Genomic DNA, 72,089 nt, shown 5'->3' on the forward strand with positions numbered 1-72,089 from the left:
CGGGTCTCCACAAACAAAGACCGGCACATCTGCCAGAACATTCCCCACTTCAGGCACAGCTACTATAGTCGACCTCACCAACAACATGATCGATCACCTTCGCCGATAAGCTGCTGAGAAAGATGAGGAACTAGTCGGCCAACCACAACCTCAGAGGGAGCTCGCTCAGACCCACTACAGAAATCCAATGCCGCGCTCGCTCAAACTCCGAGTGTGGTGGAAGACTGGTTTAGGGCTTTATTTTACAAAATTTACATTGTACTTTGATCGTTTTGAGTCAATGTGAACGGCGGCATTAGTTTTGAAAAACTCACGCATCGCATGTATCCTATTCATTTACTGTTTTGCATAATAGCTAACGTTCCACCATGCAAGTGAGTGAAGACCTTCTTCGCAGGTAGACTAATCACGACTTTCACGGCAAGGCAAGCGGTGACCTGAGGGCCGATCCACCTTCCTTGGCAAAGCTACCTTCTCACTAACCCTGCGCAACCAAGCGTCATCGCGTGATCAAGAGCACACGTCTCTTCGCGCAACTGAGCACATCCACCAGCACAACCGAGTGCGTCCTTCTGCGTCGTGCGAGCATGCCTCCACCTTACCCATGCACATACCTCCGGCGCGCTCGCACGACGCCTACCAGGCTAGTTCGATCCCCTGCGCCCTTACATTGAAATTGCGAGCCTAGTTTGCTCCTTCATCGTTCCCCTTTTCTTATTGCAGGAAATAACCGACAGAAAGGCAATCTGAATTCTAAAATCGAGACAGGAAACACTTCTCTGCTACCTCCTCGGACTCCAAACACTGAGGACCGACCTTCCCTCCACGAAAGATCACAAGCGACAGCTCCAACGAACATAGCATGTCCCAGCTTACTCGCCACGGGGCTTCCAGCATGATCACACTGTCGATCGAAGAATGGCCCCAACCCACCCTTCGCTATGGCTATCGACCTGCTACCGGGGCAACACACACTCTCCTTCAAATGCTCTTTTACATTTATTCGCATTTCCAAACAAGCTCTCGGTATAAACGAACCATTCAAGGGGCACTTGAACCGTCCCAAAGACGCCCTATTGATTCTGTCGGATTTGATCGACTCGCTTGTCCTCTTGGGACCTGGCTCCTCGAGCCTTCCTTAGGATGGCTGCGTATGCTAACCCGCAATCGGGGAAAGTACAACTATGCGGTTCCCAGTCACAGTCTAAGCGCTCCAGCGTGGCGATGATCGGACTCCCGGAATTGAATGTCCCCCACGCGTGGCACCCCATGGGTCGCGCGCTGGATGAGGAAACTTCCCATGGGTCCACCTTACATTTCTTACCACATATTTCACCGAATAATCACCTAATACATCATCTTCTTTGTCATCCTTCACAGGGGCACGCCGGCTACAAGCGAAGAGCGATACACGGGTTCACATTTCCACGAGAACTCCTATCGGGTCTCTCTCCCTATACTTCGACAGGAAAGAGGCTTGATGCGGAAGTACCCTCTTTTAACGAAGCCGAAGACAAACACGACTGAGTGAGCTACATGTTGTCAACCCAACCATCTCAGTCGATAGCAAGCAAGGCCCCTGAAGCAAAGCACGTATGCCGACTTCAAGAGCACCTATCCTCATAGGGGCACCCTCCACGGGAGCGATAAGACACGATCAGGAACGGCGCCCGACGCAGACCACGAAGACCGGGGCATCCGCGTTCAACACTCATGTTGGGGCAACCTTGGTCACCTGCACCCCAGGGCAAATCTTATTCTTCTTCTTAGATGATAGGGGAAATCATTTGTAAAATTTGCAAGGACGAGCAACACGAAGTTCGGCTTCCGAATATCCAAGAGCCAAACCTCCATAAAAGGCCGGTCCTTACGAAATAGGGCAAGGCACACCAAAGCGACCTAGCAATGCCAAGTCGAGGAGTTTCCAACAAATACATGGGGGACAAAACAAACCCCAGCTGCAAGAAAAAAACAGAGAGAAAAGAAGCGGGAAAAAACCGCCAATGAAGAGAGAGAAAAAAGACGTGAGAAAAACCCGCCAATGAACAAAACAAAGTACTGCCTAGATATAAAACTCTGGTGCCGCCAATTCGAAGAAGAAATCAACAAACCCCGACAAAAAGGGGAGCAGCAGACGCAACTCCTCGACGGAGACAGAACGCAACGCACTCGGAGGTCGAATCCTTCGAACCCTTCGCCCTTGCAAACTCGAGAGACAAAAGAGTCGAACCCGCTAGGTCGAAAACCCTTTTCGGGGCGGCCTAGGCAAAAGTTAGGGCACAAGAGAGGCACGACCGGAAACCCCTTGTGAGCGGCTGTGGCAAAAGGAGAGTTCATTCCCTTTAGGTTGAGAGGTATGGCCCCGAGGCAGGTGACCGTAGCAAAGGGAGAGTAAAATGAAATATGAGCAAAACAGTCACCCTGGGCCTCCTCACACTGCGCTGACTAGGGATCCCCAAGAGAAATGATCAGGTTATCTACTCCAACACAATCCCTAATCGACTCCATAATGCGGCTCAACCGTCATAGGCGGTTTCTTCCCCAAACACAGTGCACAAGCAAGCACGCCATCCGAGCACTTCGCAATAGCCTACAGGACAAGAAGTCGAAAGAAAAGGGCGGTACATCTCGCGGTAGGTGTGAACTCGTGTATCCTTTTAGCCTGGGGCAGTATGTTCCCTAAGCTTTCGCTTTTCTCTTTGTCAATCGCAAAACTCCAAACGGGTCACAGCCACCCTCCAATCGACTATCACAAAGCCAAAACCCCAAACATTCCTTTCCGGGAGTCTAGTCAAAACCCTTTGGAAATGACTAGACCAAGGTCTGACCAAATTTGAACAGAAATCCCAATGCGGGTTACAAACGCAGCCGCCCTACGATGCCTTGACGAGAAGGGTCCTAGGTTGATGGGCACGTCGAACAACCAATAGAGCCGTTGGGGCATCATTGAGAACGTCTCGATATGCCCATGCATGGCGGGCAGAAGCCCCGGGGAACCTCGTATCGAGGCTTTCGAAAACGGAATCCCATTCGCATCGCCAATACAAAAACTCTTCACGGGTTGCTCGGGCGACCCGAATCTGAAGAGCATGAGTCGCAAAATTCCCTTATGCTTGTGCTTACACATCGCTAGTAACTCACCCGTGACTTACTGATGATAACAGGATCACAGGTACTATAAGCCGCGAGAGCTACGGCGGACTCTGATTTCCGACCCCTTGGGATACGTGAGCACTTCGTCCAGAACTCGAGTCCTTCATCGCAAGACCAGGGCATCCCCAGCAAACTACCATCGTCCATGCGACAGAGCTGGCATCCGGCAGAACAACGAGCAACCGCCCCAGCAGCGAAGCCGGCTTCCGGCAGATCAAATACACTGTTGTCCCAGGGGCAAAGCACCGACGAAGCAATTTCATCACGGCAGCAACGTCAATCGACAGCAGATCAACACATTTGGGACAACATCAGCCCTGGACACTCAGCGCGCACCACTGTCCACATGACTAACGAAGAGTTATGCTCTTCTCTACAGCACCGCCTCTCTACGATAACATTCACAAGCTACTGGGGCATCCTCGGTGAACACAACGATAGGATCATTCTCACCAAGGACAAATTGCAATTTCAGTGGTCTCACGCGACTGACATCCACCGTTAGCTATTGTTCTCTCCTACGTGCAGATGTGCATGGAACCCCAAGGGCATCTCCTCCTTAACGGACTCACGATTGCCTCACGCGGCCGGTCACAATCTCAAATCGAGTGGAGGATCCTCTGGGGTCACCTGATGTCATTCCCCTACGACTTTCCCACCACGTAACAGTCGACATCCCACCTCACCCACACATGACTCTAGTTCAACGTCAAGCGCTATCGTCTAGCATAGACTCCTGCCTCTATATTCGCTATCCCCTTCCTACCAAATTTGCATTTACTTCTTTATTGCTTTTCGGACTCCGCGTCCATCTTTACTGCTTTTTTAGACTCCGTGTCCAGGACTCCGCGTCCATCTTTACTGCTTTTTTAGACTCCGTGTCCAGGACTCCGCGTCTATCTTTACTGCTTTTCGGACTCCGCGTCCATCTTTGCTGCTTTTCGGACTTCGCGTCCATCTTTGCTGCTTTTCGGACTCCGCGTCCATCTTTGCTGCTTTTCGGACTCCGCGTCCATCTTTATTGCTTTTCGGACTCCGCGTCCATCTTTACTGCTTTTCGGATTTCGCGTCCAGGACTCCGCGTCCATCTTTGCTGCTTTTCGGACTCCGCGTCCATCTTTGCTGCTTTTCGGACTCCGCGTCCATCTTTACTGCTTTTCGGACTTCGCGTCCATCTTTACAGCTTTTCGGACTCCGCGTCCATCTTTTACTGCTTTGGGTTTGAACACCCACCTTTTACTGCTTTGGGTTTGGACACCCACCTTTTACTGCTTTGGGTTTTGACACCCACCATTTATTGTTTTGGATTTGGACACCCACCTTTTTTACTTTCTTTGGGCCCGTAAACCCATCTTTACTGCTTTCAGGGCCATAAGCTCACCTTTATTGTTTTTGGATCCATAAACCACCTCTTCATTGCTTTCAGGTACATACGTTTATCCAACTTCCTCCGATGAATCCAAAACCAGAGAGAACAAGTGGCTATGGGGAAAGACGCCGGAACAGTCGCTGAAATCAGACGGGGTGCTTCTCATGGTCTTTGGCTACATCCTCTATCCGAGCACGCGACCAAAGAGGGGGAAGTTGTCAGCACCCCATTTCGGTCCACCGGCTCCAAATGGACAAAATCGTCACTTTGTCACCTTGTATGAGGGAAGTATTTCCAGTAAATTGCTCGAGTATTCATGGCCTTTGAAAAATGGCATTTTTTCTAATTTAACGTCAATTTTATAAAAATGTTTTTTATGGGGTGTCTTTAAATTTCGCGTGCGTCGATGTCAATTTTCAAAATCCGGGAAGAAAACTCAAGGCCAGAAAAATGTTTTATTGCATAACATTGATTCTTAAATTTTTCTGAACACAATGCCAGTCTCGGATCATTTTTTGAACATCCAATTGTAAAGACGAGATTTTAATTTCCACGCGCGTTAAATTTGAATTTTCGAATTTAAAAAAAAAGAAAAAAAAAGAAGTCAGGTCGGTCAGAGCTGGTCTGATCGACATGACATATGGGTCAGGGTCAGTCAGACCTTGTCTGACCGACTGTGACCCCTTTCTTAAAAAAAAAAAAAGTCAAGGTCAAAGGCAACGGTCAACTTTGACCGTTGCCTCTCCATCCTCCCCCCTATTTTGTCCTCTTCTTCCTTCCTTTGGCCCCCGACTCTTCCTTCTTCTTCTTCCTTCTTCCTAAAAAAATCGAAAACCCTAATGAAAAAAAAAACGGAACCCTAGTCGCCACCTTCTTCACCTCTCTTCTTCTTTTCTTTCAATCGGATAAAAGGAAACCCGTAGCTTGTTTTGGAAAGAAAAAAATCGCAGCTCATTATGGAAAAAAAAGGGCAACACATTCGGCAAGAAAAAAATAATAAAACCCTAAGCTCGCCCGGATTGAAGGGCCCGGATGAAACCCTAGCCGCGACTCCCCCACAAAGAACATCCGCTCTCTTGCTCTCTCTCCCTCTGGTTTTTTTTTTCGAAAAAAAGAAAAAGAAAGAAAAGAACCCATAGCTCGACTTGGAGAAGACGGGAACTTCCGAATTCCCTTAGCTCCTCGGTGTGACGACCCCACGACATGTCCCCAACGCTCATAGCTTGCTCTAGGATTCTACTCCCAGCCGACGCCCGAATTCCCTTGAGCTCGCGATCCCGTTAACTTCATCGATTCACCTCTTCTCCTCGGTTCCCTTCAACACTAACCGGGTGGGTTTCCATTTCTTTTGGGTCGTACAGGGAAGCCCGTGACCAGCCAGCCCGTTCGTGCGCCCAACGGCCCAGTTCGCACGCGTCCAGCAGCTCGGCCCGCGCCCAGCGACACGGCCCAATCCGCCTCCATCGGTCCAATCCAGTAGAGGTCCGGATCTCAGCCCGGTTCGGCCCAATCCAGCCCGGATCTCAGCCCATTTCGGTCCAGTAGACAATTCGGCCCAGTCTAGCCCAACTCGGCCCGTTTCGGCCCAATCCCTCAGCAGCCCAATTCGTCCAAAACTTCCTCTATTTACATAACTGCCCCCGTTCTTCTCAAACAAGGTAAATCCTCGACTTAGTGGCATGTTTAGGGCTCCAGTTTTTAATATTAATGTTTTCTTGGATGAATATGATATGAAATGAGCGTTATTGGGTAGCGTGGGTGATCGGATTTTTCCCGAACTCGATTTTACGAACTTTCTGTTTGTCACATTTCAGTCCAGACGACCCATTTTTATTTTCTCAAATATGTCCCGAATTTTAAAATTATTTTCAACCAAGCCCTAGCCATTTTTATTATTTTCCAATCAGTCCTGGAATTTTCCAGAATTTTTCAATCATCCCAAGGAACTTTTCAAATTGTTTCAATTTAGTCCCGGGGCTATTTTCCGCCTTTTTAGATCTGTCCCGAATTTCAAAATTCCTTTCAGTCAAGTCCTAGCCATTTTTTATTATTTTCCAATCAGTCCAGGAATTTTCCAGAATTTTTCAATCATCCAAAGAAACGTTTCAAATTGTTTCAGTTTAGTCCCGGGGATAGTTTCCGACTTTTTAGATCTGTCCCGAATTTTAAAATTCCTTTCAGTCAAGTCCCAGCCATTTTTACCATTTTTCAATCGGTCCCTGAATTCTTCAGAATTTCTAAACCTATTCCGAGAACTTTTCATGTTATTTCAGTTCAGCCCCTGGGATATTTTTTCACTTTTCAAGTTAGGCCGAACTTTCAAATTCATTTCAAAAAAATCCTGGGATATTTTTAGTAAATTTTAAACTGTCCTGAATTTTTCCATAATTTTCAAATCAGTGCCTCGAACTTTATCCGAATTTTCAAATCAGTCCTTGTTCTTTTAAAATTATTCAATTTAGTCCCTGGATATTTTCTAAAGATACCCAATCCTTTCCTACTTGGATTCCCGACGTGCCTGCCCCGCTCAAATAATTTTATTTCAGTAATTATATGTATATAACATGACAATGTGTGTTCTTTATGTTTTCTCGCTCCCATGAGTCGGTGCCGTTTTATCGATTCCATTAAATATTATGTTTGCGTATGTTTATATGTGCTTATCGTAGTTATGGCGGCACTGGTTATGTAAAATATGTATGTTTATCGTGTTTGACGTGATAATGTGCTCTTGATCCGTGTTTAAATGCTTTATTTTCTCGTTTTAATCGAAACCCCACATGAATCGGTTTAATAATGCAAATTCGACCTAAAATCAAAACTTTTAAATTTCAAGATGGTCGGAAATTAGAGTTTATCGGGTAGTCAATTAATGGCTATTTCGACGACTCGAAATCCGTAGACTAAAGCATTCGGTAAATTTTTTAATTAACCTAAAATTCTACATACGGGATAATCGGGACATTAAATTTGGCTAAATTAAATTACTTGATTTCTTTAAATAAATTGTACGAACCGATTAACAATTTGTAATCACGTCGACAGTTCAAGAACTGTTAGCCATGCCCTTTTCAAATTCACAATTTCAAAATCACCAAGATACGTGCCACGTAATCTTGATTTTTTATATACACACATATTTTTCGATTCAAGGGCATGACTATCGGTTCTTGTCCTGTCATCACTCTATTATAGGTTTGTGTTTAGAACGGGTTAAAACATGGGAAAACGGACTAATCACAAACTCGGCATAATCAACATGGGCAAATAGTCAAGTAGAGGGTTAGATTTTGGGTTTTAGGTGAAAACACTCTTAATCTGTAAAAGCCATATTGCCACGATACAGAATAATCTAAAAATAACCCACACATTCGAGACTTGACTACAGACGTCATGTCTATCGGGTCCGCTTTAAATAATGTCGAATGTGACATACCCTATCCATCATCCCTTTTGTTTGTTATAAGGTAGGACTTGTATGCCAATATACCCCGGTTAATAATCAATTAATTCACGTAAATTCGGCGATAATAAGAAACCCCATTTTTTGTTTATTTGAGCTTGCTTGATTACATTTTGCACTTGTTTGTTATGCGGATCGAGCCCGATCCTTTAGGACTCGATTCACACTGGGTCCAACGCCCTAACCTTCGATCACGGGGTCCAATGCCTCCATACACCGAGTGCGCATTTAATTTAATTTCCGGTCTTTTCCAAAATCATACGGTGAGCATGAGTGAAATAACAGCCGAACGCGAACTGACCGGGATTCAGTCATTGTAATTTATCTTTTATTTGAGAGAATAACGTAAGGGTTTTATGATGCATATTTATTCATGTAATAATCCCGGTCGGAGAGTGGGCGGTTCAAGTGTCTATTCGAATTTGCGGTGTCGAAACGGGCGAGTCGAGTGCAACCCTAAATCATGCGGTAAATAAATAAAATGGCAAGCCTAGCAAGTTAGAGTACCGAAAGGGCGTGTGGGATATAGGCCTTCACGTAATAGAACCCCCGAATTCGGAATTTTCGATTCCGTACAAGACCATTGCCTTAGCATACTAGGTGTATCCATACCCCTAGACCTGGGCGACTCACCGGCCCTCGACCTTCGGGTTGTAAACAGGTAGTGGCGACTCCTTCTCACGTGCGTCCGTCGCGCGTCCCCGGGAAGGTGGATACTCCCAAGCCACGTTGCATTTAGGCGCGCGCACGCGTGCCCCGACGAGACGAAATTCGGGTGCGCACACTCGAAACCCTCCATCGTTATTGTTTTGAGCGAGGTTGTTGAGGATTGGAATACTGTTGGTCTCCGCTAGAAATATTGAGTGTCCAGACCAAAGTTTCAACCGTAAATTTGTCCATATCGAAGGGGATGCGTCAGGGGGCATGCGCCCGGTTTTCACCGAGTATTTCAGACCATTTTTATTCGAAAGTATAGCAGAGGGTCTCTTCCTTAGACCGGTAGACAAGGCTCCTATTTCCACCAATTCAAGTGTCCTTTGTGAATTAATTTTGAAGCTTCTATATAGGTTGGGGATGACTATAATAAACTTGGCGATCCTATATATATTTTCTAAATGAAAGTATATAGAATTTTAAATATTGATACATTAATTCTGATGCAAATTGTAGCACAACTTTAAAGGATCTAGTTCAAGTTCCAATTGGACCGGTTACGGAGCATGATCAAAGAAGTTTAAAAATGTACTCAAAGGCCCGATTCAAGAAATTTGGACTCAAGCAAATTCGTGGAGGCCCATTGGACGTGAACCACGTGATCAACAAAGATGCATCAACATTATTCAAGTTCTTGAAGATTCCAGCCAAATCTATGATGCAGATGATTAATCTCATGATAATGTCATTTTTTAGAAGTTTCTAGAATATTTATTGAAGATCAAGAGAAGATATCATCAGATTTGTTGAAAGTTTAAATCTCATGGAGATATCCTAGAAATTTTATAGATTAAATCATATCTTTATAAATACTTTAGATTTTATTTTCCTTACTTTACGAGGAGATATGGTCAGATTATGATTAATTTTGGTCTATATATTCTCATCTTAGTCAATTTTAAATTGATGCGATCCCTGCCAAGAATGACGAGACCTGACAACAAAAGGATCCCGAGATCGTTTTATAATCAGAATTGATTGACAAACCTTCGACCCATTGTTTACAACATAAACAAGAACCTTTATATAACTGACCTCAATCAGTTATTTATTGCAAAACAAGAAACTCAGTATAGGAAGACGCCACAAACGGTGGTGGAAATCTGTTTGATAAGTCGATGATAAACGCCACGAAAATTTTCGATAAGTTTGAATTAGTTTTTCAAGAATCAAAGAAAATACTATCACGATTTTCTGAATATTCATCTTTTAAAAATTGACTAAGATGAGTATATATAGATCAAAACTAATCCTAATTTGGCCATATCTCATCGTAAAGTAAGGAAAATAAAATTTAAAGTATCTATAGAGATATGATTTAATCTATAAAGATATGAAATATAAATATTCTTAGGATATTTCCATGAGAATTAAACTTTAAACAAATATGATGATATCTTCTCTTAATCTTCAACAAATATTCTAGAAACTTCTAGAAATTGGTATTATCATGGGATTAATCCTCTGCATTATAGACTTGACTGGAATCTTCAAGAACTTGAATAATATTGATGCATCTTTGTTGATCACGTGGTTCATGTCTAATGGGCCTCAACGAATTTGCTTGAGCCCAAACCTTTTGAATCATGCTGTTAAGTACATCTTTAAACTTCTTTGTTCGTGCTAACATAACCGGTCTAATTGGAACTTGAACAGATACTTTAAAGTTGTGCTACAATTTGCATCAAATTATTTGAATTTTTTAATAAATGTGGGCAACAACGAATAAGTTCCTTTAAACTAAATTGAGCGAAAAATAAACACGATTTCATACACTTCAAAATTTTTATTCACATTGTCACGTTAAATTAAAGTCAGGAATATACACAGTACAGTGCACTACTTGCAGACTTATTAGAGAGCTAAGTTGATATATCGCACTTTATTGGCTTTGGTTCGTGATATGTTACATATAACAACTGCGTTCTATGATATATATATTCAATTTCATGGCAGGGAAAGTTGTGGGATTAAAAGAAAGAATAAAATCAAGATTTAAAAAATTAATTTCTAGCAGGGTAAATCATCCCATAATTCATATGTTTGTATTTTCTCAGTAAGCTTTCATATGTTTATGTTTAACTTCCCTTCTTCGGTTCTACAATTTATTTTAAATTTCAATTAAAAGATTCGACCTATTTTCTCAGAACAAATTGGCCAAGTACGTAAACAAGTGGCATTTTTTTGGTATGAATCCCGGTAACTGGAAGCTTAATTGGGCATTGACTAATCTAGTCAAACCGGGTTGGCTCATAATGGGTAAAGTTCTCCCAGCACAGATTTTCTGCATTCATAAGGATTCGAACTCGAGATCTTGGTTAAGCGGAATAAATGCTGAATTATTTGAACCAACCCACGTTAATAGTGGCATTTTATATAAAAGAAATTATTCTAGATTCATGTGAAGGAGGGGGAAGTATGGTGGTTTCTTCCACTCTCACCCACCCTTCCTGTTCTCCTTTTTTTTAATTATTTTTAATTCTTAAGTTTATATTTATATATTTATATTTATTTTAAGTATACGGACTTTTTTACGGTATGAATCACCACATATCCGAACATTCCATGAGTCCAATTGTTGAGCGAGGTCAACACATCAAAGAATAAATCTCTCCCAATCGTGATTCTTTTCCAAATTACAAGACTTACATTCGAAACTTTAATTAATCAAAACAAGCGTTGAATTATTTAAAACTAACCCACGTTGGTTGAAAAGCTATTTCAATTTATCACCAATTTAAATTGTTTCTTCTTATTTTGACATTATAAATATTCTTATTATTTGGTGGAACGCAAAGTTACGATAACCTATTGATTGAGACTAATTATCGTTTAGATATACTTCGTTGTAATGTGTCCCAAGACTAATGAATTTGAAAATCCTACTGCGAGTAAAATTCGTCCACTTAAAATTAGCGGGAGACTTAAGACTTATTATATTACGATTATGATTTTGAATTAGAAATATTAAAAAGTCAAATGAAGATTAGCTTGGAGAAATATTGCCTTTTATATTGATGAAAATTAATTAGTACAATCTTTTGAAAATTTGAATTATTTATTATCAATCGACGATTTATAATTTTTACAAATAAGTAGTTTTATCATTAGTTTCAGTTTTACTCTATATTTGATACTGTATAAAGTACTATGTTAAACTAAAAAATTAAAGGAAAATTTTTTCAACCCCCACGCGGTGCCCTAGTATATATATAAACACATATACGTCAATTTTCTTTTTCTTTTGGGTGTTATTTATTTATTTATTTATTGCTTGGAAAGACATTCACACATATAGATTTGTTTAGGTAAATGATAATTTTCAACTCAAAATGTAGGAAAACGAATGATGCTATTTTCATAAATTATTAGTTACTAATGAACAATTAGTTGATACCTCCGCATTGAGCAGTAATTTTATATGACGATTGAAAATAGCTAATCAACACAAGACTTACAAATGAATATAGATTTTTTTAAAAATCAAACCTACAGATGCTACTGTGCACATATATATATATATATATATTACAAATTGTGATAATGAGAATCTAAAAATGAAAAATTATGCGACAAATAAGTATTCATCTAGTCTTACGAAATACAACATTAAGAGATAACAATCATGTAATTTATACATATAGATATATGTAGAGGTACGTAGAAAGAGTGAGAGATATCATAAGATATAGGGTGTGGGAAAAAATTTCGTGAGTAGAATGATCACGTATAAATTGAATTACTATGTCTTCTATATATAGGATATTTAGCATATTAAATTTAAAAGAACATTGCATATCTCGAAAAATTCTTTTTTGTCATAGAGAAAATTTTTAGTTTTTCTAAAAAATTCATTAACTATATATTATCACATACAATTAATACAGACACATCTTCAAAACACTTTGAATATGTCACAAATAAAATATAGTACTGGTTCATTTAACCGGACTTGAAAGGCAATCAATGTGGAGCTGAGGTTTACATTTGGCTTATACGGTGCAACTACATCTTGCCTCTCAACTTCTATTATAATATATAAAAATTGAGAACCGCTTATCAAATGTCGTCTTCTGGAAACCTTCAATTCGTGATTAATCGCCTTTTGGAATGCTTAAAAATTTTAATTTTTTAAATGAGATAATTGTAATTGTCTATTTTACCCCGTCTTCCTAAATGAATAAATGAATTTGATCTCATTTTCTAATTGGACTAAAATTCACTAATTATATCTAATTAGTCCAAATTATTTGTATACATTAAGACGCTTTCTTGAAAAATGAAAAAAAAAATCACTCGAGAACTTGAAAAGGCATATTAAGATGTAAACTCTTCTTTGTACACTATAATTGTCTTCATGCTAAGAGTACTATAAATGGAGATATTCTTCCCGAATTAAGCATATAAAGTTAATTTTGTAGATGACCCCTCTTTTTTTTCTAAAATTTCTCCATCCTTCTTTGGTCCCAATTCACCCGCCCCTCCCACTCCAAGTGCATCTGATATATTTGTGTGTTTATATATGCATATATACATTTATTTATATATATATATATATATTAGAATGTTTATGCATTTTCTTAAATTATTAATATTTTGATAACTTTTGAATATAAAGTTGACCTCATGTTCGTGCAACGCATGAATTAACACCTAGTTTATATATTATAATGATTAATCTTCTGAATTATTTTGTTAACCTTCTGAATGTGCTTTCTTATAGTCTGCACCACCCGGTACCTAGAAGTTCCAACGGTCGTACTCGTAACTAATCCCAATTCAAGATAGGTCGGCCAAATAAGGACAACACTCTTTCACATGTTAATTTTCTCCATTTACTAGGTTCGAATATGAGATCTTATTTTAGGAAATGTAATGCTGAACTACTTGTACTAACCCATATTGGTTCTCAACTTCTTGTTATGGATGCTTAAGGTGTGAATCTTAATAACCGGGTTCTTCTATCAGGATCAATTTTAAAATGTTGGTAGGATTAATTTTTTCCTCCAATTAATTGAGACTCACGGAGCTTATAAAGACGCTAATATTTTACATGGTAAGTGCACTGGTTCCATGCTTTATTACCCAAGAAAAAGTCACTGGCCTAAAAAAAATAAAATAAATAAAATAAAAAAGAACATTTGGGTAAATGGCAAACCTAATTTGGACTTTGATCAAGTTGATGATGTATAAGAATTTTCATTCTAATAATCTGTGATTTTCACCAAAAGTGCACGGCATCAATATTTATCTCCTTTTTGATTAAATTCTTCAACCATATGCTATATATAATTATACAAATTATATTTACAAACTAATCTTTATTCCATTATGTGAAGTAGTGAAGCGATGTTGCATTTATTTTTTTCATATAAAGTAATTTTCTAATTGGAGATCAGGCCCAATCAGGCTGGAGCATTCAAACCTACTCCTAGAACAGAGATTTAGGAAGATTCGATTGGATTTATTAAACAGTTATAATGCACCAATGCGTGGCTCTAAATTTCTGTATTTGTTAAAGGATGACCTTCATGGTGGTTCTCGTGGGCAATTAATTTTATCGGATCGGTTTAAATATATATCCAGTTGGTAGAATCTAAATGCCCTAGAAAGCTAGCTATCTAACTCGGCAGAGGTGCCAACCAATCACGAAATCATTGTTTAACGCAAGTGAAAATATTTCGGTTAATAAAAAAGATGAAGGTATGTAGAATTTGTTACTCAAATTTAGCATGTGAATGAGATTAAAGAAGAGCATATGTTGGATATGTCAACAAGGCATTGGTGCTAATATACACTATTACTGAAGAAACATATGTACACCACTAAAATTATAGTTATAACATTCAATACGTAATGGTTATAATTATGTGATCTCGAGTATACTTATAATGGGAAGAATTACGGTCTAAACATATAATAAAAAAAAATCCAGTCTAAACATGCCAAAATATTCTTATAAATATCGTAAAAGGGGTCACGATTAAATGTTAGAAATCTAACCTAAATGTCATCTATATATATGTGTGTGTGGGTGGGTTTTTATATAATGACACCGTGTTACGGTGATATGAAATCTCCACTCATTATACCTAGTCTCCGAGTCAATTCCCCAATCTCATCCGAGCCCCCTAGGGTACCAAATATAAATTAGAGTACCAAATTTTCACCCAATTTTAGTGCTTCAGTTGTATTTCTTTGTACATAAAAACTTATAGAAAGTCATTCACAAAAAAAAAAAAATTATAGAAGTTTCCATTACAAAATGCAGTCCTCTAAAACGAGTATAGAAATCTCTACATCAAAGTTAAACATTTTTAATGCCTGAAATCCATTCTGGAGTAGGGTGAGAGGGTTTGTAGGGACCATTTGGATTGTAAATTGTACAATTTACAGTACTTCATTGGTTAGACATTTAGTACAAGGAAAATGAAATGGAGAAATGGAGTACCATACATTCCTTTGCGCAGTACTAAAATTGACTGTAAGTGCGTTATTTCTATTGAAAAGCTTGATACTTTAAAATTTCGGTGTTGTATTTGGTTTTATGTTGATATTGCTAAATTTTATATAATTACAATACTTTATAAGTGCGACATTTAGTACAAGAAAAATGAATTGGAATGCCATATATTAGATTTATAGTACAAAATTAGCATAGCTGTAGTAATTCTACTCAAAGGTGAATATTTTGAAAATTCTTTGTTGTACTGACCTCCTAAACTAATAGTACTAAATTATATATAATTAAAGTGCTTTGTTAGTTGGGTATTTACTACAGAGGAAATGAATTGAAGTGCCATCGTTTCTTTCATACGACACTAAAATTGACTTCTATTCAAATAGGGTTAATTGCGTCAAAAATCACGAATTTTCATGTTTTTTCAAACCTAACATGAATTTCATTTTCCCCCATAAAAATGCATAATCCGTCCACAAATTCGTCCATTTCAGTGAGGCACGGTAATGGCTAGGGACATGGCAAACGGAATACTCGGTGGCAATTGATGGAGCTTTGATATATAGCTGAGACAAAATAACGAACTTTCGGTATTTTTTCAAATCCAGTATGAACTATATTTTTTGTTCTATATCTATCAACCAACGGAGGTCTATATGGTTGTGGATGTATTTATTAGATGAATTGGTTAATTGAATGAATTGGGATATGTATTTTGTAAGGGTAAATTGCACTGGTGGTCCAAAAAGTTTTACAAATGTTTCAATGTGGTACAAAAGGTTTTTTTTGCTACTTGATGGTATAAAATGTTTTAAAGTTGTTTTAGTATAGTACAAACCGTCATTTCGCTATTGACGCCGTCAAGCCGTCCTTTACAAGATCTGTAAATTTTGCACCATCATGTAACTTACGTAAAACATTTTGTACTATTAAGTTACAACTTCAAAACATTTTGCACCATCATGTAACGTCCCACAAAAACTGATTTTGCACCATCAGCGTCAATGGCGAGATGACGGTTTGTACTATACTGAAACAACTTTAAAATATTTTGTACCATCAAGTAGCAAAAAAAACTTTTTGTACCATATTGAAACATTTGTAAAATTTTTTGGACCACCAGTGCAATTTACCCATTTTGTAATGGCATATGTATCTGGGGAAGGCATATGTAATCGATTGAATATTTTGGAATGAAAGAGTTGTTATTGTCTAGTGCTAAATTTGACATAGTTAAGAGTACTTTATCAGTGTGGCATTAGTACAAAGAAAATAACTTGAAGTAACTTATAGTCCTTCAGATAGTACTAAAATTGACTATAAGTGGAGTATATCTACTCAAAGGTTGTATTTTAAAAATTTTATTGTTGTATTGACCTTTAAAGCTAACTAGTTGATCTCCGCGAGTAGCTTGATAATTTCTCATTTTTTTAGAAAATAGATGATCAACACATGTGACTTATAAATTAATATAGATAAAAATATATAAAAAGCACCCATATAGGTAAAATCATGAACCCAATAAATAAAATACGTACTCTAGACATATAAAGCGAAAAATATGCTTATAAAGAGACCGTAATCTTATAATATGTATCGGGCTTAGGAAATAGAACGACGATGAATAAAATGAATTTTTTCGGGTATTTATAGATAATTTAGCATATTGAACTCGAAGTATATACGTATTTCAATGAGTTCTTTCTGATTATCAAGGAAAATTTTAATTTTTCAAAAACAATTTATTATATATTATTACATGTAGATAATCTAGACAATTTTTAACATTATAACACCAATAAAATATAGTATATATTCATTTAAATAAAAATGAAATGTCAATTTATGCGGAGCTGAGGGTTATCAAATGAAATAATTCAAATAATCAATAATATCTTACTAGGACTTGAGGGTTCTTAAATAGAGTTCCAATAACGTTTTCACTCTTCCGCTTTTATATTATATATATATATATATATATATATATGTAGTACTATGTATCATATGTATATAGTACTATACTGTATATGTGTTTAAAGTACTTCGTTAGTGGGGCATTTAACTCTAGTGGAACAAAAAGTTTGCTAAGTGTAACACTTGATATAAAAAGAATTTTTTGCTACAATTTGATACAAAATCTTTCAATTTGGTTACATTCATGTGCATTCCGTCAGTTGGGTACTGATACCGTCAGTTTTTTCTGACGTGGCGTCCTATGTGAATTTTAGACATCCGATGTGGCCAAATAATAAAATAATAAAATATTTTTTAAATTTTAATTAAAATAAATAACAAAAAATTACAATTGAAATTCCTCCCCCTCTGTCTACCCTCTCTTCTGCTGGACTCTCTTTGCCGATGCCGGAGCCGTCATCGAGCCAGATCTGTCATCGGAGCCCTCCCCTCTCCTTTGCTCATGCCATGATCGAAGCCTTTACTCTCGACTGTACCGGGGGTGGGGGCAGCCCAGTTGACGACCCTTCCCCTCGACCAAAGTCGCCGGCGGGCTCGATCGGGGGGTGAGGCCGATGAATGGTGCCTCCACCCCGATAGGTTCCAGATCTCTTGAAGATCTGGAACCCTAGATCTTCGAGAGATATGGTTGGGTCGGGGTGGGGGTGGGGGTGCCCCCTTCGGTGACCATACACCTAACCAAGCCCGCACCCCATTTTTATTGTGTATTTTTTTGTAAAATTATCTTTATTTATTTTAATTAAAATTTTATTAAAATGAATTGCTTGTTGTTCGGTCTCAAACTGCTTCGTTAATATTCAGTAAAAGAAGGATCATTGATTGATAAACTGCTTGCTTCTTCGGGACTTTCTTTTCTTTTATGTAATTGTCGTCAAAACGGCCACGGCCATCGCCTCTTCGACACCATTGCAGCCGCTCCTTCCATAGCGATCGAGATCTTGTTCAATTGCGTCATTGAAATTAGCTTCCTTCAAGATTATTTCTTTTTCTGTTGTTTTCGGTGTAGAAGTAGCCACGAACAAGGAGAGTTTGAGCAGAGAGAGAGAGATGAGAGAGTGGACTGAGAGACAGATGAGAGATAGAGGAAAGAGAGTGGGCAGAGAGATTCGAGAGAGAGAGTTTGAAGAGATTTTATTTATTTTGTTTTATTTTATTTTAAATATGTTTTTCTACATTTTTATTAATTTTTCTACATTTTTATTAATTTATGTATCTTTTATTTGAAATTTTTAGATTTTATATCTTCATTAATGATGTGAAGCATTATGATTGATTTCATATTACAAAAGAGGCACATAGTATTTTCCATGCTAACGATGTGAAGGGAACTATGACGAAATGCACTATATTAAAATATTTTTGAAAATCTATATACCAAATAGTAGAAAAAAATTCTTTTTGTATCATATTGTTATACTTAGAAAATGTTTTGTACCACCAGTGTAATTTAACCACTTTGAATACATAGAGAATAAATTGGAGTATCATAGTTTCCTTCACCAAGTACTAAAATTACCTGTAAGTGCAGTAATTCTATTGAAATGTTTGGTAGTTTTAGAATTTGTAGACTGTAGTTGTACTTGCTTTTTAATTAATAATACTAAATTTTATATAATTACACTGTTTTATTAGTGTGGCATTTAGTGTAAGGAAAATGAATTAAGATACTATACATTACTTCGGATAGTACTAAAATTGATTATTAGTACTACTACTACTCAAAGGTTTGGTATTTCGAAAATATCATTATCATATCAACGTTTTAAACTAGTAGTATTAGATGTTACATAATTAAAATTTATTAGTTGAGCATTTAGTACATAGAGAATGAATTGAAGTATCATATATTCTCGTAAAGTACTAATTATAAGTGTGTACTTTGTTTGGGAATGGAGTTAAACTTCATTTCAATTCCACTTCGGTCCATTTTTTTTTCAAATTTAATAATATAATTATTACTATCTTGTCATTTTATATTATTGAATAATAAATTTTCACACATATTTTTTTGTTATCATTATACAATTAATTTTTAATAATAAATTTCATTTCTTCGTTCAATTCTTCCATCAATTCATCAAAATAATCATTACTTTTTCCTCTTTTCCTTCTATTTAATAATAAACTTCCACACATACTTTTTTTAACCATTATTACAATCTCATTTAAATATATATATATATATATATATTTATATTTGTCATGAAGTCGAATTTAACTCTACTCTGTTACCAAATGCAAATCATCCTTCACCATTGAATCCAATTTTATGAATCCAATGATGGAAAACCCTAATGCCATGGTGACTCAATGTCACCATATACGTACCTAATGTCCAACTTCCTTCTTCTTTTCATATTTCCATTTTAATTTTATTAATTTAATTAGTTTCTATCTAAATTGAATTTGCTAAGTTCTAGGTGTGCGTCATGATATTTGGAAGTCTAATGAGCTCGAGTAATCTAGTTCGAACCAAGTTAGCCGACTAAGGTGTATAACTCTCATAGTATGAATTTTCTTCATCTACAAGACTCCAACCAATCATAATTATATTAAATACAATTGAGACTCCAGAGTCCATCACAATTATATTGAATACATAGATTTATGTAAAGATTCGCGAAACAAAATCATAGGTTGTTCAAAAGATATTATTATTTATTCAATTTCACGTGTAATGGGTCCATTTCTAGTGAGCCATCATATATCAAAAGGAATCAGACATTAGGAAACGATAATAAAAGCATTAAACTTTTAGATGTGGCAAAACGCAAATGTTTTTATGCTTACGGCATTAGGTCATCTGTCACAAATTTATGTGGTACTGTTTGTTGGTCAAATGAGATTTCACGATTCAATCTTGAGGTTTTACATTTTATGATATACTAGAACAATGCAAGCGCACTATGCACGAAAAAAAAAAAGAGAAATGACTAGGGAAAAAAAAAGGAAAAATAAGAAGGGGGACGGATAAGAAAAATATACAGATATAGGTGAAGAGGAAAGTGAGTGAGTGGACCTGAAAGTTTCTTAAAGAAATTATTAAATTATTTAAAATATAGTGATTGTAATTGTAATTAATTAGAGAGAATGTATCATAGGTATTTTAGAATATAAAAAGTGATACTAAAAATGAAGGTTTAGGTTTTATATAATAAATAGTATAGATATTGGTCATACAATATTAAAAACAATATCAATTAATGAATTAATATGTCTGACGTATCTAAACACATACATTGATTATATATATAATAATACTCGTAAGTACAATGAACTGATAATTACATATATGTTAATCAGCCTAACCTAGCTAGCTACCTAGTCTCCTCGTCTGCTAAAAACTGTTTAAATAAGTTAATAACCAATTAGACGAATCTCATATTTCATTGTCAGTGTTTCGTCCTTTCCTAGATGTCTAGAAATTACTGTCTGATCAGATGAATATCTTTCTTAAATCAATTCATATTCTTGTTTTGTATTTTCTACTTATCGGTTTTTCCTTTTCCGAATGAGTATATTCTAATTTTCATTACAAATTGAAGTTCCACAAAAATCAGCAAACTCCATTATTAATTACTGACGTACGCGATCATTTATTATAATCAGACCAGTGATTCCTGGTCACTAATTTTAAAATCGACATTCTCAGATTCTCCACCCGGCCAGGATACAACTTGTTATGTTCTGATTAAAAATTAAAATGTTGTCCCTCAGCCAAACCTGCTCCAGCTCACAATAATTGGAACATTATTATGAATTATAACATATAATTGAACAGTCTGAATTCATCTAATTTCTGTTGGCAACAAATAAGTGCTTAATAAATCAATATTCATTCTTCTTATTTTTTATCTTTTTTTCGGGGTAACACAAATAATTCTTCTTTTTTGTCCGGGTAGGAAGAAAATGTATATCTTAATATACGTCTCGAAAATATCAATATAGTTAGCAGTTCAACTTCACGGCCTCTAATCGCTTTCTTGCCTCAGAATTTATCATTTCGGCTGTTTCCTAATTCTTAATTTGTTTTCTCTCTCTCCTCTTTGAATATGCAACATAGCTAACGATCACCAAAACGGGTGGATTATATTTATTTGTTGAAGTGCGGCTTTTTCGTTTGTTTGGACGCTGTCATATTTCGTGCAATTTCTACTTAATTTGTTGATAGTGAAAACCAAATTTGTCGGCTTATTATTATATATCATCAATTGTAAGAAGGAGATCCATAAGAACATTATCACTTAAAATCATTACATTCTTCGGATGTTTTCCCTGGCTTGATGATCGGTTGCCATCTCTAAAGATGACCGGTACCGACGGATTACCGAGGGAGAATGGTCCCTCGGTAAAACGGGCCTAGTTAATTCACCTAGGCCCTTACCGAGGGGAAGGCTCCCTCAATATTCCCTTGGTTCACCGAGGGAGCCATCCTTAGGTAAGTCTGTCAGTAGTGGTAGCACCGACGGACTTACTGAGGACACCTGTCCCTCGGTAAACCGATAGTCTTACCGAGGCCCGCCTCTTTGGTAAGGCCATGGGCCATATCCATAGGACTTACCGAGGCCAGCTGCTGAACCGATGGCCTTACCTAGGGCACTCGTCAGTAAGGCTGAAATAATTTTTTTTTTTTTTAGAACTCCTCGACCCAGTAGCCTTCCCTTCCCCTTAATTCCCCCTCTCATCCGCGCCTCTGATGGAATTTAGCCCCGGGACCTCCACCCGGAATTTGAGCGCCTTAACCATTATGCTATCGCGTCTCGGCAATTCATGTTCTTGCATTTAATTGTACTTATTACCGTATAATTATATATGTATATATTCAATAAATAATTGTTGTATTTATATATAAAAATTAAATCAAACGTATTTATTATTTGACATAAATTATTCAATTAACCTAAATGGACGGTAAACTAAATGAATTAATACCAATTTGGTAAACTAAATGGATTTCTCAAAGATGTCACGAACTGAAAATTCGGCACAGTCTCCCCTAAAATTCTCCCCTAACATCTCCACATGTCCATAACATACTTCTAAGATATATATATATGTGTGTGCGCGCGTGCGTGTTTTTCACAAAGCTTTCATAAACAATCAAACATAATACTCAAACAGTTTAGAAACTTAATAGAGATTAATAATTATCCAAATCACACACATTAAACAAGTTAAAACACAACCATGGACTAGTAACCATCAGTCTAAAAACGAAAGAACGGGACAACCACCATGACATACGCATCTTACAGGGACGACTCCTTTCTCGAGTCATTAAAATAAACAACCGATATAAATGGTCGTTCACAATGAACAACTCTTTCAAAATCCAAAGAGACTACTTACCCACCACTCCCATCTAGTATGAGGTATGCCATTCCGCTGTATAAACTTGGCTCATATTGTTGGGTCGACAATGGTCCGTGCGCCCTCCTAATTGAGCAGGTCCATTCTAATTAAGATATGGGTCAACACTGTGTGTTACGGTAACTTGATAGGCATTGGGACCTCTGGCGAATCATGGCCAACCCCACCCGGGAGCTGGATAAGGCGACGGATGAGTCTTCGGGACCTGCAAGTGCCAATTACAGTTCACCATCATTTTCTGTGCTTTGGAATCTAACATGCATTCATATAGAGAAACATGACAATCATTAACATGCATGAAATGACCCGTGAACGATTAGATCTTTGGTTATTACAAAATCCATAAATATAATAATATTAACATTTTTATAAAAAATAATATCAACGTAAAATAAGAACCGCAAATGCTCGTATAACACACAAATTACATGACTAGTTACTTCTTAATTTATAACCATCAGCCCATTGTGAGGATGTAATGATAAATGTTATATTCCTGGTCAATAGTTGAAGTTGCTGGAGCTAAATCCCGCCTGGGTGTTCCAGCTAGGGTTTGTATATGTCCTCTCTAGAGGAGAGCCCTCTCGATAAATTACCTATGTATTACGTACAAATATCTCATTGGCAATGACTTGATTTTTTTTCTTTTTTGGGTGCGAATCCTGATATCCGAAAGTCCAATTGGACGACAACTAATCCAGTCTAGTCGGGTTGACCCATTAAGGGTAAACCTTTTGCAGGGTGGATTTTCTGTATTCACAAGGACTCGAATCCGAAACCTTACTTAAACGGAATAAATACCGAATCGTTTGAACCAATTCATGTTGGGATGACTTCATATTTTGGTAGTCTGAATGTACGTATCGTTTGAGATACTTCTGGTCTCATTGAAAAAAAAAAAATCAATACACAACGCCAATTTTGGGACATCCGTACCATATCTAATCCAGATTGCGCCATAATTAGGTAAGCAATCGATGGGATAGCAAATGCAATTCTTTGTTTTTCTTTTTTCTTTTTTCCTTTTTTGGTTACCAGATGCAATTTCTATTTCACTTCTGGCTCCCAATGTGGTATAGTCCAAGAAATTAATAATGTCTCATCCTAATAAAATAGTCATTTGAAGTCATATCGTATGCCACAAACATCTCTTACGTAATTTTTCCCAAATTTCGCAAAATCTTGGAACCTCTCAGGTCCATACAGCCTCAAAATAAAAATAACAGAAAATTATTCACCCACCAAAAAAAAAAAAAGAAGAAAGAAAGTAGAAAGTCACAACTTCCTACATTTGCTGTATAAATACACATGACAAATTTATGAGAGTGAAAAGGCTAAGACTTGGCCTTTTGATGGTTGCATCTTCACAAACATACATATGGATTACATCGCATCCACCATCTCATTCGACCAAATCGATGAGCTGTTCCAGTTCTCCACCCTGCCCTACCAGGAACACCGGGTAGATGAGCTTGATGGAATCAATTTCGCTCCTTTGCTGCCCAGCCAGAACGTTCTTGCCACTGCAGACCTCCTTAGCGGCCCGCCATCGGTCAAACCTCAAGCAGCCCCTCGGTGCATAGCCTCAGCGGACCAGAACCCTTCCAAGAGCAGTGAGAAGAGGAAGATCATGCGCAGGGACATCGAGAGGCAGAGGCGGCAGGAAATGGCTTCCCTCTACCAGTCTCTAAGATCCCATCTCCCACTCAAATTACTTAAGGCGCGTAATTACAAGCTTGTCTCCGCCTTCTGAATCAGTTTGATCATTCAATCAAGAGTCTCTTTAGGATATAAACATTTTTCAGTTTGAGTGATGACTAATGGTCTCCACTTTGTGTTCGCAAGTACGAGATCCAAAAAAATCTGTCAAATGAGCTACATATGCTAAAGATATATAAGTAGTTTTTGCTTGCCTGTAGTTCGGTTATAATGGAGGTTCATAGGTATAATACAATGAAATAGAAATGATAATAGCTAATAATGGGCACGGATAGTTTCACAAAGAGTATCGGATCTGGAATCTCTTAGTTATCAGGAGAATTAAGCGTACCATTGTGATACACCCTTTTTTATTATAAACTCCTCTTATGTTTCTTTTCTTTACTTGGCAGTAAAAAAAGGGCTTTTTGGTGAATTGTATTTTCAGGGAAGGAGATCCGCATCCGATCACATTCATCAGGCAGTTGGCTACATTAAAAATCTCCAGAACAAGGTCCAACAACTGAGTGACAAGAGGGATGAGCTGAAAAGAGTGTCAGATTCGAACAAGATGCATGATCCTAACACCAATAAACAAGCACATCCTCGAAGAGGTTATCAGGACATTGTGACGATCGAACCTTGCTCTAGAGGAATAAAAATTACTATAAGTACAGATTCGAGAAGATGGGTTGCTCTCTTGAAGGTGCTTGGTTTCTTGACTCAAGAAGGGATGAATGTAATTAGCTGCACATCAGCTAAAGTAAATGAGAGTTTACTTCACTCTATCAACTCTGAGGTATTTAATTAATTAGTACAGCCAGGTTTTCATTCATGTATTAAAAATATAATGCTCTAGCTATTGCTAGAAATTCCTGATTGACAACTGACGGGAAGTATATATGGTCATATTTCGTCTGCAGGTTATCCGTGATGATGGGAACCAAACGGATAATTTGAACGAGTTGAAGGAGAAGTTGATGAACTTACTGCATGAACTTTAGAATTTTTTCTTGGTTTTGGATTGGTTCTTTAATTGTACCCATGATTGGTGTGACAATTTTGCACACAATCATGTTGCATTTCACATATCACATTTTACATGCATTTCTGTACATAATTAACTGTTTGTAATTCGTACCGAGTTGCGTTTCTGCATAATTCTTCCAATTCAGAATTGGTTTGAATGAGATAAAAGTTGTACCCACTCTTCATTTACATCAGATTCTCCCAATGAAGTTTCGGAGTTCTTTATATGTCTTTCAACTCATGTGCAGTTGTCCATATGCAATATATATGGAGTGGCATTAAATTCTGATCGTTTTTATCAATTTGTGCCTATCATTCATCAGAATTAATTTTAAAGAGGCATATATACTGTGCCAATCTTCAGAGTCCTTCAAGTTTGATCTAATAGGGACTAGCTAGTGTTGTAGCCCATAGGTTACGCAGACGTTTGCATATATATATATATTTTCGGTGTGTATCATAATATTTAAAAGTCTAATGGGCCGTGACTAATCAAGTTCGAGGATAAAGCTTTCATAGCATAGATTTTTACCATTCACAAGACTCGAATACGAGACTTTGCTTAAAGAGTATAAGTATTGAACTGCTCGGACCAACCCATGTTGGTAGACATTTGCATATTTTGTTTACAAATTGTCTCTTATTTCAATTTTGCCAAGATTTTTGGTATTATTTCTTCTTATTTGTTATATTTTCTTTCCTTTGAGAGACCTGCATATTAGATACAATTTATATTAAATTAGTTAATTTGATCTTTTAAAGTAATTTTTTTTCATCCTTAAGGAGATCTTGAAAACTAAGCTACCAATTTTATAATTTTTATTTCACTGTACTAGACCTATATGAGCCTCCTTATAAATGAGAATTCAGCTCCTAATTTGTATTAAGTTGGTTAATTAGTTTTTTTTCCTAATTTTGGTAAATGTATCACTTGTCTTTGTTTTGAATTCAAAGAATTATTTTTATATTTTAGTGATAGAACCAGAGGGGCATCCATGAGCTGAGAGTATCCAAAACATGCTCATCTTGAAGTTTTTGGGCAAACGAATGAAAACGCTCTCATAAGTTCTCTTATCACAAGAACCAAAATTAATAAACCTACTAGTTCCTGAGCCTGAGCTTACGCAACCCCTTACTTTTTGCTATAGCTATTTATTTATAAAAAAAGTTCAGTAATATTTTCTTCATCGCTGGTCGTATTTACTACTTATATATTTTAGAAATTTTTACTTAAAATGGTCCATAATTTACGCGTTTTGTCAAATCTATCATATGTTTTTTTTTGTCATCTATATCTCATGGTTTATATTTTACTTCAAATCTATCCCGTCGTTATCTTTTCCGTCGACATCTAATAGCCGTGCTGACGTGACGCCCATGTGGCAAGTGTGACCCACTATCGCTCCACGTGCCACGTCAGTACGGCCGTTAGATGTCGACGGAAAATATAACGTCGTGATAGATTTGATGCAAAAAGTAAACCATAGGATATATTTGACAAAAAAAATATCTGATAGATTTGACAAAACGGATAAATCATGGGTCATTTGGAGTAAAAATCCTTATATTTTATTATAAATTAATGAATTTATTATTGACACTGGACATGTATTGAGTATTTTCATATTTTTAGTTGATGTCTAGTAAACTAAGACAAATATATGGAAGGAGGGTCATGGATTTGCATTTGTATATTTTAAGTTAGTGACTTGTAAATTAATGTAAGGAAATAAAGGGTTCCTTATCCAGAAGCTGATAAAATTGCCATGAAGCTTACGTGTCAGACTTTCATCAGACGAATAGAGGCTTCTCAACACATGAACTGGCAAGAGCCCTCTTTCATAACCTATACTAGATATATAGACGCTTGCTAGTATCGGAGATACTAGACTGTGCACTCAAGCTACGCGAGGATTCCATTCAATGACTTTTTTCGGGTGAATCAATGTAATAATTTAAATATGATATATTATTAAGTTTGTACGTGAATGCTAAAGAAAGAGGAAGTTACGTTTAATTACTAAAATATTCAAAATCAGCTATTCTTGATCGATATTTTTATTTTTTATTTTTGGCTAGAGATATTTTTATTTCAAAATGGATAATTTTATAATTGCATATTATAAATTTTAAAATATTTCAAGAAATTAAAATTACTAGAGCCTCCTTGTTACATTATAGTGTAGATTTACATTTGATGCAAATATATTTTCAGATGCAGTTTAGATGCTTAATAGGGATACTAAAGAGAGTGCTTGTCATTTGAAAGAGACTGCACTGCACGTAGCCATCATCTTTCTACATATTAGCATTTAAATAACTTTTCTCTTAGTTATAATTGGTCCATGGTCTTATATTTTAAATTTTTTGCTGAGGATTTTGTTTATTCTTTTCCCTGGCCACGGGGAGAAGCCCACATAGGTACATATAATAAGCGGGGATGGAAATTTTCACTTATAAAAATCCGGCCAAAAAAAAGCTAGTTGTTGCATTTCCCAAATGATTTTGAATTCTTGAATCGTACAGAAATTCTAATATGACTCCGTATCACCATGACACGCTTAGTAATTTAAATGTTTAGTAGTTTAGTTAAAGTATTTAGTACTTTTGCTATTTGCGATGGATTATACAAAATAATAAACACTTCAATTATGACACTAAACATGTAAATTGAAAATAGAAGTAAAAAATACTTGTATTAATCACGATTACTAAAAATGCTAAATATTTAAATTAAAGTATTATACTCTTGAACTGAAAGTACTAAACGTGACACGATGACACGAATTGTAAATTGAACATAAAAAGGATCCAAATGTCAAAGGATTTGAATACTCCATATATGCACTTGAATTGGAAAATTGATTGCCCCAAAGACGTACATTTTATATTTCTTGTACGATTACAACGGATCATATCGGTGCCAAAACAGAAAAGAAAATGAAAAGATACCAAAATAGGTATGAAATAATTTTTGAGAAGTTAACGGGCAAAGTAGGGATGATCATGGTTTTTTTTTTAATGGGTTTTAACCCGTCCCAATTCTATTGGAGCGTTAAAAGGTTTTACCCAACGGGTCAAAGGAAGGGTTTAGAAATTTTTTAGAAAAACCATGTGGGGTTTGTTAGTTTGCCACAAAATCCGTCCCAAACCCGTTAAGGTATAAAATGATCAAAATACCCCCAACTATTTATTAAATTTATGAAATACCCATGTTAATTCAATTAGGGTTCATTGCCTCTTCTCATTGTTCTTCTACTGCTGCTCGTTCTTAGGAAATACCTTGTTAATTAAATTGGTGAATGCTTGTAATTGTTTGGTTCGAATGTTAAAATTTCATAAAAGGACTAAGGTGTTTGCTGCGGATATTTGTTTCTTTATGTTATTGGGGTGAAATTCGTGGAGCATATGCCTGTTATATAATTGTATTGTAATTTGATGTCGTTATGTTTAAATATCGTGTAATAAAATACCGATTTTATTGTTGTTGCCTTTCACAATTTTTTTTTTCCGGATAATGGGTAAAAAACGGGTTTCCAGTAGAAACCCGTTAACTTCATGGAAAGGATATGGGAATTGTGCTTTAATTTCTTAACGGGTTTGGAAATGATTTAGAATTGATCCTTTCCAACGGGTTTGGGGATGGGAAAGATTTAACTGTCCCTAACCCGTCCATGATCATCCCAAGTGCAAAGGCGGAGAAAATAGGCAAATCAAAAATGAAACCATAGAGGAGGTGGTCCCTGTTGAATAATTTAAAATTATAAATGATTTTAATCATTAATAATTAATTTACTTAAGTTAATCATTCCCTTTTAATCATTGTGATAAGCTTATTTATTTTTGGTTTAAACATTAATTATTAATGATTGTCATAATTAATTTTGAAAAATTCTACTATATAAAAGGCACTTCGTAGGATTTGCAAAGGGTGGAAGAAGCCACAAAGTGAGATACTTGAAAGATCAAGAGAAAATTCCAAGCATTCATCAAACGGGTACGATGTACTTAGTTCCTATCGATTAGTGTAGAACCGTCACGGAATGGATCCGAGTTCGAGCTAAGTTGAATTCCGAGGATAGTGCTGCCAGCTCCCTTGCACATTGTGGGATGCATAAGCTATCTTTAAGAAGCGATGTTGCTCTTCTTAGCCCGAATTTAATAAATTATATTTTAGAGTATTTTTACCAACAGTCCCAATGCAGTGTATGAGTTAAGGGGGTATCGTCTATTTATCTGCACGGAGTGTTTAAACTATGAGTATGAGTTAAGGGTCGACCACCCAGATCGATTACAATAATGTTAGATTCTTCGATACTTCCACATCAAGAAACTGATAATTCGGGGCTAAATTCAAATTTTGTGCTTAAAGAAATCAAAACAGGAAATAGATACCCCGACATTTGGTATGTTAAAATTCGTATTATAGGTATCAGGAAAACATCCTATCTATTTATAAAAACAAATAAAATTATATACTTTTCAAGTTTTACGAAGGGAGAATAGCACATCATATCATATAGGTATCCGGAAAACATCCCATCTCTTGCAATTTTTTTTTGAAATGTTGTTTTATTTTAATAATAATATTTTATTCAATTTTGAATGGCTAAAAAAGGAAAAGTATAGACAGTTCAAAATTATTTACTTTGTTTTATTAGGAAAATAACAGTAATTTCTCTTGGTTTTATCTTATTACATTTTAATTTTAATTTATGTATCATATATATTATTAAATTTGTAATGACTGAATAAAGCTTTAAGAAACAAACTTTATAATTACTTATTTTGTACTATTGGGCATAATTTAATTTATTATATTATATATTTTGATTTCATTTTAATAAATGAAAAACTTTATATTTCATTTGGCACTTTAAGAATAAAAAATGAAAGGACTATACAATTAAAATTTTTACCAATTTTTCTATTTAATAACTCACTTTACTATATTATATATTTTACTCAATTTCTAGTGAATAAAGAACGGGAAAGAAAGAAATTTCATTTTATTGGCAATTTAAAACTAAAAAGTTATTCTTTCTCCCTACCCTAGCATTTATTGTTTTACTTTGATAGTTAATTTATTATAATAAGTATTTTATATAATTTAATTAATAAAGAAGATTTTTTTTTGATGAGCTAGAAAGAGAGAAAGTTGATGACAAAATCGATTGTTCTTATGATCATGATAAGATACCAACAGCTACTACTTAGAAAATTAATACTTGACATCTTATTTGCTTATTGTTATAATTACGAAAATCATTCTTTTTCAAGAAATAATAGAAAAAAGTAAAGTTGCGTTTGATAGTGAAGTAGATACTTCACTCCATTCTTCTTTACTCCATTCTTCCTCCATCTCACTCACATAATTATTACTTTTTTTTTTCTCTTTATTAGTTAATTACACAAACAACTTTTCTATAATTTTTCTCTTTAATCGAAGACACGGGTCTTCGGGTAGGCAGAGAGGATAGAGACAATGACTAATTTGGGTTTTTGAAAGTTGAGTCATAATTTGCCTTTTCAGTATTTTGGTCAATGGTCAAAAAGTAACAACGACTAATTTGGGTTTTTGAAAGTTGAGTCATTATTTGCCTTTTCAGTATTTTGGTCAGTGTCAAAAAGTAAGAAAAATATATTTTTTTTTGTTAGAAGAGAAGGTCATAAATTCAATATAATAAAATAAAAATTTTAAATAATTAATAATGAGTACGAATAGTTTCACTAAATATCGAATATTTATGGTGTGTTTGATTTTAGAGTTAAAGTAAGTTTGATTTTGATTTTGATTTTGATCGTGGAAAATGACAAATGAGATGAGAATATAAATTTGACTTGGGAAACGTGTATTTTTATTGTGTAGTGTGTTGAGTTAAAATCAAAATCATGATTCTAAAATCAAACTTACAAATCAAACGGGACCTTAATCTTTTGATTACTAAGCGAGAATATGCGTTACTGCGCTGTACCTCTATTTAAAATCCATAAGCTATGAAGGACAAGGACAAGGAACTGGGTGGATTGAAATAGAGTATAACGATTCTCTACAATCTATATATATAAAGTTTTATCCCATCATATTAACTAGAATTAGAATAATTAATACAAATACAATGTTTAGGTTAATTCTTATTAAAATATATATAATTGTACTCCACCCTATTAAATAGAATTAGAATAGTGAATACCAAAATAATGTTGAAATTAATCCCTATTAAAAATTACAAATAAAAGACCTAATTTATATTTACAACAAAAATTCAATAAGTATTAAAGAGAATTAAAAAATATATATATAAACCTCAAGAGCGTGGTATCATTCATATACTTTCTCTTTCTCTTAGATATCTCTTGGTGATAAATAAGTGTTTTGTTTATATAATTACGTAATTTTAGACTTTTAAGGCATATATATCCTAAAAGACAATGTTATATATATCTATATATATATATATATAGTCTGATACAAGTGTATTAAGTAGTGGTGTAATTATAAATATATATGCAATTAATGCACATTAATAAAATATTTAACAAATAAATGAAATATAAAATCAATATATATGTTCTTAAAATATATATACATATATAAAATAAATATATATGTTAATTCACATGAACAAAATATAAAATAATTATAGATGTTCTGAATATATATATATATATATATATATATACACGAAAATCTATTTGGGTAATGGTTTTTAATAATTATTAGTAGACAGGTGATCATATAATTGTTTAGATATATTAAAATTCTATGTCTATTAGTTTATTTAATTTTTTATATTACCGAAATGTAATGCGACTTTTCACTTTATATGATTCTACATATTTACTGTAATTAAAATTAGAAAATAAGTAAATCTAGAAAAGAAGTTCACTTCTAGAGTTAATTTTATTTTCTTTTTACAATTTCTTTTTTTAATCCTATCATGTTTCTGTTCATATAATCATCATAGGATATAAAATAATTCACATTTTATATTTTTTACAACAAAAACATCCTCACTCACGTGCAAATTAAATATAATTTATGAATAATATGATAAAATAAATAATGGAAGCTTTACAAATTTTTAAAAAATAACTTTTTATTGTTATTATTTCTTCACAAGTTCATTGCTCTTTGCTTATTCTATATTTTATTCATCGACGGTTGAAAATAATTGTTCTAAAAAGTAATATCTATGATATAATAACCGTGCAATGCACAGGCAATATAACTAGTTATTCTTCATATTTAAGAACCAAAATGGTATGATAATACCACAAAAAATATATTATATGTAAGTGAAAAAAATATTTTTGGTCTTATAAGTTTGGCATTCAGTCAATTTTGGTCCTATAAGATTTAAAACTACCGAATCAATCTTATACGTTTGCTCCATTAGACAAATTTCGGTCCTAAAAGTTTTGAAAAAAATATTTTTGATCCTATAAGTTTAAAAAAAAAATTCTTATTCTATAGGTCACGAAATGTACCAAAATTGCCTTACGAATCAAACGTATAGGACTAATTTGACACATTTAAAACTTAGACGATCAAAATTAATTGAAGACTAAACTTATAGGACCAAAAATGTCTTTTCCCTTAATGATAAAACAAAACCACAAGATTTCGAGGAAAACTTTGGCATCAGCTAACGTTAATAATTTTCACTTATCTCCTCCAATTGTTTAATGACTCATGAGCAATTCAACCGCTCAAAAGAAAATTATAGTTTCAAGCACATTACTGAATACACATATAGCAAGAAAGAGAGTGCATCATTAATCAGTACAGGACATATATTTCGCAAGAGAAAGCAAGAGACAAATCTATTACGATATATTAAAGCCAACAAGCGGAGATGTGGTTATGCCACGTAAACTAAATCACAAACCCTCAACTCCATATCGATTAACTTTTCAATTCCGGTTAAATGAACTCTTATTACACAGCATTTGTGTTATGTTCAACGTATTTTGGATACTTGTCTATATCATTTGTACGTAATAATATATAATTAAATAATATTTTGAAAAATTAGAAGTTTTCTTGATATTTGAAAAGAATTCTTGAGATATGTCTTAGTTCAATGTACTAAATATTCTATAAATAGGAGACTCGAAAGCTCATTTTATAAATAATCTTTCTACTTATAACTGTAGTTTTTCTTACATTGCAAGCTCTATGTGATATCACCTGCTTTTATTATATAGAGTATTTCATTTGTATAAGATTATTATACGTATATATTTGTCATCGTCATGATTTAATTCTTTTACTCTCATTCCCAATATATATGTTTATTATATACATTTGACGTATATATAGTTTAAGCGTAATTTTTCTATCCATATTAATATGTATATTACTACGTGTGTTCATTACCTATTTTTGTGGTACAAAAATTGATTAAGACTTATTACGCAATACGTGGGTATCAACCAGTTCTCATGTAAGAGTTGTGCAAGAAGAGAGACCGAGGATTAGGAGTAGTGTACATGAAGAAAGACAGAGGATTGGGAGTAGTCTAAATACATTGTAAGAGTCTCCTCGGAAATGTCCAATAAAATTATAAATATACTACCAAAATTTGGAAAAAAATCTAATTTATATATATTATGTAAATATTATATAATTCGGTCTACTCTCATGAGAGTACGCCCTTCGTGTAAGGAGGAGTTGCCACGTAAATTTTTTCATGCGAGGAAGAATAGTCACGTAAGCTTATGTATCTCATTAAATTTATTTCCCTCTTCCATTAAGTCTATCTTTGACTCTCTTCCCTCTCCCACTAATTCTTTTCGATTCCCAAAAGTTCTTATTCATATTCCTCTCCCATTTTCTCCTGTCATTAGTTTATATGATTTATTAATTTTTATTTTTTTATTATTCGAATAATTATTTTATAGAAAAATATAAATATATAATATATTCTATATAAAATGTGAAGTTTATAGAGAGATCCTTGCCAAAATTATATAGAGCGAGCTAACAAAATGATGCTTTACTAGGAACTGAGAGTTTATGAAAGGTGCTTACATGCCATGAACTCAACGATTGAAAAAGAAGTTCTTATTGAAAATTACTAAATTACATTATACTACTGACGTGCGGGCGTTTGCATTTTCTTTTTGTTTTTAGTTGATATTATTGAATTTACAAATTTTATAATATGAAAAATAAGAAATATATAAAAAAAATATTCATTGAATAATATCTCTAAATAAATTATAAAAATTAAAATACGCATAATGCAAATCATTTATGGGTGGCTTGGTGAATGAAAGATACGCTTGCTGTAAATTACGACTATGGTAAACTTATCCAAATAAAAGGAAACCATCGTGGCCTTTCCTCTAGTGTAACATATATTTTAATTATATATATATATATATATATATCCCAGATCCTCATCCTCATTGTCAGCACCCAATTTCGGTCCATCGGCTCCAGGGGGGCAAAATTGTCATTTTTCTATTTATCACCTTTTTTTTTAAAAAAATTAAATTAATTAATTAATTAATAATAATAATAATTAAAAAAAAATTACTGTTCCGGGCAGGCCGGGCAGCGGCAATCGGCTGCCCGCGATCTGGCCGGCCGCCCAGAATAGGAAATCGCGGATTCCGCGATTTCCTTCCCAAATTGGCTGAAATCTCGACCGAAAAATTGCAATTAAAGAGGGGAAAACCTAATTCGGCAAGGACACAACGGAACCCAGTGAAAGAAATCGTGAAATTCCTCTCGGATTGGGAGAATTTTGCAAATCGGAGCCCGATTGGAACCGCGCCGGAAAACCGTGAAATCTCCGCAATCCCGACCGTTCCGGCCACCGGTGAAGCCCAGATCGGAACCGGCGTCTCTAGGGCGGCGCTCAGAACACTCACCCGCTCCTCTTCGCGCCGTCGTTGCGGCGCCCAACGGCCGGAACCGCCGCTCTCAGCCGCTCGGCGCCGCCCGTGTTATCGTCCGATCGCCACTAACGGGCTTCGGCCCATTGCGTTTCATTGCAGGTCCAGCCCGTCAGCCCAGCCAGCCCAGCCTGTCAGCCGCGGCCTGAAGCCTTTCGCGGCCCAAGCCCAGTCCGGTCCTAAATCCAGTCCAGCCCAAGACCCATCCGGGCGGTTCCCTCCTTCGGATAGGCTGACCGATCCGATCCGACCCGACCCATCCGTCCGGCAGTTTTCTTATATTACAGAAACGTCCCCAAACTTTCGGACTAGGTAAAATCTCAACTTAGCGGCATGTTTAGGGCTTCATATTAAATATCGTGATTGCTTGGATGATGATGACATGAAATAATTGCTTGTTGCTTGCATAGATTATCGAAATTATGTCTAATTCGATTATTTTATCTTTTTGATTTGTTTCATTTTAGTCCTGCCGCAACTCTTCTTATTTTTTCAAATTATCACAAATTCCGAAATCCATTTTAAATCAGTCCCAGGACATTTTTAACATTGTTATCACATCCCTAATTTTCTCTAGAATTTTATACTGCTCCAGTAAACTTTTTTTAATTAGTTCAATTTAGTCCCTGGAGAATGTATTAATTTTTAAAATCAGCCCTAAATTTCAAAATTCATTTCAAACATACCCTGGGCTATTTCATTATTTCTAGCACATCCTTCAAATTTTCTCAGGATTTTAAACCACCTCAGAAAAACTTTTCCATTTGTTTCAATTCAGTCCCTGTGAAATATATCCCTTTTAAAAATCAGTCCAGAGTTTCAAAATTCTTATCAAACGCGTCCCGGGCTATTTCATTCTTTCCAGAACGTTCCATGATTTTTTTTAGAATTTAAAATCGTTCCAGTAAACGTTTCAATTTGTTTCAATTTAGTCCCTGCAACATTTATTCATTTTAAAACCAGCCCTGAATTTCAAAAATTAATTTCAAATAAACCCTAGCCCATTTTATACTTTCCCGGACATTCTCCAAATTTTATAGAATTTAGAAAAAATCATTCTCCAAATTTTTTTTTTGATTTGTTTCAGTTTAGTCCTTGAAACCTTTTTCCGTTACTTTATTAGTCCTTATTATTCTACATTATGCTGTTCGATTTTTTTTCGAGATGACTGGAAATTAGAGTTTATCGGGCGATCTATTATTGATCGTTTTGACGGCTCGAAACCCAAAAAATAAAATAAAGCATTCAGCAGATTTTAATTAAACTTAATGATTTTACCAATCGGGTAAACGAGACGTTTATTTGACTAATTAATTCACTCGACCTTAATAATTTTGCACGAATTGGTAATTAATCGGAAATACGCGTCGATAAATTGCAAATACGTGTTGACGCCTTCTTTTCAAAATTCGCAAATTTCATACTAAAATCTGAGATTCGTGATCCGATGTGGCATGGACGTCTGGGAAGAACTTGTATGTTTTGACTCGAGGCCTCCTAATTTTAGGTAACTCAAGTCGGGGTGTGGAAGTTCTTTTTAGATCACTTCCGGATAGATTGACCGTTTCTTTGATTTTTTTGGGGTTCTCGCATAACCCTAGAAGAATCAGGGAATCAGTCAACGCCGGTCACAGGCCGAGGTGGCCCGCATTGCGCAGTCTCTCTCTTTTCAAAAATAAATTTTCTATACAAAGGCAAAAAGGCGTATTTACAATTTATTGTTATCTATGCATGATCTTGGGTAGTTAGATCGGGAATAACGGTTTAAGATACCAAAATTTGACTTAATCGCATACTCGGCCTAATAGAAAACATAATGGGGATAGCGGGCTAGGCACTAGGTTGTAGGATTCTCGTGTCAAAATCCACATTCTATAATAACTTATCATAATCAAAGTGTCACGATACATAACAATTTAAAATCAACCCACACATTCGAGACTTGATCACGGACACATACAGTCTGTCAGGTCCGGTAAATGATGCTGAATGCTACATGCCATTCCCGTCTTGCCTTTTGCTTGTTTTAGGGTAGGATTTGTATGCCAAGATTTTTCGGTTAATAATCAATTAATCCACGTAAATTTGGTGATAACAAAACCCCATTGATTGTTTATTTGAGCTTGCTTGTTACATCTTTTGCACTTAATTGTTATGCGGATCGAGCCCGATCCTTTAGGACTCGATTCACACTGGGTCCAACGCCCATAACTGTCGATCACGGGGTCCAATGCCCTTATACACCGAGTGCGCACTTTAATTTCAATTTCAATCTTTTCAAACTACACGGTGAGCACGAGTGGAATAATAACCGAATGCGAACCGACCGGGATCCAATTGTTATAATTTGTATTTTATTTATTTGAGAGAACAATGTGAGGATTTATGTTGTATGTTTATTCATGTAAGAATCCCGATCGGAGAGCAGACGGTCGGAGTGTTTCTTCGAATTTACGGTGTCAAAACGCGTAAGATGAGCGGAACTTAATTAAGCAGTAATTAAATAAAATGGCAAGCCTAGACAAGCTAGAGTACCGATAGGGCATGCGAGATATAGGCTCGCATGTAACAGAATCCCCGAATTCGGAACCTTGGGTTTCGCAGACCATATGCTTTAGCAATTAGGTGTACTCCATACCCCTAGACCTGGGTAACTTGTCGGCCCTCGACCCTCGGGTCATAAAATGGCAAGTGGCGACTCCTTCTCACGTGCGTCCGTCGCGCGTCCCCGGGAAGGTGGATACTCCCAAGTCGCGTTGCATTTAGGCGCGCGCATGCGTGCCCCGGCGAGACGAAATTCGGGTGCGCACACTCATATTAGAATATTACATATGATTTTTTTTGGGTGAAATAGACGTAGAGCAATAGCATATGCTCTAAGATAATAATCTAGAGATTTCAGATTCGAAACTCATGTGAGATTATTTGTACCAATTTATTAGATATTTAGTATTTCTATTCCATTGTACTAGATTCATAGTCCTTCTTTATAACCAAAAAAAAAAAACCCCATTCACAAAACTCTGCAATTTGATGGATATATGTGTTAGCATACCAATGTATTGTTGTAAAGCCAGCACTTCCTTCTTATTTACTCCCCGTTCCTCTTCTCCGCCTTTGATATGTTAGGAGCTTTTTTTTTTTGTTTTGTTTTTTTTGTATGCACCATAGTATTCGGAAATCTAATGAGTCTAACTAATCTAGTTTGAGTTGGATTTGTCCACTAAGAGGTAAAACACTCTCACATTATGGATATTTTCTATTCACAAGATCTGAACTGAAGACCTTATTTAAGGATATCAAACAGTCGAACTACTTGAACTAATTCACATTGATTAAGAACCAAAATAGTAATGAGCTTAAGGAGCTTTATCCTTCATATTCAAGAACCAAAATAGTAGTGATAATTACTACCGAAAAATAGTAGCGATAATACAGTAATATTATTATATATATATATAAATATAATGATAAAGCAAAACCACAAGATTTTTTTTTTGGCTGCTAAAACCACAAGATTTCGAGGAAAAACTTTTACATCACAAAACGTTAATAATTTTCACTTAATCTCCTCCAACTGTTGATGACCTATGAGCAATTCAACCACTCAAAAGAAAATTGTAGTTTCAAACACATCAATGAATACATGGCAAGAAGGAGATTATACCATTGATCTGTAGAGGACATGTATTTTGCAACACGAGGAAAGGGAGTAGAATCGAAGAAGGTATGAGGGAGAGGAGAAAGATGATCTTATTAGAGTTTATTTGTTAGATTATAGAGAACTGTTGAAAGATATTGTGCCCCGCATTGGAAAGATAATAAAAAAAAATTCATGGATTTATAAGAGAATGAATATCACAACGTACCAATTCAAGCTTTTAGGTTGGAATTAGACCCAATTGCTTATAGGTTTAGTCAATATTTTACATGATATCAAAACAAGTTATGTTTCAGCATGCCCGTATGAACTCATTTCATACCAAGCACCCATATGGCCTCTAACCACGCCAAGTCTAATGTATTTTTGTCGAGGGAAGCCAAAGTACGCCCATGTTGGCTAGGGTGTGGAACTTGTGATCTCTCTAAAATCCGAGTGTGGAGAGAAAGTTCGCCCTCATAGTCAATTATCTCTACTCTCGCCCGATTATGAAGGAGGAATGCTCACCTTGTGGTTAAGCCTGTGCATAGAAGTCCAGGCCTGTCTCGTAATTAATTCTTGAGGGAAGGTGTTAAGTCCCACATGACATGTGTAGGTGAAGAGTCAAAGTCACAAGTTGTACGTGAAGCTGGAGCTGAGTTATTGTGTTCTACATTGAAAACATATAAAGAAATCTATGGGTTTATAAGAGATTAAATGCTATAACCCGCTGCTAGCTCCAAATTTTGAGTTGGAATTGACCGAATCGATTATAGGCTCAGTGAATATTTTACAAGAAAAGAGAGAGCAAGGGACAAATTCTCATGTAAGAGTGCGTGCAAGAAGGACGGAGGATTAGGAGATCTAAATATATTGTAAGAATCTCCTCAGAAATGTCTAGTAAATTATAAATATATTACGGAAATTCAAAAAAAGAAATCTAACTATACGTTAAAGAGAAAATACTCTAATGGACTTTTTACTAGGAACTGAAGGTTTAAGGAAGACGCTTACATAGCATGTCCTCATTGATCGAATTAGAAGTTCTTATTGAAAATTACTAAATGACATTATACTAGTCACAGGCAGGCATTTGCATTTTTTATTTTTAGTTGATATTATTGAATTTTCGAATTTTATAATACAAAAGACAAGAATTATATAAGAACATAGAAATAATTTTGTTAATTAACATTCTAAATAATTTGTAAAAATCTACTTGGGAACAACCAAATATATTATGAAAACTTGAAAAGAAATTGAAAAAGAGTTAAGTATATATTAATGGGGAGACTCGAAGAGATGACCGCCCACGAGCTGAGGGTTTGTGTAAAATGCTTACGTGGAGGGTCCTCATTGCACTAATGAAAGAATTCCGTGAGAGTAGGCTTAATATACATACATACATACATACATATATATATATATTGGAGACTCTCGATCATTAGATTTCAATATGTAAAATTTGAATCGTACACGTGTCTATATCCTTGTAACATGAAGATCCCCTACCTATATTTTTATTTTTGACGTTTTCGGTCATAGATATTTCCGACGATGCTCAGTTACGTTCGAGAATGAATCGACGAAAGATTAAACTGGACCATTCTGACTTGTTCAATTAAAAAAATAATTTTATAAATTTCAAAATTAAAAAGAAAACAAATGAAGATTAATATGATTATCGCATTAAGGGAGTGGTTGATGTTAGGATCAATATTTGATCTCATAGTGGTTCTACTAAACCCTAACATTAATTAATATGCTTATCGTATTACGATATTAATATGCTTACAAAAAAAAAAGTTTCAAAATCGAAAACTCTGACATTCAATGAAACCTTCGACCTTCAATCTCTTCTTCCCAAGCCCCGATCTCCGATATCGGCACCGACGCCGTCAACGCTCCCCTCCTGCCGTCGCCCACCACGCTTCCTTGCCCCGCTCATCTAATCTCTTTGTCTTCTCTCTCCGCTGCCCTCACGATACCAACACCTTCTCCTCCGAGGCCTTCCTATACCGTTGCAACAGCTCTACTGTCTTGCTCGTGCCTTCCCCTTCGGTGCCCTCTCAGACCACGGCCTTCGCTCATCCCCTGCCCAAGCCTCCCGAGCGGGCCCAGATAAACCACGGCTCGTCGCATGTCCTCTTAATATGTTGTTGGGTTCTCAGTTGAGATGTCAAATAGGAGATTGTCCCTGAAGTTCAATCACACCACACTCCTGCCTGACTCATCTATCCACACTAAAAAGAAAATAAAAGTTAATTTCATACAGAAAGAAAAAGGGGAGAACCATCCATTTGCAAAGTACAAGCTCACATCAGAGACAATTTCCAGAATCGGGAGATTCAAACCACTAGTTAGATTCACCATGATAAGTGCTTTGCATAATAACCGTCTTCAGGATCACTTCGGTTTAATTTCGAATTTGGTTCGAATCTCTTCGAGCGCAACCGAGCGTTGTCGGAAAGATTCGTGGTCGAAGCTATATAAAGGAAAAGTATGGGTCAGGAATCTTCGTGTTATAGAAATACGGACACGTGTACGGTCTATATGTTAAATAGTAAAATCTAACGACTGAAATAAAAACAATCATGGTGGTTGTTTTTGCTACAACCGTGGTAACATCACCCATATATATATATAGATAGATAGATAGATAGATAGATAGATATAGATGCATTGTTCATAGATAGATTGTTCAACCATAAGCTATAACTATACAATTTAAATTTGCAAATTAAATCTTAATTCCTTTATGGGAAGTAAAGCAACATCAGTTCTACATAAATAAAGGTGATTTTTTAATTTTAAATTTCATGTAATGTGTTTTTCTAATGTGAGGAAGGAAGAAGGTCCTAATCAGGCTCTCATTACATTCCAAACCACTACCAGAAAAGAGATCTAGCAAGATCCGATTGTTTTATTAAACAACTACACAATGCACCAAAATGTGACTCTAGTTTTCTGTATTTGTTGAAGAATGCCTTATCGTGAATTTTATGGCTTTAATTATATCAAGTTGCTGGTAATTTAAATGCCCAAGCTATGTTAGTAGATGTGTCAACTCCCACGAAATCATCATTTAAATGCAAATGAAAACATTTTAATTAATCAAAAAGTTGAAGGTATGTATAATTAGTCAAGTTGCTCAAACCTTATCCATATGCTAATCAAGCTAACCTAGCTACTCTCCTTGTTATTTTCTTTGATTAGTGTTGGATTTGCCGCATTCGCATTATTTATGCATGACCTGCTAAAAGAATTAATGTAGTCCCGGACAAATTTCATGTCTAATTAACACTTCTATCTTATAGAATTTTTTTTTCTTTTTCGGTTTGAACTCTGGTATCCGAAAGCCAAATTGGACCCCGACTAATCCAGTCGAGTCGGGTCGATCCACTAAAAGTTAAAGCTCTCACAGCGTTGATTTTTTGCATTCCCCAAGGACTCGAACCCGATACATTGTTTAAGCAAAACAGGCAAGCTGCTTCAAAAAACTGAATATAATTTGTTATAAATTATTATTTGAAACTCAAAATAAAGGTTTGAATTTGTTCTTAAAAATAATTATCACAAATAATATATTCATATAATAAATGATTCTATAACCAATATATATATATATATATATATATATATATATATATCCACATATCATTATATATAATAAAATGAACTACTTTTTAACAAATGCTATGTAAACGCAACAATTAGATTTAATTTTTTTAAAAATAATAAATGCTCAAATAAACAATTACAAAAGATATTATAATAATTTACCATAAAAATAAATAATTAAAAATATATGTAAATTATCACAACCCATTAATAACTATACAAATTGACAAGTATAATAAAAAATTAATTTTAACATGTTAATACAAGGATTAATGGCTCAGTTCAAAAAATATGCCAGATGAAATATGTATATCTATCTGAACAGGTTGTCTTTAATACATTTTGTAATATATTGATAGTTAAAAATTGATATGCAATGTATATTGCATAAAATAATTAATTACCTATACAACTCCATAAAATATTAACAAAATATGTTATAATTATGCGAAATGTTATACGAAGAGGAAAATTTTAATAAAAGAAAGTAAGGGTATAACAAAACATTAATTTCAATAGAAAAAATTACAATCAAACATGATGTAACATAGTAACGCACGCTCTCATCTGGTAACTAAGAATTCCCAGGAATTAGATACCCAACTTTTAGTATGTAATTTGTGTTATAGGTATTCAGAAATCATCCTATTTTATATTAATAGATTCTTCTTAAGCAAAGGAATACATCACTCTAACTGGCAAGAAAAAAAAGTAACAAAGCCCAATAGTGGAGATATTAAATGAGATGTAGTGTAATGTAACATATTCTCACATGGTAACTTAAAGGTTTTAGGTTTAATTCTTGTTTGTGAAACTACTTGAGTCTCTTTATTTATCTTTCATTAATATTTTTTTTATTAGAGTCATTGTCCTCCTTTGCAACTCGAAAAGAAAAGTGCAATAGTGATTTTTACCTACTCGGACTGATACGTGTGCATGTAATTTTATCAACGTCCTATGGTATTTTAATAAATATGAATTTAACATTTTTTGTTTCACCAAAACTAAAGTAAGATTCCCTTAGAAAAACTTCTATCATGCCTATTAAAAAAAAAAATTCCTTTAGAAAAACAGTAGTTGTACTCTCTTGACCTGGTAGACGGAGATGAAGAAAGTTTTTGGGTTTGGCTGCCCTTCGACTTTAATCTTCTTGATGATGCATATATATGAATATTCATTATTCTAATATCCCTCTAAATGCAATATCGATCATAGGCCTTATCCCCACAAGTAGTAACGCTAACGGAGAACATACGAAAGCATTGGAGTATTATTTACTGTGCTAAAATGAAACCCAGTCTTACCACAATCTTTTAATAATATGGTTGCGAACTGTCATTAAGCTTGCGATTGTCTCCACTATTAAAAGAAAAAAATGAAAGAGAAAAGAGCGAATCCGCAATAAATTGTAAAAAACAATGATTAGGAAAAGGTTTCGTCCTAAACTTTTCGCGAAAACACGGCATATCAATCCTTGTCTCTTTTTTATCAAATTGTTCAACCATACGGTACAATTATACAACTTAAATTTGCAAATGAAATCTTAGTCCCTTTATGTGAAGTGAAGCAACATCAATTTGTACATAACTAATGATGCATCTTTTTTTTTTAATATCAGGTAATGTATTTTTCTAATGTGAGTGAAGTAAGGTCCTAATCGGGCTCTAATTACCTTCCAACCACTACGAGAAAAGAAATTTAGCAAGACCTGATTGCCTTATTTAAGAGTTTTGCTATATCCTTATAGTAATCAAATTAAAAATCCTCCTAATTTGAAATTCCACTTATAGTGGCATAAGTTATAATTCGTGCAATATTCATGAACTATTTAGTAGATGTGAGTGAAATATTAAATTAAGAGGACTTTTTAGCACACCCTTAAGAAAAGTTTAGCATTTTTGTCTTATTAAACAACTACTGTACACCAAAATGTAAGACTCTAGTTTTCTACATTTGTTTAAGTATGATTTATCGGGTGGTTCTTGTGAATTTTATAGCTTTAATTATATCGAGTTGATAATAATTTAAACACCATATCAAGCTAGCTAGAGGTGTAGACTGATCATGAAATCGTTGTTTAAATGAATACATTTTGATTAATAAAAAACTTGAAGGTATGTATAATTAGTTGCTCAAACCTAGCAATATGTTGGATATGTCAATTATATATGCATTGGTGCTGATTTACACTCTTATCTTCGACCAAAAAAAACAAAAAACGTAATTAGCTACTATATAATTATAAAAAGGTCCAATATGTTACGTCGGTAATAACCACATGTGATCTCCAATATTCTCATAATGAAAAGAACATCGTAATGTTTATATTAAAATTCCGTATGTACGATTTTGGAACGCGATTTATACGGATGGATAAAGACTGTCTCAATTCTGTCTATAATGAGTGCATAGAGATGGATTTGATGACACTGGGGACGGATTTTTCCCTGTCTGTAGATGGAGCGAATTTCTTGAAGTGAGCATCTGTTTTTCATTGTTTTTAATTAATTTTAGGTCAACCGAGACTCCATAATAATCAATCTGATGATATTCATGTGCTCCCCGAAGAATTCCGGTTGAAACATGCCAAATGAATTGTTATAAATAGCGGAAAAAATATCTTGATTAAGTGTTACAAATCTCAACGATCATATACTTCTACTATTATAAATCAGAGAAAGTTTCTTTTCGGTGGAAAATTGGAGAAAATTAATATTAGTTTCACATTCTATTTTCAAATTTACCCTTTCTACTTTTTTTTAATTAGCCATTACTTCAAGGGTTAACATTGTAAAAGAAAGAGGGTGTAGTTGCAGTTGCACACACGCTAATCTGGTAATCAAGATTTAAGTTTGATTCTCATGATGAGACTACATGTGTCCATCTATAGAGATTTCTAAATCTACGTAGAGATTCGCGAAACAAAATTATAAATTTCACGTATAATGGGTCCACTTCTAGTCAGCTATAGAGTCTAGATATCATAAATTTTAGATGAGATTTATATAAAGAATTATAAAAAGCACTGAACTTTAGATGTGGCAAAAAGCCTATGTTAAGTGAGTTTTGTAGTTTGGTCATCTGTCACAAATTCGGTGGGTTTTGTTGTTCGGTCAAATGAGTTTTCATTATTAAGTCAATCATGAGGATTTTTTTTTTTGGCCAACGGGTTATTCTTTTTTAGATATTAGGTTTTTACAACCGTACGTTGCACGGATTTTATAAACACAAATTTATGATAGAAAATTCACTTTAATTTATAATGTAAGAAATTGAATTCAAAAATAATTGTTAATGTGGATTTATATCTATAAATGAATATAACATACAAAATTTATTTTGTATTATATAAATTTTAATATGGTAAATATCAGACATATGTAAACAAATAATTATTTGAGAGATTATAATGGCAAATATCAATTCATTTACTAATTTAATTTCCGAGAAAATAATTGCAAAGATTTAAAAAGCAAAATGTCCTATTTTATTTGATGAAAAGTGCAATCATAATGTTTAATAATGTACATTAGATAAAAAGTAGAGATTTATTCAATAATATTTTATATAGGAAATAGAATTGAATTACAACCATTATTTATGCTAAAGACTTCTAAAATGCTAATATTTCAAAATAGATTACTTTATTTTTAGAAAAATTTTATTATTGAATTATATATATAGATAAATTTTCAGGACATATATATATATATATTATATTTTAAAAATATAAAAAATGTCCTATTTGATGAAAAGTACAATCAACAAGCTTTTAAAACTGTCTATTAAATAAAAAGTAGATGTTTTATTCAATAAAATTTTAAGTAGGAAACAAAAATGAATTACAACAATTATTTTGTCAAACACTTCTAAACCTAATATTTTAAAATAGATTTGTTACGAATTTGTGATTCGGATTGAATTCACGTGCGATTCTCATGCTCTTGAACGACTTGTAGAAGGGGAAGATCGGGGTAGTGGCCCAATTTCTCTCTCCGATACTCAAGACAATCAGGGTTCTCACGAGAGTAATAGTATGTAAATTGTCGATGGCAGACGTACCTTGATATTTGTATATGATCATGAAGATACTCGTTATCTCATTTAATGCGATTCTCATTATGTTAATCGGATATCACATCTCGACTAACAAGGAAAGATATCTGACCCTCAATTATGACCCAAGCAGCCAACATGCTTCGCTGGCCCTCGTTGGACTTCGTTGAGCCCAGCAAAGCTTCGCCCCTTAGTGGGCTGCGAAGGCAATCATGGCCCGCTAGGAGTCGGGCCCAAAACTCGATCCCTAACAAGATTAATTTATTTTTATAAAAATTTTATTATTGAATTATATAGATATATTTTCAAATATATATTTATTTATTCTTTTAGATTTTATTAATGCGAATTAACTGTATATATGTTTACAATTACGTCACTATTCAATGCACCTATATTCAACTTTATATATATATTTATAAAAAATTTATTATTGAATTATATATATAGATATATTTTAAAAATATTTATTATTTATTATTTTAGATTTTATTAATGTGGATTAACTCTATGTATATTTATAATTACGCCACTATTTAATGCACTTCTATTCAACTTTAAATATATAGATATAGATATATACATAGATATTAGATGGCTTTTTTAATCATATGATATTACGCCACTATTTAATGCACTTCTATTCAACTTTAAATATATAGATATAGATATATACATAGATATTAGATGGCTTTTTTAATCATATGATATTATAATATTTACCTTTATGATCCTATTTATTATCTTGTTGTCAAGTGTATATATAGATTATATATATATATATATTTAATAATAATTTTCTCGGCCTTCGGTCTATCAAATGTGTGAAATATATCTATATTCGTTAAGAAAAATGTCTACTAAATATAAATTGATCACACAATATTCAAAAGATATTAGTCATTTGATATACTTTTTTATAACTAAAGTGAATTCCATTAATAATAGCAGTAACTACATGGAGATCAAATAGTTCGCAAACGGATAAATAAGGAGGTAACAGAGAAACATCATATAAATATGAAGAAGAGCAAAATAAATCAAAAAAGGGGAAAGAACTGATTTGTGAATTGATGTGTAACATGTATCTATTCAATATATGTATATTGGTCATACAATATCAAAAGTATATTAATGAAGTGATCATTTTATATGTCAATCAACCTAACCTAACCACTCTCCTTGTCAAGTTCTTGGATTAGTACGAATTCGCCACATCCGCATCATTAATGAATGACCTCTAACGAGAATTAATGTATCTCCCGGACAAATTTCATAGCTTAACATCTTTATAAAAATTTCTCTAAATAATTAAATATAAAAAAATCTCGTATCTTTTAAATATGTCACTGTCGATATTTCAATGGATCACTGTATGTCTAGAATCTATGGTTTTTTTCTTCCTCATATCTAATAGAAATTTCTCTCATATTTTTCACACATGGTTTTTTTTTTTTAAGTCGAAAGCGTTGTACGTGGTGTGCTTCTCCATAAGTTGTCCATATTTACAGCTTTCTTTAAACAAGCTTGAAATAGATTTTTTCAGTTTCTTTGATTACTTGAAAATAATTTATGATCACGTCCATTTTATACAAGTACAAAAATTGTTGCTAAGTACAAGGCCATTGAGAATATCCCAAGTAAGCAAGTGTAGAGGCCAAACGAAAAAATCGCTGTAAGAAAGCGAACATAACATATTAGTAAGGCAAATCACAATTATATATGTCCCTTAAATATTAACATATCTCTTAAACAAACTCAATGATATGTATCATAGATTATTCGAGTCTAACAATTGAAAGAGGGACATAGGCTGTCGGAACACTTGGAACAGAGGCCTTGCTGGAGCAAATGCCCATGGGTAGGCTCAAAGGCCCGCTGAGGGGCATAGCTTTGCGGTTCTTTCTCCTTTCTCATTAATCTATTTGTCTTCTTTAGCCTCACGCCAGATTGGTATCGTTGTATTATCTTAAGCCTTCTTATAAGCCTTTGTTTTCCTTACATAAATCACAAATAACAATTGTACCATCTTGGGAACGGGAAATTGTACCATATAGTTACAAAAGCACCATGGAGGCACAATAAAGAAAAAATATTCCAAGCCTCAAGCATTAACCAGAGTATAAAGCATAGTTGTAACTGTTAATCACATCCAACATATTCCAAGCATCAAGCTTAGTCTTGCTTTCCACTAAAGGAAAAGGAAGTCCTTTTGCATATGAGTTCATACTTTAATATGTTAGAAATATGAAAAAGGGTTGCAAGAGATTTGATTTGAAAACCAGAAGCAAACCAAAACTGAGATTGTACGTTCAGCTAAAGAGGTTACAACTCAACCAGGAGATGAGAATCCTGTACAGCAACAAAGATTCAATGCACAATTCGCTGCTAGAATCCACACCTTACTAAAAGTCTAAAACTATAAGACAAATGGACTTAGAGAATGTGCAATATAATAGTAACAACTCACCTAACTTACCGTTGTATATCATTAGCATTGTTTGATCCTCGGGTAGGCCTTGATCCCCAAGAGGTGATCCACCAAATTAGACTTTTGCTCCATGGCTACCGAAGCATATAATGTCAAAGAAAATAAATATTAACAGTTGAAGAAATTCCAAATAAACTTTGTTCGTCAACAACAAAAAACACCAGTTAAACCTTGAAAAACATAGGATGAAGTATATACAATTATGACCTGTCAACCCCAATTCTAAAATCCAGCTTATGGTACGCAAACTAAAATACACGAAATTGTCAAAGAACTTCCTTTTATCACATCAATAGAGGATTTATCGGAACCTGAAACCAAAGTACAACACAATGTTCGATATTTTCTTAAAAGAAAGCTTTTCTTGACTGTCCTTTTGGTTGGAATAGGATGAGTCTTTAGGAAAGGTTTAAAAGACCTAAACTTCCTTGTGCAGTTTTTGGGGTTTGTCTTTCTATATCTGAGTTGATCTTAAACTTCCATTACCAGCCTTCATATGTCAATGAATAGGATAAATGTATGGTGTCGTCATTTTTATACTTGGCGACACGAACCCAAGAATCACTATGCCAAGATATGGACAGTAGCATAATCATCCCAGCCCCATCACTTCTTACCTTGCTGGTTTTGAAGTACAGGGGAGGCATATGTATGGGCATGAATGTATGTATCTATCTTTCTATGCTTACCTTGTTTTTGCCTCTATGCCACATGGAAAGAGTAGGCAATGCATCACTCCTTATTGAAAAATGAATATATAATTCTTTCTTTGGTCAAAGGAAGAACCAAAAATAGGAGTCAGAGTACAAGAGGCATAGAAAACCACAGTAGCATCGAACACAGAACCTCAAGTTTCTGGATGGAAGGGCGTTGCTACACCGATTCCTATTTTTACAAGTCAATAATAGTTCATTAGAGTGAAATTAGAGGCCACCTGATAGATGGAAATTGAGATCAAGAGAATCGTCACCAATTAGAAAGCAGCTTTTCCTTATAGAAGATGCCGTAGCCTCTTTGAGATAGACCCTATAGCCACAGCAAGAGTCAAGTCTAAATCCAATCCATTCTCAACCAAACTGTCTTAAATCCAGCAAGATAAATATGAACAACCTAATTGATTACAAAAGCAAGCAACTTAACTGAAACTCCACACCGCAGAAATATCCCAAGTCCTCATAGCATTTGTTACTAACAAATTCACGCCCACAGACGAAAATGGTGTAGTAAGTTGGATCTTTATTTTGTGAATTTTTAATGTCAATGAACTCACACATTAATTACAAGCCAAAGAAGCATCCATAATATGAACTGTAACATGTTATACAGTGACATGAAAATAGAAACGAAGATTTGATGGGAAGATATCTTCTTCTAGTTCTAAACATCTCAGAGGCAATTTGTAAGCTCTCTGTAAATGGAACAGGCAATATGTCGAACAGGTAGTGGACACAAAAGGCCAGAGTTTGGTTATGTAAACGGTAGTTTGTCGGTCATTAGTAATAGTAGTGTTAAACAGGCACCGTATCGGCGGAGCCTAAACTGGCGGGACTTCATACCGGCCTTTAGTAAAAACCAATTTCTGAACACAAGCACAGAACTAAAATAAGAAGCATCTCACAAGGAAATTCAAGCATTCTGTCGAACATGCAACGGGCATGAGGAAGAAAACAATGTAGCACAAAGTGAAAAAAGTGTCACGAAAGCATAAAATGCTCGATTTATGCGGAGAGCAACGATGCATCGAGGGAGAACCTGCTAGAGAGTCCAACCGGCAATGCGAGGGCAGATTATGACCCCACGGCTGGCAATCAGCGAATCGCAGCCCGATGGCATCTAGAAACGACTATTGGAGAGCTGGGAGTTTGCGAGGTTATTGGGCAAGGCACGGAGCAACCTTGCGAAGAAGAGGCGCGCAGCAGTCTGAGCGAGAAGGAAGGCAGAGGATAGGGAGAATGGAAGGGAGAGGCGACAGAGAACGGGAGAATGGAGCAAGCCGGAGCATTGTGACGATTGTGGCAATTGTGGTCACGGCGGATGGTTGACTGGCTTTGGCAGGTGTCCGGGGGAAGCAAGGAGGAATTGGAACAGAGGACATCACAGAATAGACATGTACGGCAATAATAAACTGCCGAAAAGGCACAAATATATTGAAAACAAGCCAATGTGAAAACAATCAAACTGTGATTGTATAATGCCGTACCCAGGGTCGCTGTGTTGTGTATATATATATATGTAGAGAAGCAACTATACATAAATTACATTATTGTCCCCATAATATGAAGATATCACATATATATATCTCTAATACCTCTCAATTTGTTGGGGCTCTGCTACTGATAGATTGCTATGATGAGACTGAAATAATGAAATTGATACATTCTTAGTTAGCAAGTCTGCAACTTGGGATGACGTGGGGACATGTTGAACAAGAAGTTCTCCACGTGCCAGTTGCTCTCTGATAAAATGATAGTCAATCGCAATACTGTAATCATGCTGGGCAAGATTTGCGACGAGGTAAATAACGTTGATATTGTCACAACACAATATGATCTGACTCGGTGAGTGGCAAGCTAATGTCTTGAAGAAGTTGGTGTCAGCACCTAATTTCGGTCCACCGGCTCCAAGGGGGGGGGCAAAATTATCATTTCCCAATTTATTACCTTTTCTAAAAAAAAAAAAAAAATTATTACTGTTCCGGCCGGCCGGGCAGCCGCCGACCGGATCCGGAAATTCGGGATCTCCGCGATTTCCTCCCCGAAATCTGCGGAAATCCCGGCAAAATTGGCAATTAAAGGGAGGAGAATCCTCCTTGTTTTGGGAGCTCATTTTCGGGATCTTGGGGGGAAAGAGGAGAAAAAAAGAAAACGCAACCGCCGAAAAAACTCCACCGTTTTCCGGCGACCGCCACCCAACCCGATCCAAACTTGACCAAACTTCATATCCCACATGCATTCGACCTCCTGAGTCCATTTCCGATGTTAGTTTTGTGATTTGAAGCTTCCAGCTTGCCAAAATCGCCCTGTCCAGAGGACATATTCACGGTTTTCCCGGGCTTCCTCGACATTTCCACCACCTCACGACTATGGCAAGTCGTGCCATCATTTCCTAAGGGTTCCTCATGACCCTCACTCTCCCCCGTGACGAGGTGGTCACGTGCCGAGAGCCGCTCAACCGCGCACCACCGCCATTTCTCTCTTTTCTCCTTTTACAGATTTTTCCAGTTTTTACCGGTTTTCTTTGCATCTCTCAGGCAAATAGACATGTCTAATCTTCATGAAACCACTGCAGGCACGATCCTCAGTCAGTTAGGATTCCAATGCCGCCGACCTTGCCTCAAAATTCCATCGGGAGCCTCCGTGGCGACGTCCGACCCGACTTGTGCCAGTCGGGCCTGTTCCTCTGGTAGTCTTTTCTGATCCGAACTTTGAAGGGACGCACGGGTCAGTTCGGGTTGAATCTCGCTACGAGCCACCTATCACTGTGCTCCTCAGTCAGTTAGGATTCCAATGCCGCCGACCTTGCCTCAAAATTCCATCGGGAGCCTCCGTGACGACGTCCGACCCGACTTGTGCCAGTCGGGCCTGTTCCTCTGGTCGTCTTTTCTGATCCGAACTTTGAAGGGACGCACAGGTCAGCTCGGGTTGAATCTCGCTACGGGCCACCTATCACTGTGCTCCTCAGTCAGTTAGGAGTCCAATGCCGCCGACTTTGCCTCAAAATTCCATCGGGAGCCTCCGTGGCGACGTCCGACCCGACTTGTGCCAGTCGGGCCTGTCCACCCTTCCAGTCGGGTCTGTTGCTACCATTCGGGTCTGTGCAAGCCAAAACAGCCCAAACCCGACTCGGCAACGGTCCAGCCCGACTCTTGAAGGCCCTATCCCGCATCTCGGGACTAGCCCATTATTTCTCTGTTGCAGGTCCGGCCCAGTCCGCCAACTTCGGCCCATCCATCCTTCCGAAGCCCAATCTTCCATTCGGCCCAGTCCATTCCATCGGAGTTCGGCCCAATCCAGCTCAGACCGGCCCGATACTGTTCAGACCGGCCCGGTCAAACTCACCCAGCATATCTTTGACTTTTTTTTTTTTTTTTTATTTTTTTTATTTACAGAATCACCCCTCAACTTTCCGAACTAGGTAAATTCTCAACTTAGTGGCATGATTAGGGCTCATTTCCTGAATATTATTGTTTGCTTGATATGATGTGCAGTGTATGTTCTTGAGTCGCGTGGGTGATCGGATTTTTCCCGAACTCGATTTTACGAACTTTCTGTTTCGTCACATTTCAGTCCATAGGACGTATTTTATTTTTTAAGATCTGCCCCGAATTTCAAAATCATTTTCAATCAAGCCCCGGTCACTTTATCATTTTTCAATCAGTCCTTGAATTTTCCAGAATTGTTCTAGCATTCCAAGAAACTTTCCGAGTTATTTCAGTTTAGTCCTCGGGCCTTTTTTTTATCTTTCAGATCAGTCCTGATTTTCAATTTCATTTCAAATAAGTCCTAGGGCATTTTCAGTAGTTTTTTTTTACAAATCAGTCCCCATCTTTTATGATTTGCAAATCAGTCCCCCATCTTTCGGAATTTATAAATCAGTCCCCCATCTTTCGAAATTTACAAATCAGTCCCCATATTTTATGATTTACAAATCAGTCCCCCATCTTTTAGAATTTTCAAATCAGTCCCCAAACTCTTAGAATTTGCAAATCAGTCCCCAAACTTTCGGAATTTCCAAATCGGTCCCCCATCTTTTAAAATCGTTCAATTCAGTCCTCTGGACATTTTCCAAAGATATCCAATCGCTTTTCCTACTTGGATTCCCCACCGATAACGCACATGCCTCGTTTAAATAATTTTGTTTATGTAATTATGTGTATGCAACATGATAATACGTGCTCTTTGCAACATGTACTTTTCTGTTATTTGTTGTATTCATCGCGGTTCAAGCCTGAACTCATAGGAAACGATATCACGGGGTCCAACACCCATGCACATTGAGAGCGCGCAACCCGAGTGCGGCATCGGGTCTTGCCTCGACTCAACGTCCCAATCTTAGTGATGTCTAAGTGGAAAGACAACTCGGATAGGATGAATGAGTCGTGGTCAGGACATGACCCGGGAGCCCGACCTGTCCCACGGCTGTCTCAAGAATCAAACGATTCTTCTGTTATCCGTCGGTCCGGTAGGACCCGACCACCGGCTCCATGAGCCCGCGTTGCATTATTTTCGATTTCGGTCTTTTCCAAACCATACGGTGAGCATGAGTGAAATAACGGCCGAACACGAACCAACCGGGATTCAGTCATTGTAATTTATATTTGAGAGAACAATGTAAGGGTTTTACGATGCATATTTAGTCATGTAATAATCCCGGTCGGAAAGTGGACGGTCGGAGTGTTCCTTCGAATTTACGGTGTCAAAACGCGTAAGATGAGCGGAACTTAATCATGTGGTAAATAAATAAAAGGGCAAGCCTAGCAAGCTAGAGTACCGAAAGGGCGTGTGGGATATAGGCCCACACGTAATAGAACCCCCGAATTCGGAATTTCCAGTTCCGTACAAGACCATTGCCTTAGCATATTAGGTGTACCCCGTACCCCTAGACCCGGGAAACTTGCCGGCCCTCGACTCTTGGGTCGTAAAATGGCAAGTGGCGACTCCTTCTCACGTGCGTCCGTCGCGCGTCCCCGGGAAGGTGGACACTCCCAAGCCGCGTTGCATTTAGGCGCGCGTATTGCGTGCCCCGACGAGACGAAATTCGGGTGCGCACAGCTTGGCGACTCCACTGGGGAGTTTTAGAGGGTTCGGGCTCGTTCCCGCTTGCTTTGTTTGCTTGTTTATTTATCGCTTTCCGCAATTTTTCGCTTATCTACTTTACGCACTTTTATTTTCCGCACACGCATTGCATATCATACTAGCTTATAGGTACCTATGGGTCACGTCCCACGACCGGTAATAGGAGCATAGGTTAGATAGGGGTTCGAAGTAGGGGTACGGCGCGCAGTTCGACTGCCGCTTAGGCCTTGAAAAGAATCCCGCTCGGTTTCAAGGAATTGACACCCTTGAGTCGGGAACCCCCATCCTTACGTAGCACGGTCCCTGTAGTACTAAAACCATGCATTCTGCAGGAGCTCCACGCCATCCTCCAACCCGGCTTCGACGAACAGTCCGTTGAGTCGGCCTGTGTGCCACTTGAGTCTTTTCTATTTCAAGAGCGATGTACCTTGTAATTTGTATTAAGCCATGGGCATTTACTTTTTCCGCACACATGCATCATCTGTTTTACAAAATTAGGGTGTCATTCATATGGATGAGTCCTAAGTCAGTCTTCATTTCGTCTTGGTAAGAGACGCCTTGCTCGGCCTCTTGTTCGTGCCTCGACAAAGTCCGTCAACACACGAGGTTCCCACCGAATCTCCACAAATCAAGACCGGCACACCTGCTAGGACACCCCCCACTTCTGGCACATCCACCATAGTCGACCTCACCAACAACAGGATCAATCACCTTCGTCGGTAAGCTGCTGAGAAATATGTGGAACTGGTCGGCCAACCATAACCTCAGAGGGAGCTTACTCCGACCCATGCCAAACTACAAAAATGCAATCAGGAGCTCGCTTAAACTCCGAGTGTGATGGAAGACTGGATTAGGGCTTTATTCTACAAAATTTACATTGTACTTTGATCGTTTTGAGTCAATGTGAATGGCGGCATTAGTTTTGAAAAAACTCACGCATTGCATGTATCCTACTCATTTACTGTTTTGCATAACAGCTAACGTCCCACCATGCAAGTGAGTGAAGACCTTCTTCGCAGGTAGACTAATCACGACTTTCACGGCAAGGCAAGTCGTGACCCGAGGACCAATGCACCTTCCTTGGCAAAGCCAACTTCTCACTAATCTCACGCAACTAAGCGTCATCGCGTGATCGCGCACACGTCCCTTCGCGCAACTGAGTACATCCACCAGCACAACCGAGTGCGTCCTTCCGCGTCGTGCGAGCATGCTTTCACTTTACCCGTGCATACACCCCCGGCACGCTCGCACGACGCCTACCAGGCTAGTTCGATCCCCTACACTTTTGCGTTAAAATTGCGAGCATAGTTTGCTCTTTCATCGTTCTCTTTTCCCATTGCAGGAAATAACCGACAAGAAGGCAACCTGAATCCAAAACGGCCACAATCGAGACAGGAAACACTTCTCTGCTACCTCCTTGGACTCCAAACACTCAAGACCGATCCCTCCATGAAAGATCACAAGCGACAGCTCCAACTCACCCCGCATGTCCGGCGAGTCGTGCAAACCTTCGCGGAGAGCATCACCGCATGATCATATGCACATCTCTCCGCAAGATCTTGCGCATCTACTAGCGACTAAGCGCGCCTCACACATGTCCATGCACGTTCACACCAACTCATACACGCATGCTTAACATATCAATGCATGTCTCTTGGTGTGCTCGCACGACACCTACCAGGCCCGTTCGCTTCCCTACACTCGTGCATTGAAATCTTGATCAGTTTATGCTCTTTCATTGTTTTCTTTTCCCATTGCAGGAAATTCTCAACAAGAAGACAGCCTGAATACTGGGCGACCGCAATTGAGACAACAAACGTCTCTCATCCAGCTCCTTGGGATTTCAACACTAAGTCCCCATCCTTGCTTCACAAAGCAAGACCGCAAGAAAAATCAGAGTCACCGCTTTGCAGTGCCCTGCACTGTTCCTCAGCATTGACCTTTACTTTTGCATCTCTTGCACTTTCCTATCAATCCCGCATTTATCGCATCGGGTTCCGGGCCTGCATCGGGCTCCAGCCCCGCATTTACTGCATTAGGCTTCGGCCCCGCATCGAGCTCTGGCCCTGCATCGGGCTCCAGCCTTGCATTTACTTTTGGGTTTCGGCCCTCATCAGGCTCCGGCCCCACTTTTGGGCTTTGACACCACTTTGGGTTTCGGCCCCTCGTCGGGCCTCGGTCCCGCATTTGCTGCTTTTGGGCTCCGGCCCCGCATTTACTACTTTCAGGTTTTGACACCTCGCGTTTACTGTTTTCAGGCTCATCTGAAATCCAAAATCGACTTGGATTCAAATTCATCCAAGCGATACTCCGAGGAGCAAGTCTAATCCTTCAACCGCAAAAGATCACAAGCAACATCTCCGACGAACAGAGCATGGCCTTGCCCACCCGCCGCGAAAGTCACTAGCACGGTCACATCTCCGATCGGAGAATGAATCCTGCCCACCATCCACTATGGCCATCAACTAGCCACTGGGGCAACATGCACCTTTCCCTAAACTCTCTTTTACATTTATGTGCATTCCCAAACAAGCTCCCGACATGAACGAGCCCTTCACGGGCGCACTAGGATAGCCCTGAAGATGCCCTGTTGGTTCTGTCGGAATTGTTCGATTCGTCCGTCCTCATGGGATCCAGCTTCTCGAGCCTTCCCTAGGACGGCTGCGCATGCCAACCAGCAATTGGGGAAAGTACACCTATGTGGCCCCTAGCAACGGTCTGCCCACTCTGGGGTGGCGATGACTAGATCTCGAAATTGAGTGTCCCCCACGCGCGGCACCCCATGGGTCGCGCGCTGGATGAGGGAACTTTCCATGGGTCCACCTTACATTTCTTACCACATACTTCACCGTATAATCACCTAATACATCATCTTCTTTGTCATCCTTCACAGGGGCACGCCGGCTACAGGCGAAGAGCGATACACGGGTTCGCACTTCCACGAGAACTCTTATCAGGTCTCTCTCCCTATACTTTGACAAGAAAGAGGCTTGATGTGGAAGTACCCCCTTTTAACGAAGCCTAAGACAAAAACGACTAAGTGAGTCACATGCTGTCAACCCAACCATCTCAGTCGATAGCAAGTATGGCCCTTGAAGCAAAGCACGTACGCCGACTTCAAGAGCACCTATCCTCCTAGGGGCATCCTCCACGGTCAGGAACGGCATCCGCGTTCAACACCCATGCCGGGGCAACCTCGGTCACCTGCATCCCTGGGAAAATCTTATTCTTCTTCTTAGACGATAGGGGAAATCATTTGTAAAGTTTGCAAGGACGAGCAACGCGAAGTTCGGCTTCCGAATATCCTGAAGCCAAATCTCCATGAAAGGCCGACCTTCACAAAATGGGGCAAGGCACACTAAAGCAACCACGCAATGCAAAGTCGAGGAGTTTTCAAGAAATACACGGGGCACAAAATAAACCCAGCTGCAAGGAAAAAAGACACAGAGCGAAAAGAAGCGGGAAAAACCCGCCAATGAAGAGAGAGAGAAAAGACGCGGGAAAAACCCGTCAATGAACAAAACAAGGTACCGTCGAGATATAAAACTCCGGCACCGCCAATTCAAAGAAGAATCAACAAACCCTGACAAAAAGGGGAAGCAGCAAACGCAACTCCTCGACGGAGACAGAACACAACGCACTCGGAGGTCGAATTATTCGAACCCTTCGCCCTTGCAAACTCGAGAGAGAAAAGAATCGAGCCTGCTAGGTCGAAAACCCCTCGGGGCGATCTAGGCAAAAGTTAGGGCAAAAGAGAGGCACGACTGAAAATCCCGAGGCGGGCAGTCTTGGCAAAAGGAGAGTTCATCCCCTTTAGGTTGAGAGGTACGGCCCCGAGGTGGGTGACCGTAGCAAAAGGAGAGTAAAACGAGAGATAAACAAAATAGTCACCTTGGGCCTTCGCACACTGCGCGGACCAGGGCTCCCCAAGGGAAATGGCCAGGTTATCTACTCCAACACGATCCCCGATCGGCTATCCTACCGAACTCAACCATCCAAGGCGGATTCTTCTTCAAGCAAAGCGGGCGACCAAGCACGCAATCCAAACAGTTCAAGACAGCCAACACTAACCGAAAGACGGAAGAGAAGGGGGTACATCTCACGGCAAGCGTGAACTCGTGTATCCTTTTAGCCTGGGGCAACGCGTTCCCCCCAAGCTTTCTCTTTTCTGTTTGTCTTTGCTTTACTCCAGAATGGGTCACAGCCACCCTTCAACAGGCTACCACAAAGCCGAAATCTCAGACATTCCTTTCTGAGGTCTAGTCATAGTATTCTGGAAATGGTCAGACCGAGCCTGATCAAATCTAGGCAAAAAAATCCCCACGCGGGTCACAAGCGCAGCCGCCCTTCGAGATCTTGACGAGAAGGGTCCTAAGTTCACAGGCGCGTCGAACAACCGATAGAGCCGCTTGGGCACCTTTGAGAACGTCTCGATATGCCCATGTAAGGCCAACAGGAGCCCCGGAGGCCTCGCATCGGGGCCTCAGAAAGCTGGACCCCCATTTGCATCCCCAAAGCAAAAACTCTTCACGAGTCGCCCAGGTGACCCGAAACCGAAGAGCATGCGTCGCGAACACATCCTTTTACCTGTGCTTGTAAATTGCTAGTGATTCCATGACTTACTAATGATGCCAGGATCACAGGTACAACAAGCGCAAGAACTACGGCAGACTCTGATCCCCTGTCCAAGAGGGTACGTAGGCGCTCTCAGAGCTCGAGTCCCGCATCGCTAGACGTCGATCCCTAGCAAATGAACAACCGCCCAGCCAGTAACGAGCAACCGCCTCGCAAGCAAAGTCCCAGTGGCGAGACCGGGGCATTCCCAACAAGCAATCGCTTCAGCGGCGAGACCAGCTGCCAGCAAGAACAACAAACAATCGATCTAACAGCATGGTCGGCTTCCAGCAGATCAAACACACTGCCGTCCCAGGGGCAAAGCACCGACGAAGCAACTTCATTGCGGTAACAACGTCAGTCGACAGCAGCACCGCCTCTCAATGATAACATTCACAAGCTACTGGGGCATCCTCGATACGCATGGAACCACAAGGGACATCTCCTCCTTAACGGACTCACGATTGCCTCACACGGCCGGTCACAATCTCAAATCGAGTAGATGGTCCTCTGTGGTCACCTGATGTCATTCCCTTGCGACTTTCCCACCACGTAACAGTCGGCATCCCGCGTCGCCACACATGACTACAGTTCAACGTCAAGCGCTATCGTCTAACATGGACTCCTGCCTCCATATGCTCTATCCCCTTCCTACCAAGTTTGCATTTACTTTTTTACCGCTTTTCGGACTTCGCGTCCAGGACTTCGTGTCCACATTTATTACTCTTCGGACTTCACGTCCACATTTACTGCTTTTCGGACTTCGCGTCCAGGACTTCGTGTCCATCTTTATCGCTTTTCGGACTTCGCGTCCAGGACTTCGTGTCCATCTTTATCGCTTTTCGGACTTCGCGTCCAGGACTTCGTGTCCACATTTATTCCTTTTCGGACTTCGCGTCCAGGACTTCGTGTCCATCTTTATCGCTTTTCGGACTTCGCGTCCAGGACTTCGTGTCCACATTTACTGCTTTTCGGACTTCGCGTCCAGGACTTCGTGTCCATCTTTATCGCTTTTCGGACTTCGCGTCCAGGACTTCGTGTCCATCCTTACTGCTTTTCGGACTTCGCGTCCAGGACTTCGTGTCCACCTTTATCGCTTTTCGGACTTCGCGTCCAGGACTTCGTGTCCATCTTTACCGCTTTTCGGACTTCGCGTCCAGGACTTCGTGTCCATCTTTATCGCTTTTCGGACTTCGCGTCCAGGACTTCGTGTCCATCTTTACTGCTTTTCGGACTTCGCGTCCGGGACTTCGTGTCCATCTTTATCGCTTTTCGGACTTCGCGTCCGGGACTTCGTGTCCATCTTTATCGCTTTTCAGACTTCGCGTCCCGGACTTCGTGTCCACATTTACTGCTTTTCGGACTTCGCGTCCAGGACTTCGAGTCCACATTTACTGCTTTTCGGACTTCGGGTCCAGGACTTCGTGTCCATCTTTATCGCTTTTCGGACTTCGCGTCCAGGACTTCGTGTCCATCCTTACGGCTTTTCGGACTTCGCGTCCAGGACTTCGTGTCCACCTTTATCGCTTTTCGGACTTCGCGTCCAGGACTTCGTGTCCATCTTTACCGCTTTTCGGACTTCGCGTCCGGGACTTCGTGTCCAGCTTTATCGCTTTTCGGACTTCGCGTCCAGGACTTCGTGTCCACATTTACTGCTTTTCGGACTTCGCGTCCAGGACTTCGAGTCCACATTTACTGCTTTTCGGACTTCGGGTCCAGGACTTCGTGTCCACCTTTACCGCTTTTCGGACTTCGCGTCCAGGACTTCGTGTCCACCTTTACCGCTTTTCGGACTTCGCGTCCAGGACTTCGTGTCCATCTTTATCTTTTTTCGGACTTCGCGTCCAGGACTTCGTGTCCATCTTGACCACTCTTCGGACTTCGCGTCCACATTTACTGCTTTTCGGACTTCGCGTCCAGGACTTCGGGTCCATCTTTACTGCTTTTCGGACTTCGCGTCCAGGACTTCGCGTCCATCTTTATCGCTTTTCGGACTTCGCGTCCAGGACTTCGTGTCCATCTTTATCGCTTTTCGGACTTCGCGTCCAGGACTTCGTGTCCATCTTTATCGCTTTTCAGACTTCGCGTCTAGGACTTCGTGTCCACATTTACTGCTTTTCGAATTTCGTGTCCTTCTTTACCGCTTTTCGGACTCCGCGTCCAGGACTTCTTGTCCATCTTTACTGCTTTTCGGACTTCGTGTCCATCTTTACTGCTTTTCGAACTTCGTGTCCATCTTTACTGCTTTTCGGACTTCGTGTCCATCTTTACCGCTTTTCGGACTTTGTGTTCAAGACCCTGTTTCCATCTTTACTGCATTTTGGACTTCGCGTCCACATCTACTGCATTTTGTACTTCGCGTCCACATCTACTGCATTTTGGACTTCGTGTCCACATTCATTGCATTCCGGACTTCGTATCGTGTCTACTACATTCCGGACTTCGGGTCCTCATTTATTGCTTTCCGGACTTCGTGTCCACATTCATTGCATTACGAACTTCGTGTCCGAGTCTACTACATTCCGAACTTCGTGTCTGCATTCACTGCATTTTGGACTTCGCGTCCGCATCTATTGCATTTTTGACTTCGTGTCCACATTCATTACGTTTCAGACTTCGTGTCCGCATTTACTACCTTTGGACTTCGTGTCTTTCAAGTATGCGTCTACATTTACTAATTTATGGTTTTTACCACTTTGCTACAGGCCTACATATTAGCACAAACAAGGAGAATGGCCAGACGATCGCCAGGACCAAACTTGGTGCTTCTCATAGTCTTTGGCTGCATCCTCCATCCGAGCATACAACCAAAGAGGGGCAAGCTGTCAGCACCTAATTTCGGTCCACCGGCTCCAAGGGGGGGCAAAATTATCATTTCCCAATTTATTACCTTTTCTAAAAAAAAAAAAAAAATTATTACTGTTCCGGCCGGCCGGGCAGCCGCCCACCGGATCCGGAAATTCGGGATCTCCGCGATTTCCTCCCCGAAATCTGCGGAAATCCCGGCAAAATTGGCAATTAAAGGGAGGAGAATCCTCCTTGTTTTGGGCAGCTCATTTTCGGGATCTTGGGGGAAAGAGGAGAAAAAAAGAAAACGCAACCGCCGAAAAAACTCCACCGTTTTCCGGCGACCGCCACCCAACCCGATCCAAACTTGACCAAACTTCATATCCCACATGCATTCGACCTCCTGAGTCCATTTCCGATGTTAGTTTTGTGATTTGAAGCTTCCAGCTTGCCAAAATCGCCCTGTCCAGAGGACATATTCACGGTTTTCCCGGGCTTCCTCGACATTTCCACCACCTCACGACTATGGCAAGTCGTGCCATCATTTCCTAAGGGTTCCTCATGACCCTCACTCTCCCCCGTGACGAGGTGGTCACGTGCCGAGAGCCGCTCAACCGCGCACCACCGCCATTTCTCTCTTTTCTCCTTTTACAGATTTTTCCAGTTTTTACCGGTTTTCTTTGCATCTCTCAGGCAAATAGACATGTCTAATCTTCATGAAACCACTGCAGGCACGATCCTCAGTCAGTTAGGATTCCAATGCCGCCGACCTTGCCTCAAAATTCCATCGGGAGCCTCCGTGGCGACGTCCGACCCGACTTGTGCCAGTCGGGCCTGTTCCTCTGGTAGTCTTTTCTGATCCGAACTTTGAAGGGACGCACGGGTCAGTTCGGGTTGAATCTCGCTACGAGCCACCTATCACTGTGCTCCTCAGTCAGTTAGGATTCCAATGCCGCCGACCTTGCCTCAAAATTCCATCGGGAGCCTCCGTGACGACGTCCGACCCGACTTGTGCCAGTCGGGCCTGTTCCTCTGGTCGTCTTTTCTGATCCGAACTTTGAAGGGACGCACAGGTCAGCTCGGGTTGAATCTCGCTACGGGCCACCTATCACTGTGCTCCTCAGTCAGTTAGGAGTCCAATGCCGCCGACGTTGCCTCAAAATTCCATCGGGAGCCTCCGTGGCGACGTCCGACCCGACTTGTGCCAGTCGGGCCTGTCCACCCTTCCAGTCGGGTCTGTTGCTACCATTCGGGTCTGTGCAAGCCAAAACAGCCCAAACCCGACTCGGCAACGGTCCAGCCCGACTCTTGAAGGCCCTATCCCGCATCTCGGGACTAGCCCATTATTTCTCTGTTGCAGGTCCGGCCCAGTCCGCCAACTTCGGCCCATCCATCCTTCCGAAGCCCAATCTTCCATTCGGCCCAGTCCATTCCATCGGAGTTCGGCCCAATCCAGCTCAGACCGGCCCGATACTGTTCAGACCGGCCCGGTCAAACTCACCCAGCATATCTTTGACTTTTTTTTATTTTTTTTTTTTTTATTTACAGAATCACCCCTCAACTTTCCGAACTAGGTAAATTCTCAACTTAGTGGCATGATTAGGGCTCATTTCCTGAATATTATTGTTTGCTTGATATGATGTGCAGTGTATGTTCTTGAGTCGCGTGGGTGATCGGATTTTTCCCGAACTCGATTTTACGAACTTTCTGTTTCGTCACATTTCAGTCCATAGGACGTATTTTATTTTTTAAGATCTGCCCCGAATTTCAAAATCATTTTCAATCAAGCCCCGGTCACTTTATCATTTTTCAATCAGTCCTTGAATTTTCCAGAATTGTTCTAGCATTCCAAGAAACTTTCCGAGTTATTTCAGTTTAGTCCTCGGGCCTTTTTTTTATCTTTCAGATCAGTCCTGATTTTCAATTTCATTTCAAATAAGTCCTAGGGCATTTTCAGTAGTTTTTTTTACAAATCAGTCCCCATCTTTTATGATTTGCAAATCAGTCCCCCATCTTTCGGAATTTATAAATCAGTCCCCCATCTTTCGAAATTTACAAATCAGTCCCCATATTTTATGATTTACAAATCAGTCCCCCATCTTTTAGAATTTTCAAATCAGTCCCCAAACTCTTAGAATTTGCAAATCAGTCCCCAAACTTTCGGAATTTCCAAATCGGTCCCCCATCTTTTAAAATCGTTCAATTCAGTCCTCTGGACATTTTCCAAAGATATCCAATCGCTTTTCCTACTTGGATTCCCCACCGATAACGCACATGCCTCGTTTAAATAATTTTGTTTATGTAATTATGTGTATGCAACATGATAATACGTGCTCTTTGCAACATGTACTTTTCTGTTATTTGTTGTATTCATCGCGGTTCAAGCCTGAACTCATAGGAAACGATATCACGGGGTCCAACGCCCATGCACATTGAGAGCGCGCAACCCGAGTGCGGCATCGGGTCTTGCCTCGACTCAACGTCCCAATCTTAGTGATGTCTAAGTGGAAAGACAACTCGGATAGGATGAATGAGTCGTGGTCAGGACATGACCCGGGAGCCCGACCTGTCCCACGGCTGTCTCAAGAATCAAACGATTCTTCTGTTATCCGTCGGTCCGGTAGGACCCGACCACCGGCTCCATGAGCCCGCGTTGCATTATTTTCGATTTCGGTCTTTTCCAAACCATACGGTGAGCATGAGTGAAATAACGGCCGAACACGAACCAACCGGGATTCAGTCATTGTAATTTATATTTGAGAGAACAATGTAAGGGTTTTACGATGCATATTTAGTCATGTAATAATCCCGGTCGGAAAGTGGACGGTCGGAGTGTTCCTTCGAATTTACGGTGTCAAAACGCGTAAGATGAGCGGAACTTAATCATGTGGTAAATAAATAAAAGGGCAAGCCTAGCAAGCTAGAGTACCGAAAGGGCGTGTGGGATATAGGCCCACACGTAATAGAACCCCCGAATTCGGAATTTCCAGTTCCGTACAAGACCATTGCCTTAGCATATTAGGTGTACCCCGTACCCCTAGACCCGGGAAACTTGCCGGCCCTCGACTCTTGGGTCGTAAAATGGCAAGTGGCGACTCCTTCTCACGTGCGTCCGTCGCGCGTCCCCGGGAAGGTGGACACTCCCAAGCCGCGTTGCATTTAGGCGCGCGTATTGCGTGCCCCGACGAGACGAAATTCGGGTGCGCACAGTTGGGATAGCCAAAGTGTTTCGGCAACACTTTCCCTTGTAGTTGTTGCCCCCTCGATTGTTCTTGCCAACCCCACGACTACTGCGATTGGAAGACTGACGATTGTGAGTTTGGGTTTGAAGGGTAGCAGTAGGGTTTGGATTCGAATCAGAGACGATTGGAGTAGAATTATATCGTCCAATTGTTCGTTCTTGATGCATCAACTTGGTATAGAGATCATCAAAATTAAGTGGACCTTGAGTGAGGGACAAGGAGGTGATGAAGCTGGCATACAAGCTTGGAGAACCAGCTAAGACAGTGGAGATGAGGTCCACATCAGAGAGAGGTCGACCTATTTCTTTTAACTGATTGGTGTAAGATTTTACGTCAAGCAAGTACTTTTCAACCCTTTGATTAGTGAGCTTGACCTGAAAAAGTTTGGACTTAATTTCAATGGCCCTAGCACAAAATCTCTCAAGAAACCTATTGTGAAGGGTTGTCCAAATAACTTTGGCAGTAGGGAGGTCATGTATGGCTTCAAGAAGCTTTTCAGAAATGGTTGCAAAAAGCCAAGAACGAATGGACTCATCAACACGATACCAACTCAGAAAGGAATGATCAGTGAAAGAGGGAGAGGGCATATTAGGATCAACATGATCGAAGAGACTATGAAACTTGAGGAAAGTAGAGAAGAGAGACTTCCAGATGAGACTTCAAATAATCTCCTTAATTGGCCGGTCCTCAAGACAGTCGCTCTAATACCATAAAGAATTTCGAATGAGTTGTAAAGCTCGATTCCTCATTACCGTAATGGAGGAATATATACAAATCCATGAGCTTACCTGTAGGGCAAATCTCGGTAAAAATGGAACTAATTAATTCTAGCCTAATAATATACAAGAATAGGCTAATGTACAAAGGAAAGAAGATCCCATGAAATCCGCCCGAGATATGTTCCGAGATTACTATATGTTTAGTTTTAGAGTTGAGTTGAGTTTTGATTTTAATTGGGTTGTAATGATTGTTTTATTGAATTATGAGAAAAAATATGAAAAAGTAATGAATAATTGAGAGAATTTAGTATTAAAAATTGAATTGAGTATAATGGAGGTGTATGTGGATTTATGTATGGGCCTTACCTTTTTTACTTTGAAGATTTTATTTTTGTTGTGTAGTGAGTAGAGTTAAAGTTAGAGTTAAAATTTTAAAATTTGATTGCGAAATCAAATGGAGTAAATCCTGTAATAAGGAGAGAGCGGTATTTCTTCATTGCTGGTCGATGTTTTGATGAAGATCCTGCTCATGCTTCTGGTTGAGAAATGAGACCTACATACAGCCGAAGGCTGTGTGCCGGCTCTAGCGCGAATTTATTACGAGTAAATATTTTATGGGAAATGGTTCAAGCGATTCGGCGCTTGTTTCCCTTAAACAATGTCTCGAGTTCGAGTTTTATAAATAGAAAAAATCTACGGAGGGAGAGCTTTATCTCTTAGTGGCCGATCCAATTAGTTGGGGCTCAATTAGGTTTTCAAATATCAGAATTCACATCGAAAAAAGATATTTTATGGGAGAAGGTAGAAGAAGCCTCCACCTATGATTTAGACTTCGAAGGTTGCTTCCATCAACCCCAATGCCTGATCCATGGTGACAAGGATCCCGACTCTTTCTGTAGAACCGAATTTTACCCCCTTGTCTATCATGATGAGTTACTTCTCATGGAGATCAAATGTTGCATTGAAGCGAAAACTCACATTCATCAGGCAGTTGGCTATGTTAAGAATCTCCAGAACAAGATCCAACAACTGAGTGACAAGAGAGATGAGCTGAAGAGAGTGTCGGATTCTAACAAAAACTTTTACAAGACCATTAAAGAAGAACATCCTCGAATTCGTGGTCAAGACATGGTGATGATTGAACCTTTCCCTAGAGGAGCAGAAATTACGATAAGCACAGATCCGAGACAAGGGTTTGCTCTCTCGGAAGTGCTAGGTTTCTTGACTCGAGAAGGGATGAATGTGATTAGCTGCATATCAGTTAAAGTAAATGGCATGTTTCTTCACTCTGTCAACTCCGAGGTACCAATTTAAGTACATGTCTTCATTCATCATGAATTGAACAAGTACTGATACTTTAACAATTACTACAAATTCCTGGAACCTTTTTCTAATCTTACCATATATGATCAAATGTCATCCTGCAGGTTATTTGTGATGACGCGAGCCACACAAATGATATCTCTGAATTGAAGGAAAAGTTGATGAACTCATTGCGTTAGATTTATAACTTTTTCTTGGTTTCTATTTTGTTTTCCTTTTTTTGTTACAAGCCAATGAATTTAGTATAATGAAATATAAATCATAATCTTAATAGTTAATAAATGAATACGAGTAATCTCACAGTGAGAATTGTACATGCAACCTCTTAGTTGATAGGTGAGAGCATGCGCTAATGCAATATACCATCTTTTTCGATGGTTCTTTAATTTTACCTATCGTTGGTCGACATTAATCATGTTGCATTTCACCTCATTTTTTACGTGCATGCTTTTCTTCTGTGTATTGGGCTTATTTGGGCCTTTTAGCCTTAAATCCGGCCCCTTAGTCTTAATATTCTCTCGGTTCATTATTCTTTTTCTGTTACAAATGAAGCATATGGATCTAATACAATAAAATATAAATCATAATAATTAGCTAATAGAGAGGGCATGAGTAGTCCCACTATAAGAATTTAACCTGCAATTTCTCAATTGACAAACGAGAATATACATCACTGCACTACCCTCTCTTTTTCTCAATATCTAATCCGACACCACCAATGGGCTGGACGACCACACCGTCGTGCCCCTTCCCATTAAATCCATCTCTGCCCCTATTGGGTCTCTCTCTCAATTAAAATAATATCTACCACGCACTAATTCCCCTATAAAATTTGTTGCCCAGAATATGCTCAGAATATCCAACATTATGAGTATGTTCACTAGCATTGCATTATTAATGGGGGTGGTGGCAGCAGGACCAGTGTAAATGGGTCACTAGGAGCACTCTTGAATGTATTTACTAGACACATGATCGTCTCTTATAGTCGAACAAAAATTATACTGCAGTTATTTTTGAACTTATTAAAGGGTATAAATTTTCATACTTCCTTCTTATACCATATATCCCAAATATAAAATTACTAAAACATGTGAAAGGATTTTCCAGGTTATTCTAACGAAGATTAGATTAAGTTGGCAGGATAAATTAGAAATTTGGGAGAAAAAGGGTTGTAACTAAACAAAATCCTCTTAAGAGAAAAGAGTATCTTATAATGGCGTACAATCTTGTCTAGCAATCAAGTAGTTTCAAATTCGATTGTCACCAATAGAACTATTCATACTTTTTTATTTAGCTGTCCACTTTCCTGAACTAAATTCATAACTCTCCCTTATAACGGGGAAAAATATCTGTATATATTGAAGGACCAAAATATACCAAGGTGGAGAAGAAATAAAATGATATAGGGTAAAAAAATCAAAAGTACATTAAAGATAAAACATAAGTTGTCAGAAAAAATAGTTCTTCCTGACTGGAAGGAGTACGAGACACATTAGTTTGGGAAGCCTAATATAGTAAAATCCAGCTTTTTTTTTGCATTATAAAGTAGAACATGAGTTTAGTATAAGAATAAGAAATAAAGAGAAATAAAGGAGATATAAGTCCCACCAATGAAGAGCGAATTTAAGACTTCTTAATTTTGAGTCGACGTCTTGTGCCATCTGCACTAAAATCTGACTCTAAATTGTATTAGAGATATTACTCCCATAATTTCAAAAGATTAAGTATTATTAAATTATATTTTCCCTCCCAACAAGTGTCACTTCTCGAGATCGATCTTGCTTTCTCTTTCTCATGAGAGTTAAAATTATTTAATACTCAACCAAGATTTTGTTGTTATAAAAACTAGTAATTAGGGAGAGCTATGAACACCATAATGACAAAGATAAAACAAAACATAAAAAGTTGTTCGACCTTGCAATATAAAGTAATAATACCATCCAACATAAGACACATGTAGTTACAACAAGGGTGTGATGCGGTTAATAAGAGTAATGACAGATTAAATTATTAAGGTAAAACAAAAGTAAAAAATATTATATTTTTAATTACCTAATAAAACAAATATTCTTTTTGTTTTTCCTTATTCACTGAAAATTAAATATAAAGTATATTAATTATTAGAATTTTTATTTCATTATACTAGACATAACCTCTCTTGTAATCGAAACAAAGTATGTAATATGAGAAAAAAAAATTATTAAAATAAAGCAAAATATGAAATCCGGTCCATTATTGAGACCAGCGAAGGGGGTATTTTTTTTCCACTCACTCAGCTTCTATATTTTTTCCCCTTAAATTTTCCTATTTTAAAAATATTGCTCCATTTTTCAATATTTTGGGATTTGACCCAAGGTGTATTTTGAGATCCAACTCAAATTAAGGTGGAACATGATCCGGTCAATTCATTGGACCAAATGATCTAATCATTATAGTCATACTAGTTATTTTCTAAACCTAGTTTTTTCCCAACATTTATTTATAAAAATTAGAAGAATTTCATATAGAAAATACTAGATGTACAAATTAGGGCATATGTAATATTTCTTCTTTCGAATTTCATGTTGCGAGTTGGGCAACCTTTTCCCACTCCTAATATTTCACTTTCTTTTTCATTTCCACATTTTTAAAAGTTTCCCTTTTGTCAAGACCCAAAGATGAATTTTGATTTCATTGCTATTTTATTTTTCATAAGTTTATAAAATGCTAATATTTTCATTTTCTTAAACTGCATCATGTTCTCCTTTATTTATTATTTGAAAAATTTTAGATGTTATTCAAACCACTCTCTTTAAAATAAAACAGTAAATTTTTACTCAAGAGTCAACGCATTTAAAGTAAATGAAAATGCTCCTTCAACTATAAACTCGTCATTATTAAAAAAAACTATCATTATTGTTTCTAATTGATCTTATTATAGAATTCAAAAATTTGAAATGATCAAACATAGAAAAGGACCAACAAAAATATAATACAGTGATATTATTTTTGGTGCGACAACCCGCACTTCCTTTCATATATTTTCTTTTTGTGTATTTTCTTACCAAGACCTAAAATTACAGTAATTTTATGCAATCTTTAAATGTATTCTTTTTACCTACACTCATTCAAATTTATAAAACTTCTAGTCTTTCTAGATATATATCAACGTCATCATCATTATTTAATTCATTATTCTTATTAAATTTTTCATTGACACTAAATCTAAATTTATGATTGTCCTATGTACTATAATTTAGTATAATTTATCATAACAATTTAGTTAAATTTATTCTATGTTTTCTTTTTTATAAATGTTTATAATGAGTGTTCTTTGAGGGCACATGTTTAATCTAAAATTTTAAATTGGTAGATGATGAAACTCATTCTTTTTTCATGAAAATATTTCTCTTAATTTTTCAGAGTGAGTTTTGGACTAATTCAACTATTGACCTATTTATTCATAATATGGTTTGTGATATATTACACTCCAAACCCATTAGTTTAAGATATTATCAACATTAATAATTAAGTGGGTACAAGAAAAATAATTTCTCCATTACACATATGTAATAAAATAATCTTTTAAGGTATTTTATGACCCGGTGAAGGGCGGACATATTATTACCTAGTATAAAGTAAAATACTATCCAACATAAGACACACGTAGTTACAACCGTGTGATGCGGTTTATAAGAGTAGTGACAGATCAAATTATTAATATAAAACAAAAGCAAGAAATATTATATTTTTAATTGCCTAATAAAACAAACTTCTTTTTTAATTTTTCCTTATACATTGAAAATTGAACAAAGTGTATAATATAATATAATAAATTATTAAAATAAAGCAAAATAAAAAATGTAATTGCAAAGTTTATTTGTCCTCTCATATATTACCCAAAATTTCAAAATTTTGCAGTATTTACATTACAATTATGTAATCCGTCCGTCCTTTATTTCTGTTTTTAAAATGCCTAGCTAATACCTACCAAAAAAAAAAGCCTAGCTGATATAATTAAAAGGTTATTACAAAGTTTTTTTCTTTTTTCTTTATATTAGTAATTAAATTTGAATTAAAAACAAATAATAAATTAAATTACTTGTGTAACAAAAGTAAGAAATATTATTTTTTTAATCGTATAATAAAACAAACTTTCAAGCTTTCCTTATTCATTGGAAATTGGACAAAGTATATTTATTTATATACGACAAAGGGCACGTAAGGCTTGCAACCTATACCGCCGAAAAATGGCATCCCTATTTAGTTGTTGCCGCTAGCCTTGACAGCAAAACATCTACCAACTCTACCCGATAGAAGATGCTCGACTTTTAATCCTTAAACTCGGAGTTAACAAGTGATGATGTGAACATATTTAACGCCGTCAAATATATATTTCACTGTCAATGAAAGACTTAATAAAATAACTTTTAAAAACAGAGGGGGAAAAAGAAAGAAGCACCTGTAGGGCTGGGCGGGTTTAATTGCCGGCCGGCAAAACCAGCCCGAGACTTGGATCGAGCTGGGTATTGTCAAAGCATAGCTGATATACTGCACTTTATTGACTTTGGTAATGTTAGCATGCAACAATTACGTTCTGTGAAAGAAACTATATTAGTTCAATTGCATGGCAGGTAAAGCTAGGAGCTAGGATTCTTGAATAAAAGCAGGGGCTGGAGAAAT

General features: G+C 37.6%; 1 protein-coding gene and 1 long non-coding RNA gene across 2 annotated transcripts; one reads left to right on the forward strand and one right to left on the reverse strand.

The window, feature by feature from the left end:
* Positions 1-23,881: 23,881 nt before the first annotated feature.
* Positions 23,882-25,383, forward strand: LOC116200374 (transcription factor bHLH36-like). The gene is made up of 3 exons (XM_031531223.1): positions 23,882-24,223; positions 24,650-25,000; positions 25,125-25,383. The coding sequence occupies exons 1-3, from the start codon at positions 23,882-23,884 to the stop codon at positions 25,203-25,205; spliced, it is 774 nt and encodes a 257-aa protein (XP_031387083.1). The 3' UTR covers positions 25,206-25,383.
* Positions 25,384-48,510: 23,127 nt separating this feature from the next.
* LOC116201825 lies at positions 48,511-51,138 on the reverse strand. The gene is made up of 2 exons (XR_004155951.1): positions 50,700-51,138; positions 48,511-49,973 (listed from the first exon to the last, which is right to left on the reverse strand). It is a non-coding gene; the product is annotated as an uncharacterized LOC116201825 (long non-coding RNA).
* Positions 51,139-72,089: the final 20,951 nt, after the last annotated feature.

This window comes from Punica granatum, chromosome 3 (assembly GCF_007655135.1).
Source record: "Punica granatum isolate Tunisia-2019 chromosome 3, ASM765513v2, whole genome shotgun sequence".
NCBI lineage: Eukaryota > Viridiplantae > Streptophyta > Magnoliopsida > Myrtales > Lythraceae > Punica > Punica granatum.

Coding starts and splice junctions, on each gene's coding strand:
- LOC116200374 (XM_031531223.1), top strand. CDS start 23,882: ATGGATTACATCGCATCCACCATCTCATTCGACCAAATCGATGAGCTG. Junction 24,224..24,649: donor TCCCACTCAAATTACTTAAG/GCGCGTAATTAC, acceptor TTGTATTTTCAG/GGAAGGAGATCCGCATCCGA. Junction 25,001..25,124: donor TTCACTCTATCAACTCTGAG/GTATTTAATTAA, acceptor TTTCGTCTGCAG/GTTATCCGTGATGATGGGAA.